The 71,019-nt window shown below is 38.1% G+C and overlaps 6 protein-coding genes, 4 long non-coding RNA genes, 5 other non-coding genes and 1 pseudogene across 15 annotated transcripts; 6 read left to right on the forward strand and 10 right to left on the reverse strand.

The window, feature by feature from the left end:
• Positions 1-8,878: 8,878 nt before the first annotated feature.
• Positions 8,879-8,997, reverse strand: LOC124440863. Its single transcript, XR_006946790.1, has one exon. It is a non-coding gene; the product is annotated as a 5S ribosomal RNA (ribosomal RNA).
• Positions 8,998-10,694: 1,697 nt separating this feature from the next.
• On the reverse strand, positions 10,695-11,369 carry LOC124440410. Its single transcript, XM_046990807.1, has one exon. It carries the CDS (start codon positions 11,367-11,369, stop codon positions 10,695-10,697), a length of 675 nt encoding a protein of 224 aa, XP_046846763.1.
• A 2,495-nt stretch (positions 11,370-13,864) lies between these two features.
• On the forward strand, positions 13,865-13,984 carry LOC124440856. The gene has a single exon (XR_006946783.1). It is a non-coding gene; the product is annotated as a 5S ribosomal RNA (ribosomal RNA).
• A 546-nt stretch (positions 13,985-14,530) lies between these two features.
• Positions 14,531-14,649, forward strand: LOC124440864. The gene has a single exon (XR_006946791.1). It is a non-coding gene; the product is annotated as a 5S ribosomal RNA (ribosomal RNA).
• A 543-nt stretch (positions 14,650-15,192) lies between these two features.
• LOC124440865 lies at positions 15,193-15,311 on the forward strand. Its single transcript, XR_006946793.1, has one exon. It is a non-coding gene; the product is annotated as a 5S ribosomal RNA (ribosomal RNA).
• Positions 15,312-15,854: 543 nt separating this feature from the next.
• On the forward strand, positions 15,855-15,973 carry LOC124440866. The gene has a single exon (XR_006946794.1). It is a non-coding gene; the product is annotated as a 5S ribosomal RNA (ribosomal RNA).
• A 504-nt stretch (positions 15,974-16,477) lies between these two features.
• LOC124440858 lies at positions 16,478-16,593 on the forward strand (annotated as a pseudogene).
• Positions 16,594-29,723: 13,130 nt separating this feature from the next.
• LOC124440700 (target of EGR1 protein 1-like) lies at positions 29,724-36,533 on the reverse strand. Its single transcript, XM_046991125.1, has 6 exons — positions 36,317-36,533; positions 35,617-35,657; positions 34,097-34,379; positions 33,245-33,513; positions 32,102-32,255; positions 29,724-30,871 (listed from the first exon to the last, which is right to left on the reverse strand). The coding sequence occupies exons 1-6, from the start codon at positions 36,425-36,427 to the stop codon at positions 30,365-30,367; spliced, it is 1,365 nt and encodes a 454-aa protein (XP_046847081.1). The 5' UTR covers positions 36,428-36,533; the 3' UTR covers positions 29,724-30,364.
• Positions 36,534-36,650: 117 nt separating this feature from the next.
• LOC124440713 lies at positions 36,651-42,197 on the forward strand. Its single transcript, XR_006946725.1, has 3 exons — positions 36,651-36,877; positions 39,458-39,498; positions 41,257-42,197. It is a non-coding gene; the product is annotated as an uncharacterized LOC124440713 (long non-coding RNA).
• On the reverse strand, positions 37,294-37,788 carry LOC124440715. Its single transcript, XR_006946727.1, has 2 exons — positions 37,660-37,788; positions 37,294-37,555 (listed from the first exon to the last, which is right to left on the reverse strand). It is a non-coding gene; the product is annotated as an uncharacterized LOC124440715 (long non-coding RNA).
• Positions 38,132-38,665, reverse strand: LOC124440714. The gene is made up of 3 exons (XR_006946726.1): positions 38,612-38,665; positions 38,253-38,451; positions 38,132-38,183 (listed from the first exon to the last, which is right to left on the reverse strand). It is a non-coding gene; the product is annotated as an uncharacterized LOC124440714 (long non-coding RNA).
• Positions 42,198-49,474: 7,277 nt separating the features above from the next.
• Positions 49,475-50,101, reverse strand: LOC124440411. Its single transcript, XM_046990808.1, has one exon. It carries the CDS (start codon positions 50,099-50,101, stop codon positions 49,475-49,477), a length of 627 nt encoding a protein of 208 aa, XP_046846764.1.
• A 1,305-nt stretch (positions 50,102-51,406) lies between these two features.
• On the reverse strand, positions 51,407-57,957 carry LOC124440688 (synapse differentiation-inducing gene protein 1-like). The gene is made up of 4 exons (XM_046991105.1): positions 57,832-57,957; positions 53,065-53,439; positions 52,817-52,945; positions 51,407-51,884 (listed from the first exon to the last, which is right to left on the reverse strand). The coding sequence occupies exons 2-4, from the start codon at positions 53,437-53,439 to the stop codon at positions 51,741-51,743; spliced, it is 648 nt and encodes a 215-aa protein (XP_046847061.1). The 5' UTR covers positions 57,832-57,957; the 3' UTR covers positions 51,407-51,740.
• Positions 57,958-60,506: 2,549 nt separating this feature from the next.
• LOC124440127 lies at positions 60,507-63,649 on the reverse strand. Its single transcript, XR_006946566.1, has 8 exons — positions 63,425-63,649; positions 63,165-63,308; positions 62,667-62,849; positions 62,093-62,452; positions 61,815-61,936; positions 61,651-61,730; positions 61,274-61,581; positions 60,507-60,826 (listed from the first exon to the last, which is right to left on the reverse strand). It is a non-coding gene; the product is annotated as an uncharacterized LOC124440127 (long non-coding RNA).
• Positions 63,650-63,894: 245 nt separating this feature from the next.
• On the reverse strand, positions 63,895-65,163 carry LOC124440414. Its single transcript, XM_046990812.1, has one exon. It carries the CDS (start codon positions 65,161-65,163, stop codon positions 63,895-63,897), a length of 1,269 nt encoding a protein of 422 aa, XP_046846768.1.
• Positions 65,164-65,622: 459 nt separating this feature from the next.
• Positions 65,623-67,818, reverse strand: LOC124440415. Its single transcript, XM_046990813.1, has 3 exons — positions 67,749-67,818; positions 67,202-67,405; positions 65,623-67,160 (listed from the first exon to the last, which is right to left on the reverse strand). Exons 1-3 carry the CDS (start codon positions 67,816-67,818, stop codon positions 65,623-65,625), a joined length of 1,812 nt encoding a protein of 603 aa, XP_046846769.1.
• Between the last annotated feature and the right edge of the window lie 3,201 nt (positions 67,819-71,019).

Genomic DNA, 71,019 nt, shown 5'->3' on the forward strand with positions numbered 1-71,019 from the left:
GCAAGACTGTGAATCTCTTCCTCGTCTCGGATTCGAAAAATCCTTAGGAACAACACTACACTTGGATCAAGGACTTCAACCGCCTTCTCAACCAGAGTGGCCACCATCAGCTGCACTTCTGTGAGCGTTGCCTTCACGGCTTCACCAGACAGGATTTGCTGGAAGAGCTTAAGCCTAAATATCGAGGCATCAACCAGGCTGCGGTTTGCCATCAGAATGCCAACCCCCAGAAAAAATGACAAAATCCGCTTTGAGAGCTACAACAAGCAGCTCAAAGCATCCTTCATAATATACGCAGACTTCGAGAGCCTGATTCGTAAAATCGAGGGCCGCGTGCTCAACCCAAAAAAGAGCAAAACCTAGCAAACCTCGCGACACGAAGCCTGCGGCTACTCGTACATAGTCGTTCGTTCTGACGGGGAAACGCAGCCGCCGCAGCTCTACCGAAGGACCGACACGGCCAAGCATTCCTTGGAAGCGCTCCAAGAAGAAGAGCGTAAGATCAAGATGGTGTTGGCTAATCCCGAGCCTATGCGCATGACAGAAAAGGACTGGGGGAGCCACAAGAAAGCTACAAACTGCCACGTCTGCGGCAAGCCCCTCGAAGGCGATTCTGTGCGAGACCACTGTCACATTACTGGCAAGTACCGAGGTACGGCCTACAATGAGTGCAGCCTCAAGTTGCGGCTCAGTCCGAAGATGACAACCATACCGGTTGTCCTTCACAGCCTGCGGGGCTACGACAGCCATCTCATCATGCAGGCTATCGCAGAGACTGAAGAGAAGATCACCTGCATCCCCAACAACGCCGAAAAATACATCTTGTTCAGCATCTGTCAGCTTCGATATATCGACAGCGCCCAGTTTATGCTCTTAAGACTGTATAAACTGGTGAAAGCCAGCGATCCGCGAGACATGTGCATCACAGCAGACTTAGAGCCAAACCCCAAGAGGCGTACCCTCCTGCTCCGCTAGGGGATCTACCCCTATGAGTATATAGACGGCTGGTCAAGATTTGATGAGAAATCCCTCCCACCGAAGGAGGCTTTCTACGGCAAACTCTCCAATAAAGGCACTACCGAAGATGACTATGCCCACGAGAAAAAGGTCTAGGACGCCTTCGGTTGCACAACTTTCGGCGACTACCATGACCTCTACCTTCGGTTCGATAACCTCCTCCTCACCGATGTCTTCGAAAACTTCCGAAAACTGTGCCTCGAGCGATATAAGCTAGACACTTCCCACTATTATACGAGCCCGGGTCTAAGCTGGGATGCTCTCCTCAAGCACACAGGGGTGGAGCTCGAGCTGCTCACCGACATAGATATGCATCTCTTCATTGAGAAGGGCCTGCGCGGTGGCATCATTATGGCCAGCATGCGCTTCGTCAAAGCAAACAACCCTAATGCGCCAAACTACGATCCAGGGAAGCCAAAAAGCTTGATCCAGTACTGCGACGCATATAACCTATACGGCCAGGCAATGTCGCAGTCACTACCGACACGTGCGTTCCCGTGGGTTGACCAAGAGGATGCGAAGGCCGCTCTGGCCCAGCTTGTTGATGCAGAGAAGGGCTATATTCTTGAAGTCAATCTGGAGTACACAGAAGAGCTGCATAATGAGCACAGTGCATATCCGTTAGCGCCGGGCGCCTGAAGTCGACAACGTGGGGATGTCGGATTACCAATAAAATCTCCTCAAACAGATGTATAGGGGTGTGTTTCACGAGGTCGAAAAGGTGGTCCCCAATCTGCGCGACAAGACCCGATATGTCCTGCACTATCGGAATCTGCAGCTCTATCTGCAGCTTGGCATGCGCCTGAAAAATATTCACAGGGCACTCCGCTTCGATTAAATCCCATGGATGGAACCCTACATTAAGAAAGACACCGAACTCCGGTGACTTTGAAGTCAACCTCTACAAGCTGCTTAACAACAGCGTCTTCGGCATAACGATGGAGAACCTCCGAAAGCGTGTCGATGTAAAGCTGCTCCGGCCAAGTAAGACCGAGAGACTCCGCAAACTTATTCCAAGCCGACATTCAATCTGCATCTCATCTTTGGCGATGCGGGAGACCTCGCAGCCGTTCACATGCATAAAAGCAGTCTGCTGCTCAACCGGCCTGTCTTCATGGGCATGAGCATTCTCGACCTCTCGAAGCATCTGATGTACGACTGGTACTACAAACCTCTTAAGATGCAGCACGGGTCGTTTGCAGAGTTCCTCTACACCGACACCAACAGCCTTGTGCTGGAGATCCAGACTGAGGATGTGTGCGCCGACATAAGTCGCAACACCGGCCAGTTCGACACCAGCAACTACCCCATAGACCATTCGCTGCTCAGCACAGCCAACAAAAAAGTGTTGGGGAAAATGAAGGACGAGTGCGCCGGGGCGCCTATCGCTGAGTTTGTGGGGCTCAGGCCCAAGATGTACTCTATCCTGAAAGCCGATAGTCTGGAGGAGCGCAAAGCCAAAGGTGTTGAAAAGGCCGTCGTGAAAAAGCATATAGGATCGGTCTCTACGCCATTCGCCACCCTCGAGTTCGCCAGGTGCATGCGAATACCGCACAATAACATCGGATGGCAAGCGTCGCTCTTTGAAACCAACTGGATGAAGAGCCGGTGCAGCGGGTTTGGCCTTAACGCTCTTCTTCCAAATTGTAACGGAGGGCTTTTCATCCGTCAATCGAGTAGTTTCATTATTGAGTGCTTTAACCACCTCAGGTAATCTTGATAACCATTCTTTGTTGCGAGTTCCGGGCTCAGCCAGCTCGTGATTATACTGGTAACCGAATAATCGCTCGCCAAAGTTCGATTAAATCTTTCTACAAATCCCTTGATTTCTATGAACCCAACCTTAGCCCGTCGAATCGTGCCACCATTTTTATCACATGCTTTTCGCACAGCCCGACGGAGCTCCGAGCCAGGGTCGACTTGTAAAACTTTAGGCCATCGAAGAGGCCCACGGACATAATTAGACGCCTTCTCAACCTGGGTCGCTGTCTTGTCTGTGATTGCCTGGGCCTCCTTATACCGACTTGCTACGTCGACGACCGTCAATGCGTATTTGAATGTGCGTCTTCCGACTCGATCGTGAGGCAGAAACAAAAGATCGGCCCGGTGGACCTCGTTCGGGGTGCTGATGTCAAACTTAGGTCGGGGATAGCACTTCGCGCTGGTGCGGGCAAGTAGATCTGCCAGATGGGCTGTTTTGTTAGCCATTCATGAGCAACATCCTCGCTGACGCCAGCCTCTTTAGCCAGCTTTGGGATAGCAGCACGGCCGCGCCAGTACCCCGCAGGACTGTAGTACGCCTCTACGAGACGTTCCTCAACGCTTCCGTCCGTCCGTTAGGTAGAAACACGACCCGACCATGCTTTTTCGAAACGACGGCTTTAACACTACGTGTCGTAGGCGGCTTCTCCTCACCTTCGAAATCGTCAGGGTGGTCAGAGGCACAAGGTCGAGCATCTTCTGATCATTGGCTAGAGTGTCTTCGCCGAATATCCCCCTTAATCTTTTTAAAAGCCCCTCTACAGAACTCTTTTCTATAAACAGCCGCCTCGCCAGGACAGCATGGCGCCCGCAGACAGCCGTTGCTCGACTCTTCAATGCAAACGTATTCGTAACCATGACCCGCTCGGGAAAGGCATTTAGAAAACATCTGCGCAGCTGGGGCTCTGTATATGCTTCCTCTATTTCAGCGAGTGCACGTCCAAAGCTATCAAAGACAATCACATGCGTTCCAGTACAACAAACAGTTAGCCAGTGGTGCCCTCCTTCCACCGGATCATGGCGAGGATAGATGTTGTCCGTGATGCTGATGCAAAACTGCCCATCGTGAAGATGTGGTAGGCTGTTGTAGCTACAGAACCGTCCTCGGGCTCGCGCGGCCTTTACGATGCGTTCGATGTCAACGCTCGAGAGCGGGTGATCCATCTTCCATTCCTTATACTGAGCACAGCGTGAGTCTAAAAAGGCACTAAAAAGGGAAACCCAAAGGCAGGCAAACCCGAAGCTCCTCCGGAAGACCCATCATTAGCTTGACACGTGATACGTGATACGCTGTTCATATCTTACGGCACATTAAATCTCTGATTAAAATTAATTAATATCAACGGTTCTTAGATCCGGAAAGATCGGATATACTTTGGAAATGTACTCTCTAGTGTTGAATTTCAACCAAAATGACACCTCATTAACTTGTTGGTAGGGGCGTAGACGCCGCAAGTCGGGCTTAGCAAACACATAATTGTTAATGCCATCGAGTGTCTGCATGAGAAAGGTTTTGAGGACGTGGCTGTCAGAGTTGTCCTCATACTCCACAGCGGGTTAGATCAGATCCGTGTAAAAGAGGACCGCGCACAGGTCTACTGCATAAGGAAGGGTTTCCACTATTCCGGAGAAGCCACCTGCGGCATCCCACGATTTATCTGCCGCAATCTCGCCTAAACCAAGGATGAGGGAGGGGCTATCTTTTTTCATCTTCAACGTCTTACCAGCCGGCACGCTGACCTGAGCTCGGCTCTGAGCCCGCACGTAGCTGAAGACTATACCGTCATGACCTGCGTTGGCCAGAGTCTAATTTATAACTTTGATGAGGTGCCCGACCTCTGTGTATGTCCCCGTGAGTATGCTGAGCGCTTCCTCGCCGCCACAAGAAACAACGTACAGCTTGTTGCTTTCAGGCCCAACATTCAGATAATGGAGCTCAAACTGGGCACTTTCGACGAAGATCGTCTTTCCCGCAGTGTTCAAGTCCTTAACCCGCATCGTAAAGTTGGGCTCGAGGTGGCCGCGGCCGACCGCCGGTGAGTTATTCACCGCGGATAGGACTAAGTTTGTTGCTGCTGCCATGTTTAAACATGACCAAACAACCCCCTTCCATCCAATTGGTTCACTTACCGAAGGTGAACCATGGCGACGACTCTCGACACTTGCCAAATCCCCAAGCCCTTCCGTGGTCTTCTGTCACCTGTGAAGGTACTCTAGGATGCCATCGAGGAGAGGACCGAAAATAAGGTCTCCCTGCTTGAGGGGCGAGCTAGGGTCACTCTCTATCCGGACAATCCAAGTCTCTCGACTGGAATAGACATCAGCTCGGCAAACAACTTTATGGCGCTTTCTGAATCGTATTTCAACGTCAAGATGCGGTACGCGGTAAAAGACAATCGCAACCACCCAAACACGGGCGATTATCCGAATTGGATCACTCCTACGGGCCCAGCCTTTAGTTGGGTAAAAAACATCCGTGTTGAGCTCAACGGACAAGAGTTCACGCAGAGTGGCAGAGTGGCTGATATGCAGCAGGTTCAGCACATCCTAAGTCTTATGGAGAGCTCGATCGGGAAGTTGTAATACGCGGATAGTGACTTATTCGGCTTGCAGAAGCTGGATCCCAAGAAGGCTTTGAAAGCTTTCCCCTTGCAGACTTACGCCTATGGAGTGGACCGTCGCGTCGGCTATGCCTTTGCGACAAATACAGCAGGTGCAGGCGGAAACCCTGACTTTGCTGCCGATCATACCCTCAAAAGGGTGCCTGGTGTCCAGCTCTCTTCAACCAAAGCCTTCTCAAATACGATGCAAGAAAATATCGTCCATGTCCTCAGCGGGAACTTTCAGTATAAGTTTATCCCATTCCTCCCCTTCTTCTCCAGTGGGGATAGTTGGCAGCCTCTCTGCACACAGGTGAAGATTCGCGTCGACCTCCCACAGGGCGATCTCAGTCACTATTTGATCACTTTTAACAAAGAGGGCGGTGCAGATAACGCAGACGCTATAAGCAGCATACGTATAGAGCTGCTAGAGCTCGACTTTGTCTACCCCACCTATCGCATGAAAAAAGACTACAGATACCAGGTCTCGATCGCTAAGGTGCTGAATTTCCACACCTGGTGCACCAGGGTAGTTCAAAAGTCGTTGAACGATGACGCTGGCACTCTCTCGCTCATACACAATGCCCCAATCCCCAGGAAGATGATTCTCTTCTTCCCCGACTCGAGGCTCGGAGACGCACCAGGACTTGCCCCAGGTGCCGCCGCCGACTCCACTAACTGATTGCCTATGATCCACGCCAACTTGAGCCAGCTCCGCATCATCGCGAACGAGCAGAACCTCTTTGATCACCTACTGAAGTTCTCGTGGCAGTGCAGCGCGGGCGAAGCTAATCAAACAGGAGCCACACACTTTTACGACTCCAATAAAAGTTCCTACCTGAGAGGCCCTAACTTGGTCCAAGAGTTCTGCGGAAAGACGTACGGCGCGGAAGTGCCCATCATGGCCGAGGACTACTGCAACAGCTGGTTTATGATCCCGATCAATCCCAATCTGTACCCTGTCACAGGCATCGCAAAAGCGCGAGGCAATCTTACAGATGGAGTGTCGTCTGAGTTATTACCAATTTGACGTGTGGAGTTTTTGTCGTTATTGTAGCTGCAAGCAAGATGGAAGTTGGTGATCTGAAAACGCGCAACCGCCAATATCGCGAGGGTGACCTCGCGATATCAAACCGCCAATATGGTGGTTTTCTTCCCTTCCTACGCATGTTAGGCCTTGTGGCCGGTGTGTCGCTGTCGGAGCTGCAAAAAGCGATGAGCGACCAGATCAAGTCACAAATGCTCATGAAGCGTGGAGGCTTTCCTTAGGCGTTGGCGGGGTTGAGCTTGCTCCTCGGCAAATAAGCATTGCAAATAAGCATTGCAGTATACACCAAACCATGTACAAACTATATACCGGCAAATAAGCATTGCAGTGTATACCAAACCATCCCCTTGCTGAGTTGAGCTTGCTTGAGCTATAAAAACACCCAAGCGTTAAAAAGCTCTATGTCTTGTCCGAGGGCCACCCTGAGCTTCTCAATGAAGAATCGGTCCTGAGCGCGGTCAAATCCAGGTTGCTGAACTATGCTGAAGATACAAGCCAAGTTCGCGACAGCGTCGCTGATGTCCGTTTGAAAAACCAACTCCCGGCGGTCACTGCAACCGCGCGTTCTCTCCAAACTCGGAAAGAGGGGGAGTTCGATCACTTGCTGCTGCTCGTCTTTGGCCGCTCTCTGGCTGGCCAGAAGATTCCCGAGGCCTTTCTCAAATAGCAACTATTTCACTCCGCGTGCGCAGCTGGTACAATTGTTTACGGAAAACCCTCAAGGGTTTGAAGCAAATCTCAGGAAGCTTCAGACGGATCATGATATGCGTGTTGCCATCGTAGCTAACTGTCGCGTGCTTGCGAATAAAGCAAACCAACAGTTTCTCAGCAGGTATCCCTTTGAGGTGGTCGCTAACGCCGTAGTCGACTTCGGCCATCTCCAGTTTCGCCTGGCGAGGTGGATGTTGCAGGAGATTAAACAGCATGCTCTTGCGGTCTCGGGGTCAGGGCAGAAGCTCGGTGATTTGGCGGCCTTGCTTGACACCTACTCCAAAACACCAAGAGCAAGGTTATAAATTATTATCATCATTTCATGCCTGGAGGCTTCAGAGGCAAGATGACTAACGATTCTGCCTTTATTAATGCGCTCCTCATTAACGGGAGCCGCATTACTAGCAAGTGTCTTGCTATATTGAGCGCTCGAGGCCTTGTTTGAATGTGTTTCATGGACATGATATTTTGGGCGACCACTTGGGAGAAGACGGTGGCTGCTTCGGTGATAAGTGATCAGGAGAAGAAGCTTGCTCGTTTGTAGCATGTTGTGGTGCAAAACGAAACAAAAATTGCGAATGAGGATACCGAGGGCACTCTCTCTCATACTGTCGCGCAGCTGAAGGTAAACAAACTCGACCTCCATAGTGTTGATGACCGTTTGGGTGGTTTACTGAGAATTGTTACAGGAACGCTGCCTGATCTCGAACGACGTGAGGTTGTGGTGGCGCGGTTTGGGGAGGGTGCGAATCTGAAGAATGGCAAGATACAGATTCAGGGTCTCTGGATTGAGCGGGCTGAAAACGAGTGGTATCTGGGCAACGGTAAACTGCAAGAGGCTTGGAATTGGAACTTCCATGTCTTCTGGCGGGATGATGGCACCTCTCTTCTCACTCGCTATACCACGATCCTGTGGGCGGTCTCGAACCGATAGGGCACGTTCGGATACAATTGAAGACGTACCTATAGGGTGTATTATCTTGAGAGTTCCCCTGATAGAGAACCGGTGGCCATTTGGCTCCAAGATTTGGCTCCAAGCAAGGAAACCTCCTGTGACGGATTTAAAGCGCTTCCGCTGCCAATACGATGCCGAGCGAGATCCACCGAGCTCGATCTCTGGGAATAAGCTTTTGACTGCCCCAACCGTACGCAGCTGGAGGCCGTTCTCACCCAAGCTCAAGCCGCCAAGCGACTTGAGTATCGTCGTTTCCGATGGCGCTGCGATGATGGCGTCCCGCCCTCCTACGCGTATTACTCTGCAGGCGGAAAGGGGAGGCCAGCGGATGGTCTCCGCTTGGCCCGGTTCTCAGCCCGAGTCGAGTGCTTCACATGGGGATCGCGGCTGCTGTAAACGATGTTGCGACAGTCCGGCTGAAGGTAAACGATGTCGAGAAGGCAACTTTCGAAGTGCGCAAGCCACGCGGGCAGGTTTCAGCCTTCACCGTTTTCAACCCGCATGTTCCGAAGCATATGAAAAAGGCGAGCGTTTTTGGCCTTTTTGGCATTTTATTGTGGAAACATATGTAAGAACACCATATCAGTCGTTTGTAAATTTTAATCGTTCCTTCATTGGTTAAATATTTCATAAACAAATATTTGTTATCAGTTTGTCGATTTTGTTTTTGTTGAATATTATAGAGGCAAAATTTTAACTTAATCTACCATGTATTTGGCAAACAAGTCTTTTCACCAAGAAATGAAATAATGATATAATTTTAGATCTTTTCATCAAAATGTAAAAAGTCTACAACACGAAGTATTCCCAGGCGGTCACCCATCCAAGTACTAACTTCGCCCGACAAGGCTTAACTTCGGTGATCAGACGAGAACCGGTGATTTCCTTGTGGTATGGTCGTAGACATCCGAAAGGGGTTATTTTATTTAGTTTTATCTTTACAGTTTGTACATTTATATTTTATACCAGTTCAGTTTTATTATTTTTGATGACCATAAATGATTTTTAAATTGATCGAAGAAATATAGGAAATTTGTTATTAATGAATAAAGAATTTGTCTCACATTGATCGATCGATCTCGCCAACATTGATGAAACAAAAACTATAGCAGATTGAACACGGATAAATTTACTACATTCTTACCAATTTTCAAGAATCAAATCCTTTCCGATGTCAGTGAAAAAGATGAGCATTTTTGGCCTTTTTGGCATTTTATTGTGGAAACATATGTAAGAACACCATATCAGTCGTTTGTAAATTTTAATCGTTCCTTCATTGGTTAAATATTTGAAAATTGTTCGAAAGATAGCAAATACGATATTGAATGGTAATAGTAATATAATAAGTTTTAAACAAACTTCAGTGTTTCCTTGACTGGATAAACATTTCAAAAACAAATATTGGTAAGAATGTAGTAAATTTATCCGTGTTCAATCTGCTATAGTTTTTGTTTCATCAATGTTGGCGAGATCGATCGATCAATGTGAGACAAATTCTTTATTTATTAATAACAAATTTCCTATATAGTCCAGTCAATCTACGACCAAAAACACTCTAAGCTTGAACAAATTTCCACAAAAGAAATTCCAACTGATTTTGGTATATTTGATATCCCTTTACAACATATCGAAAGTCCCACAAAATCCTAGCACGGCAACATCGTGTAAATTACGTTTTATTTGAGGCATTTGGATTGAAAATCTGAGCGACATGGAAACGAGGCTCAAAAATTAATGTTTTAGATTTTATCCTTTTAGAACACTTAGTAAAGCACAAATATAAATATTATAGATTAAAAACAAGTGGATAATGATATTTTGTAAATTAATTAATATTTTGTCCTTTATTTACGTCAAAAATGCTGATCTTGCTGTTTTGGGCACTAATTTTCGCTGACTTGGTAGTTTTTTAGACAAACGCGTGTTCGAAGTACGTTTGTTTACGTATATTTTGCACGTGTTTAGATGGATATTTATTATATTTGATGTGACTTCCCTTTCAATACTTCAAATTGAAGCTTTGGCTCGTTATTGGCATCAAAATGTAACGTTTCTTTGTTCTCCTCAAGGTAAGCAAAATAGATAACTTGAAGACAATGAGTTAATGAAATTAATTGCTATTACATTTTACAATGAATGAATACGTCAATATTGTGGGTCACAATAATTTAAGTTAAAACTAACAAGAGGGGGCTATAATTAGCGACCTAATTACCAAATACAATGTTTGCATTATAATACCGCGTTCAAAGCCATAGATACATTAGGGCTGTAAAATATCGCATAAACCAGTAAATAAAACCAGGCTTTTTTGTGTTGTCGAACACTATTTTGCTTGTGAATCATTATAGGATGGATCAAATTCTGCGTCAGTACTGTGCAATATGTAAAGAATCAATTGTGAACAACGGGGTGGCTCTAACATCTAAAGGGATAGATGGTATAAACAGGGGCGAAACTAGCATCTTTTGAATGGGGGCTGGGGATGAAATTGCCCTGCAAGGACACAAGATGCCCTGCAGATCATATGGAACAGTACTTACACCATATATTTTTGTAATACATGTTGTATTTTTGTGGCAGAACGCACTTTAGCGTACTATTATATCTTTAATGGCAGTTTTCGCATCTTTGCAGTTGCCCAATTTTTTAAAATAATATTTAAGTCAACATTGTCCGTAAGATCTTTTTCACATGCAAGAACGATAAAGTCATTTAATCGCGTATCTTTCATTGTGGATCTCAGGCAGTTTTTGACAAACTTAAGCTTGCTGAAACACCTTTCATCTTTTGCCACGGACACTGGAGTGGTCAGCAATAGTTGATACGCCTTGCACACCGTTGGAAAGACGCTTTTTTGTTTGAAAGCAAATAACGCAACGTCTTGAAGGGATTTAGGTTCTGATTTAAGTTGTGATGACACAATATTATTGAAAATTTCCAACTCAGACAGCAGTATTTCTGCATCAACATCTTTTACCGCCGGTGGAAAAAGACTACACATTTCATTAACTGTTTCAGCCATCGGCCTTTCTAGCGGCAGCTGTAAGCTCTCTCCAAGAGGTTTTATTTTGTCGATGTAATCTTTAATGTTATCGGTATACTCGGTAATAAGTGAGTCTAGAACCAAGTACATTTCCTTTCGGTAGAAATCTTTAAATGATATTTCTGTTGCTATTTCGGAATGCTCGCCAATTCGTCTGGGTGGCTTTCTTGATCGATGACCAGTGTATTCTATCGTTACGTCTATTCCTACTTTGGTTCCAAACGCAACCATTGCCTCTATCTTCGAGTCTAATCCGTTCTCGTCACTTCGAATTTGTCTAAGGTTTTTTACTGTAGCATCAATCAGGTTAAGTGCATCTACTATATTTAGCTCCTCCTCCTGCAGTTGTTTGGTTAGGATTTTGGTTTTTGTCCGTAAAATAAACTATACAAACATTAATTACTAAAAAGCTTCAATCAATTTAAATCAACAAAACTTTATCTTAGTGTTTGTGTTACTGATGTAAAAATATAGTATGGTGTTTCCACTTAAGATATAAAAACTTCAATAATTTTACTTACGAACACTTCGATGATGATGCATATCTGCTTTTAAAATGTCCGCCAAAACTAGAGGAAATTTATAAACGGAAAGTTTCCTTGATGCGTACCGTTTACCGTTTTCCGTTCTTACACATGAAGTGCAAATCCAGCTTAAATTAAAACTGAACCATATTTTCACATTATGTGGATAACTGTTCGCACGTATCCTAGTGTTTAGTTTTGTAATTAGCCCTGCAAATTCAATTGTTGCCCTGCAACGTTAACATTTTGGGGGGGTTAGTCCCCCCCCATACCCCCCCTTAAATTTCGCCCCTGGCGTATAAACCGAGCTAGTAAAGAAACAGGCGATACAGTTGACGTCCGTGAAGGTGACAGCGTTCACATAGCATGTAGGAAACGATACACAAATCCATCATATATTTCTAAATCGCTACGTCAGAATGAAGAGCGTCATCCCGTACCAAGAACCCTTCGCTCACAAAGTTCAGTTCAGTTCGATTTCAGAAGAGATTGCTTGTTTTGCGGAAATGAAATTAATCAAGAACAAGAGGGCAAAAGGGGGCGTGTTGTTTGCACTGTTAGGACTATGGACATTCAAAACACTATCTTGAATGCTTGCAAAGTGAGATGCGATGACTGGGCCGAGTCCGTAAAATCAAGGATCCAAAGTTTGCATGACCTACCGGCAGCTGACGCAATGTATCACCATCTATGCAGTACAAACTTCAGGACAAAAATGAGAATTCCAGCGCCATTTAATGACCAACCACCGCTCAAAAAGCGCAAATCAGGACGACCAATCAACAACACTGCCAACGATGCATTTTTAAAGGTAGCTCAATATTTAGAAAACATTGATGACCAAGTTACTGTATTAGATTTTATAAAAAAGATGGAGGAGTATTTGGCGGAGTCCGCGACTGATAGTACCGCATATAGCAACCGCTACATGAAATGAAGGATTCTAGAGCACTTTTGGGATAATGTGATTATCACAAATCAACCAGGCATGCCAAGTATTGTGACATTCAGAAGAACTGCTGCGTCTATACTAGAGGAATTCTACATGCAGCAGAAAGAAAATTCCAATCCTGAAGATGAGAAACTGAATGTTATAAGAGCAGCAGCAAAACTTTTACGTAGTGACATAAAATGTATTGAAACATCAAACGACATATATCCGTTAATCGACAGTGACATTGACAAAAATCTTGAATTCTTACCCCCAACACTTCAGCTTCTTCTTAATCAACTGTTTTCAGGAAAAGACACATCTCGGAAAGTAGCTTTTGTTGGTCAAGCGATTATGCAGTCAACTCGTCCTCGTGCTTTGCTTGCACCTTTACAGATTGGAATGGGTGTTTTACTCCATCACAGCTTTGCCTCGCGTTTTTTAATAGACACGCTTAATCATGCTGGTTTCTGTTCGTCATATGAAGAAGTCCTCTCATTCAAACGAAATGCAGCCGTAAGCCAAGGGACTACAATCCCGGATTATAATGGTGAGTTTACACAGTATGGTTTGGATAACCTCGACCATAATCTCCGAACTATCGACGGGCATGGTACATTTCACGGTACAGGGATAATTGCAATGGTAACACCAGGTACAAATAAAATAAGCCAAGTTCCAAGGAAAAAGGTTAAAGATCAAGACATCTTATCAACTGGTCAAATAGAAATTATACCTGATGTTGAAGATGATTAACAAAAGTACGAAATGACAGAAATGTCTTTGTAAATCAAAGTACACTATATCAACCATATGTAAATATAGTGACACTCTTGTATTACTATGTAACCTAAAGGATTCCTTTTTTTCGGTCGTTGAAGACTTAACATGATTTTTAATAGCCACGCTGCAGATTTATATAATCAAATATGTTATTCGTTAGGTCAAAGCAGTGTTATTTTGTAATTCTTGTTTATAGCCTCGTTTTCATGTCATAATTTCACAGAAAACATTATTTTACGAAGTTGCCGGCCTCAGATCATGTGGGACTTTTAATATGTTGTTCTGTACATGAAGGGAAAGATATTTTTGAAGAGTGAGCTTTTGTGGGAATTAGTTCAAGGTTCAAGCATAAATCTACTGGACTAATATTTCTTCGATCAATTTAAAAAATCATTTATGGTCATCAAAAAATAATAAAACTGAACTGGTATAAAATATAAATGTACAAACTGTAAAGATAAAACTAAATAAAATAACCCCATTCGGATGTCTACGACCATACCACAAGGAAATCACCGGTTCTCGTCTGATTCACCGAAGTTAAGCCTTGTCGGGCGAAGTTAGTACTTGGATGGGTGACCGCCTGGGAATACTTCGTGTTGTAGACTTTTTTACATTTTGATGATATGATCTAAAATTATATCATTATTTCATTTCTTGGTGAAAAGACTTGTTTGCCAAATACATGGTAGATTATGTTAAAATTTTGCCTCTATAATATTCAACAAAAACAAAATCGACAAACTGATAACAAATATTTGTTTATGAAATATTTAACCAATGAAGGAACGATTAAAATTTACAAACGACTGATATGGTGTTCTTACATATGTTTCCACAATAAAATGCCAAAAAGGCCAAAAATGCTCATCTTTTTCACTGACATCGGAAAGGATTTGATTCTTGAAAATTGGTAAGAATGTAGTAAATTTATCCGTGTTCAATCTGCTATAGTTTTTGTTTCATCAATGTTGGCGAGATCGATCGATCAATGTGAGACAAATTCTTTATTCATTAATAACAAATTTCCTATATTTCTTCGATCAATTTAAAAAATCATTTATGGTCATCAAAAAATAATAAAACTGAACTGGTATAAAATATAAATGTACAAACTGTAAAGATAAAACTAAATAAAATAACCCCTTTCGGATGTCTACGACCATACCACAAGGAAATCACCGGTTCTCGTCTGATCACCGAAGTTAAGCCTTGTCGGGCGAAGTTAGTACTTGGATGGGTGACCGCCTGGGAATACTTCGTGTTGTAGACTTTTACATTTTGATGATATGATCTAAAATTATATCATTATTTCATTTCTTGGTGAAAAGACTTGTTTGCCAAATACATGGTAGATTAAGTTAAAATTTTGCCTCTATAATATTCAACAAAACAAAATCGACAAACTGATAACAAATATTTGTTTATGAAATATTTAACCAATGAAGGAACGATTAAAATTTACAAACGACTGATATGGTGTTCTTACATATGTTTCCACAATAAAATGCCAAAAAGGCCAAAAATGCTCATCTTTTTCACTGACATCGGAAAGGATTTGATTCTTGAAAATTGGTAAGAATGTAGTAAATTTATCCGTGTTCAATCTGCTATAGTTTTTGTTTCATCAATGTTGGCGAGATCGATCGATCAATGTGAGACAAATTCTTTATTCATTAATAACAAATTTCCTATATTTCTTCGATCAATTTAAAAAATCATTTATGGTCATCAAAAAATAATAAAACTGAACTGGTATAAAATATAAATGTACAAACTGTAAAGATAAAACTAAATAAAATAACCCCATTCGGATGTCTACGACCATACCACAAGGAAATCACCGGTTCTCGTCTGATCACCGAAGTTAAGCCTTGTCGGGCGAAGTTAGTACTTGGATGGGTGACCGCCTGGGAATACTTCGTGTTGTAGACTTTTTACATTTTGATGATATGATCTAAAATTATATCATTATTTCATTTCTTGGTGAAAAGACTTGTTTGCCAAATACATGGTAGATTAAGTTAAAATTTTGCCTCTATAATATTCAACAAAACAAAATCGACAAACTGATAACAAATATTTGTTTATGAAATATTTAACCAATGAAGGAACGATTAAAATTTACAAACGACTGATATGGTGTCCTTACATATGTTTCCACAATAAAATGCCAAAAAGGCCAAAAATGCTCGTCTTTTTCACTGACATCGGAAAGGATTTGATTCTTGAAAATTGGTAAGAATGTAGTAAATTTATCCGTGTTCAATCTGCTATAGTTTTTGTTTCATCAATGTTGGCGAGATCGATCGATCAATGTGAGACAAATTCTTTATTCATTAATAACAAATTTCCTATATTTCTTCGATCAATTTAAAAAATCATTTATGGTCATCAAAAATAATAAAACTGAACTGGTATAAAATATAAATGTACAAACTGTAAAGATAAAACTAAATAAAATAACCCCATTCGGATGTCTACGACCATACCACAAGGAAATCACCGGTTCTCGTCTGATCACCGAAGTTAAGCCTTGTCGGGCGAAGTTAGTACTTGGATGGGTGACCGCCTGGGAATACTTCGTGTTGTAGACTTTTTACATTTTGATGATATGATCTAAAATTATATCATTATTTCATTTCTTGGTGAAAAGACTTGTTTGCCAAATACATGGTAGATTAAGTTAAAATTTTGCCTCTATAATATTCAACAAAAACAAAATCGACAAACTGATAACAAATATTTGTTTATGAAATATTTAACCAATGAAGGAACGATTAAAATTTACAAACGACTGATATGGTGTCCTTACATATGTTTCCACAATAAAATGCCAAAAAGGCCAAAAATGCTCGTCTTTTTCACTGACATCGGAAAGGATTTGATTCTTGAAAATTGGTAAGAATGTAGTAAATTTATCCGTGTTCAATCTGCTATAGTTTTTGTTTCATCAATGTTGGCGAGATCGATCGATCAATGTGAGACAAATTCTTTATTTATTAATAACAAATTTCCCATATTTCTTCGATCAATTTAAAAAGTCATTTATGGTCATCAAAAAATAATCAAACTGAACTGGCATAAAATATAAATGTACAAACTATAAACGATACCACAAGGGCATCACCGGTTTTTGTCTGATCACCGAAGTTAAGCCTTGTCGGGCGAAGTTAGTACTTGGGTGACCGCCTGGGAATACCTCGTGTTGTAGACTCTATACATTTTGATGATATATTCTGATATAATATTAATATAACTTTACGTTAATACACATTTAATATAAACGACAACTTTTTTGAAAATAGACATGTTTCGACATCTCATGATGCCATCTTCATTATGAGTGAAATAATATGTGATACAGGATACACTACCTGAGAAGTCACACCACCACGTGAAGCCAAACTACAACGACTGTTAAGGAAGCTTCTAAAGAAAGACTCTATTAGCAACAAAGTTTATAATGATATCTTCCCCAGAGGTTCTCAACCCTCACGCTTCTATGGCTTACCGAAACTTCACAAGAAACGAGAACCAGAACAATCGCCTCCACTACGACCGATAGTTTCATCAATCAACGCATACAATTATAATTTAGCTAAGTATCTTAGTTCTCTACTAACACCACTCATACCTGATGACCATTCCACTAAAGATTCTTTCACTTTCCTCGACGACTTCTCATCTTTCAACTCATCAACTTCTTGTCATAAATTCTTCATCTCCTACGACGTTGAAAGCCTATTTACTAACATACCACTTACTGAAACCATCAACCTAGCAATCGACTTAATATTCACTCACAACCTCAGGTTCAGTATAAACAGGACAGACCTAACACAACTGTTTTTAATAGCAACAGCACAGACGCATTGTTTTTGTTTAATGGAAAATTTTATGACCAGACGGACGGTGTTGCGATGGGCTCTCCCTTAGCACCCATACTTGCTAACATTTTCATGGGCTCACATGAACGAAACTGGCTAAACAACTACAACGACACTAAACCACTATTTTACCGCAGATGATATTTTTTGTGTTTTTACTAACGAAACTGAGGCCATGAAGTTTTATAATTACATTAACACACAGCACGCAAACATTAGATTTTCTTTTGAAACTGAACAACAAGATCAACGGCCATTTCTTGATATTTTACTAACAAAATCTCACAACAGCTGTACAACATCTACATACCACAAACCAACGTACACAGGACTTCTGACGAACGATTTTAGTTTCACACCACTTTTATACAAAACCGGACTTATACGCACACTAATCGACAGAGCATACAAACTTAACAATACGAACAATGGCTTTCAACGAGACATAAAAAAACATCACATCCACTCTTTTACGAAACTCTTTCCCACTTCACTTTATTAACAGAACCGTAAAACGATATCTCGACAACAAACATAGCAACAACCTCAACCTAGACACCGAAACTCCTGACACGACGATCACAACCAACTCAAATGAAAATTCCAAAATAACAACTCTATACTTCAAACTACCATACATCGGACATTACTCACGACACACACAACGCAGACTTACAAACATTATGAAACGCTTCTGTACAGATATTGACATTCGACTAATTTTCACATCATTCAAAATCAAAAACCTTTTCTCATTTAAAGACCCAATCCCTGATTCAATTAAATCTATGGTGGTATATGAATTCAATTGCGGGGGATGTAATTCCCGATACATTGGCGAAACTTCGCGCCATTTATCCACCAGAATCAGGGAACATACCACAACAGACAAAAACTCTCATATCTACCGACACCTTCTTAAATCTCACTCATGCAAAACCAACTATTCACCCTCTTGTTTCAAAATCATCGACACTGCCGACACCTCATTCACCCTTAAAATCAAAGAAGCACTCCACATTAACAAAACTAAACCTGACCTCAATGTTCAAGTTTTTAAATTCAATACAATATTTAGTTTATAATACGCTCGGACGCTCCTCATTAATTTATCTTATTTCCTTTTTATTGTTGTAATTTATGTATCATATTACTTTTATATAAACCCTGCATCATGAGATGTCGAAACATGTCTATTTTCAAAAAAGTTGTCGTTTATATTAAATGTGTATTGGCAATAGTGCTTTTACAAAATTTACGTTAATACACACTTTAACTCTTTGGAACATCTATGGTCTATAAAACGTTACGTAAAGATTGTTTGGACAGAATTTAAACTAGATAACGAGAGACGTTTTGCCTTTTTACTTCTTGTATCTGTTGCACATCAGTGTTTAATAACAAAGACAAGCTGACAATTTTGAAAATCCTCTTTCTGCTTCTGAAGAACTGACCGCAATGGTATACAAAATGCTCTATATAGTTATAGCTCTACATCGTTAATGATTTTGGGTATTTTTCTCGGATTATTCATTGAAGTATTCTCGAAAGGCTGGTATGATACCATATTCAGGTATTTGAAACCTATGACGAATTCTTTGAATGGCCGTTTCTTCTTCGAGCCAAGGAAGATATACTAGAGTAGACCACTTATCTGGAATTAATGCTTCAAAATTCTTCATTGCTTTTTCATTATTCGAATTAAGCATTCTTGAATTAATATTGTCAATTAAGGCTTGGATGAACTGCTTAGGATCAACAGTGACATATTCTCTACTTGATGAGAAGAGAATAATGAATGATGAATTGCTGAATTGATGAATTGCTTTCTTAATACTGAACAGCGCATTTAGTGTCCAATTCAGATGTCTATTTGCTTCAATCGAACTGATCTGTTGCTTTTGAAACGCTTCTGAAAGCAGGGATAATTGAGCCAAGCAATGTTTAACGATTGCTACATCCTCGACAAATTCTCTTGTTATTAGCTTCTTAACAATTCCAGGGTAGGTCGCACGTTCGGTAGGTTTAAAGGACATGTCTTGTGAAAGCTTTGTGAAATGGCTATAGAGAGCTGGCTAATCATTCCATAAAGCTTTCACATGCAGCTCTATATAATGACGCGATCCAGCGAACAATAAAAATTTTGCCAATTTTCTTCAGCTGTATGTCAAGATTTGTGGCTATCTCACAAAGTTGTCGCTGTAACTTAGATTAATAGGAGTACACAGAATATATTTTATCGAAAAATGCTTGTATTGGATAGAAGCCATTTATTGACTCTACGGCATCTGAGATAGCCAGCTCTAGGCGGTGATTTAGACTGTGCCACAAAAGTAAGGCTGGGAATTTCCTCTTCAGCCTTGCCCCATCTCCGCTTAGCACTCCAAGCATGACAGAGGCTCCATCGCTGGTAAATGAAATAAGACTCTTTGATAAGTAGCGAGAGACCTGCCGAGCGGGGATCGGATTCGTGTAATAAAAATTAATGTCCAACATAAAGTTCTGATTAGAGCCATAGAAATAGACCAAAAAAAATAAATTGTAAAATTAAATTTATTGTATTGTTTTGTCTTTACTCAAGGCATCTTCAGACAAATAATAAATAGGATGTTAATATTTACAGATATTATATTTACAAAAAGGTGTTAAATTACTACTAAAGGAGGCGGTGTCAAATGGATATATGATAAGGAAGTTAAGAAGTGAAAAAAAGAGAAATTAAAAGAGGTTAAGTGGAATGGAGTTTCTTTGCACATTAAGTGAAGGCTTGTATTTATTGATTAGAAGGCTTTCATGAATGAAGAGTTCATAAGAATTGTTAGAACAGGAGACTATTTTAAAGTCGTCTAAGTAGGGGGTGTGTCCAATTGCGTTAATGTGAGCAAGAATGCTTGATAACGCAGCGGGGGGAACTTGGTTGCCTGTAAGGGGGGATATTCCCAAGTGCTCCGAAAATCTGGTGTGTAGATGACGTGTGGTTTGACCCACATACGAGGCGTTGCAGTTTCGAGACTTGAATAAATAGACTACACCAGATCTCAGAGGTTTGGGAATTTTTTTCCTTAAAGGGGAAGAAAGAAGAGATACGTTGGGAAGGGCGGAAAACAAATTTAATAGATATATGTGGGAAGGCTGCAACACAAAAGCTATTGATTTGTGTGTGAAGTTGAAGGGAGCGTATGCCGGTGAAATGAAGACAAAAATATATGGGCATTCTGTGAGCAGTCAGGACAGGTGGTTTGGGGGCAAAGGTGTTGTTAAGGAAGCGACGTGTGATTTGGTCAATTATACGTGAAGGAAAACCGTTTTTGGCGAGTGACTTTCTGGTAAGTTCGAGTTGTGTATGAAAATTTTCGTAAGTAGAACAAAGGTTGAAGATGCAGTGAAGTAAGCAGGAGACTAGTGAAAGTTTGTAAGTAAGTGGGATGAAGCTGTGGAAGTTGATGAAGAGGCCAGTGAAAGTAGGTTTGCGGTAGACGGAAGTGGTGAATTTTCCATTAGTGCGAGAGATATCAATGTCAAGAAATGAGAGCATTCTGTTTTGTTCGACTTCAGCTGTGAGTGTGATGTTCGGGTGTTGTCGGTTCAGATAGTCAAGAAAGAGAGGGACGTGATCGGAGGAATGAAAAAGTAAAAAACAGTCGTCAACGTAGCGTCGGTAAAGTAGTGGTTTGAATGAAGAAGTACATTTATTAAGCCAGGATTGTTCGTGAAAGGACATGAATATATCAGCAAAGAGAGGCCCAATGGACTGCCAATAGCCACACCATCAATTTGCTGGTACATTTTCCCGTTAAAGATGAAGTGACAGCTCTTAACAGCTAGAGAGTAGTTTTTCAAATTCTGTTGCAGTGAGTCCGTTGAAGTACTGGTGGTTGTTAAAAATGCTTTTGGATATTATGTGGATGGTTTCGTCAACAGGTATGTTAGTAAATAGGGATACGACATCAAAACTAGCAAGGACAACATTACTGGAGTTGATATCGCAATTTAGGATTTCTTCAACAAAGGAGAAAGAGTCTTTAATGATGAGGTTGCTTATAGTGAAGGGTTTTAGGAGTGGGATGAAAATCTTTGCTAGTTTATACGAATAGTGATTAATGGAGGAAAAAATGGGGGTCTGAGAGGGATGTTACATTTATGTATTTTAAGAAGACCATACAATATTCCTATTCGTGAACCAGTGGGGTAAAGTTCTTTGTAAGTTTCTTGGCCGATAGATTTAGCATCTTTCAACTTTTTTAATAAAGACTTCACTTGATTTTCTCGTTGTAAAGTGACTTTAATTGGATCTCCATTAAGAGGTTGAAACTTTGTAGTGTCAGATGACAACAAAGTCGACTTAACAAAGACGACTACATAAAGAAGATGGACACACTCTTATCTTATTTGGTCTATTTCTTTGATAAGTAATCACCGTCAAACCCGTATTCTGATAGCGTCGTAAGAATACACTTGACGATAGATTCTGCATCTTGGCCCTCTAATTCACGGATTTCGAGGAATACGTTCTCAGGAACATCAAAAATTACGAGGCGTATGTAAATAATAAAACATGCTTTCTTTGAAAATGAAGTCGACTTATCAGTTATAATAGCGATTTTATTGTCATCGTCCTAATTGTTTTACATATTTTTCTTCTCATTGTGTCCACAATACATTCAATCATCTGCGTGCAACTAAGGGCTCTTTTCCACTCATCGCAAAATGCTCTCGCTGCGAGCATGCGAGTCTGGTCGCGCGATCAAAAAATTTTGTTCAATTAATTTAACTATGTTGCAAGTCATGGTAAGCTCGCTTCGAGTAACTCGCAGACACCCAACTGGTACAAGTGCTAGATGTAACGAAGTTGGAACACCATCCGCTACTTTTAACAGGATTATCCGTTTAAATTTATTTCTACATCCATACAGATTACACGTTCGGCATGAACTTTCAATAAAACACAAGACAGTAGACACTCCTTATAAAGTAAAGATTATTTAATCTAAGCGGTTCGACAAGTGTTACATGTCATCATCAATAGAAAAATTACAAATTATAAATAAGATCGTGATTAAACGTTCGTTCTCGTCATTTAAATGAAATCGATAAATCAACGGAAAATTTTTAACTCACATGACGCGCGTACACCATGATTCAGTGGAGGATTGTTAAGATGATTGTGATAGGCCTCTTTAAATAATAATGACCAATTGTTAGAACGATGGTTAAAGGTTAGGTTAAAGGTTTTTATTATTCATCTTCAGATTAAAAAGTACGATGAATTTACATTGAATTTCTATATTTTCATACTATACTAAAAATTACATGTTAACTTTATTATATATATATTTACAAGATCTAGCAATAAAAGATTGTTTATGACGTTTGGTCCGAGATAAAATACTATAAGTTTTGCTTTTACGCAACTCGTGCGAATTTTCTTTGGGATAAGGTACTAAAAATTTGCATGGATGATCAGGTTCCTCTATAATCCTTTTGATCTCTTGGATAGTTGCTAGTTCACGTCTGCTTTTTAAAGAGGGCAAGTAGTTTTTATCTAGTTGTAAAATTTTTAAACTTCTTCTTTGTACACGTTCAATTTCTTGCTGTAAAAAATGTGGAAGTCCTGCCCAGACTGCCGATGCATACTCTAATACTGGTCTTATTTTTGATGTATATGTTAATAATCCAACATCTGAAGGTAATTGAGACTTCCTACAAAGTTTACCTCACACCACTTCCTACAAATCAATAATTTTACAGCTCTGAAAAATTATGTCAGCTAAACTAAAAGAATAATTAGATTAGCAGGCAAATTTAATAAGAAACGGATATGTTTAAACTGCTCAAAATTATTTATATGATTGTAAATTTCTCATTTGTCCGATTTTAATTTGCATGTTCTTTAATTCGTGTGTTAAGGCATCTATCAGTCTTCCCGATATATTAGGCATATTACATCCAGGGCAATTGAATTTTTAAACCACGGCTAAATTTCGCAAAGTGGTTGACTGAACGATGTAGAAGAAATGAAAATTTTCTTTGCAGTTTTATTGTTAGCTATGAGGTACATTCTGTATGAACGGCCAAATTAACTTTAGAAAATCCGGGCGTATGCTCTAACTGGAAACACTGAACTTTCTTTTCAACTACGACGTAAATTGCACCAGGTAAAAATGGACAGGCTGGATTTGGTTGTGTGGATGCGATCAAGTAATTGGTCGTTTTTTTTGACAGAATTTAAAAGTGTAAAAGGTGAAAATCATGAAAATGTGTTGCCGCAGCTTTTGCCGCAGCTTGAGATGCAAGTAAAGGAGCACATTCAGACATCTTTGGTTGATACAATACAAGACGGGGCCCCAGCACATCGTCTTCGTGCTGTAACTGCTCACCAGAAAGAGTTGTATAGCAATCTAGCCATCGCGTAGCAACATGCAGTGGAGTGGCCATCTCGATCGCCTGAGTGATTTGGGAGCACTTGAAGTCAAAATTTATACTAGTCTTCCAAATGAGCTAAACGATTTGCAAGATCACATTTGTCAGGAAGATGCTCTTTTGGCGACCGATCCGGCCATGGTTCGATGAATAGTTCAAGCCATCCTTCGACAATGTGTCGATGTCAAACATGCATAGACAAAGATGGAAGACATGTTGAAGGCATATAGGACCATATTTTGAAAATTTTGTTCAAAAACAATTTCTTAAGTGACTAAATTTGCATTATCTTTTGTCTTCACCTCCCACTTCGAATTGCCATCGGCGGAAATTTTTATCTTAAGCAAAAAATTTGAACGAAAGATTACATGGTCACAGTATAAGGAATATGCAGTAGGTCCACTTAGCTGTGTAATTGGCTGCAGCATATTTAATAAGATTACCGGCTGCCATAAGCCATTTCATCATTCCTATTGGTCAGAAATTGCAACTGACAGGGTGATACTACGGTAATCACATGCGCAATGAGATATGCGTGGCACAAAAAAATTCAATGAGTGGCTCTACTGCATGTATGTTCTATATACTGTGACATGGTCAATTCAATTACAAGTTGATACACATTGTAGAAGTTTATATTCTAGAAGTTTGCATGTTCTCACGCAACTTCTTGTGTCTAACTTTCACGCATATTTTCTATAACTCTTTAGAAATACGGAAAATGTTTTTTGAGCATACATTTATATGTATGTAAATAATAGACCAAAACAGGCTGGTCACGTTTACGGTTGCATTCCAAGTTTATATACTAAGTCCTTGCAGAGACTGTAAATTAATATACTGCGGTCCGCGGAAGAGATGTTTCTTTTGACTGTGCAAACCATAACGCTGAGATTCTAGTCAGGGTGTCAATGATCGTTGAATGGTTACCCAATTCACGATTAATGAGGTGAATTTGACTATACAAAAAAGAAGAAGAAAAACTACCACATAAAACTCGAGTAAAAGTGGTGTCACCTTCGGAACTCTGTCACTTGCTTAACACCATGAGATATGGCCTCAAATAGTGACATAATAAATTATAGACGTTAGCGTAGCCAGAACTGACTATTGATTTTTCGACAGTGAGTCGAGTGACAAATCAAATTGAATCATTCGCTATATTTACAGTGATTTAATGAGCGACGATATAAACAGGAGTTGACTCGACAATAACTAATGTAATTTCTTTGCACTATTCTAAGTATTCTTGTTGATTATTTTCTTTCTTTGCAATCTTGAGTTAGACCATTTAAAATTTACGAAAACTTACTGAAACTTGCAGAAATTACTGAAACTTACTGAAACTTGCAGATTCAGCCCATTATTAAATTTTTTTACTTGTTTTATCACAAAGACACCCCAACTGCAAATCAACAGAAAATCGCTTCAGTTTTCTTACTATTTAAATTTCAACTTGTGTCTTAGTAGTCAGACGCCAACGGGTAACTTGAAACGTATAAATTGTCAACTGTCGACTTGGACAGAATTTGATCCACTCCAAGAAAATAGTTTTCGTTTTGCTACAAATTTATATTTATTCAGTGCCGCGTTAATAACCAACTGGCCCATTTGGCCCGTGCTCAGAGACTCAGAGTCCCAAAAATTTATATTTATACAGTGAGATAAATTTGTAAAACAGAAATACAATAGAAAAACAAATGCTGCTTAGATAAATATAATCAGTCATAGATAAATATAATCACAACCGCCGGGAATATATGAAACAAGAATAAAATCCGCTAGCGTAAAACAATGATACTATCGCATTTCTTAAATCTTTATTTGCGTGAAATATGGGATTTACTGGGATAGGATACCGTTTAAGATAAACATGTGTTATAATGATATTTATGTACAAACGTGACTATCTTTGCGATACGAATTATTGTGTATAAACTTGTGAAGCTAAATTTTCAATTTATAGGTCGTCAAATAAAACATGTAGGTCTTCGCGGTCATCAAAATAAACATGAATTCTTTCTTCCGCCTGACGGTCTGAGCCTGGTCTGAGCAAACAAATTATGCGCTCTTTCAAGATCCTCATTTAGTTCTCAAGAGCACCACATGTTTAAAGTATCCGTCAAATGGAATCATCCAAAAAGTTGGTATAGTATGGGGCCTATGGGCTCCCGTAATTTCGACTGAAAGATTGTGTTTTGTGTCCAACAGACATACGCATGTTGTGGTCGTGGTGACTGGTGAATAAACCTTTCATGCTATTGAATCAAATAATAAAATGACTGTGGTTATAGTATGGATAATTTATCCAACGATACAAAAGCCAACAGGTTAGACTTGATTATAAGATATACAAGCTCGGAGCAAGTTTAAGCTGGATTGACATGTTGAAATGGCAGCCATAAAGGTATCATATTTTGTAATATTCACTCAATGATGATATGTATTTGTAATATTTGTTCATTTCACTAAAGCGATATGATATTTGGCATTTGATAATATTATTTCACTATAGACAGTGTTATATTTTGGCGCTTTGTCTCATGTCAGCTTTAATTTGAGGTCAGTACCTGCAAAATATGAATTTAATTTCATCAAAATGAAATACTTTGATATATTTAACTTACTAATACTGAACGCTTTATTATCAAATACATAGTGTCTGCCAATTTCTTTGGGACTTTGTAGTTCCCATACGCAACATTCTTCTAGAAACTCAGGACCATGGCAGGCTTATTATCCAACTAATTTACATATTTGAGGCTTGCTGCATTTTGGTTAGTTTGTACGCAGTTGTCTGTAGTTTTAACGAGTTTATTAAAGGAAAATATAGAGGGGATAGTAAGTAATAACCGTTACTTCTCATAAGTTTTCTATCATGCTATATTGTCCCACTTTTTAAATGTAAACTAATACCGAACCAAAAGTAAAATTTTCAATGAAAATTGCCTAGCTTCAAAACGTCGACTTGAAACTGCATAACTTGCATTCTTTTGCTGATTTGCGAGCAAGATAGGAAAACCAGATTTTAGGAGATTGGTAATGTGATAGTGACTGTTCTCGAAATATTCCATGTTCAGTTTTTAATTTCAACAAAAAAATTAACCGCAATGTTTCGTATAGAAATTACCAACGTTGTTGGCAGTAAAATTAAAATAAGGTAATATAGTATTGAGCTTTAAGTGCAAATATAGATAAACATACACCAGTGAGTATTTTAAAACTGCAAAATAGCGGATGTATGCATTTGAAATGTCTCAAAGAATGCTACTATGCTGAAACTGTGAAACATTCATATGTATTTGAATGTTGCCGCTATATCATTGCTCTATATTAAGATAATTGTTTGACTATATTCTTAACAAAATGCGTTTTCTTCCAAAGTCAATTTATTTAAAGATTGCTACTTCACCCCCTTGTCATGTGTATAATTTAAGTTTTATGTTTTTCATATAGCTCAAACCCTATAAATATTGGACTCGAGAACACTCTCATTTTTCGATCGACCAAAATGATGTATAATCACACTTAATCACGATGGTAGAATTATAGTGTGAACAATTTTTCCATTTCTACAGTCATAATATCAAACGTAGCAACGTCACGACTACGTGCAATCACTTGCCGTTGATCAGTAAAGAATGGAAACACACATAACGAATTTGAAATCCAGTTTTCTTCTCTTCACCTGCGCATTTTTTCTAATCTGTGGTATAGATGGATCTGTTGTTTTTCCAACTGCTTGGTTCTACATTCAGAGTATGGGCGGATCAAAAAATTTTTATGGTATGGTACTAGCTGGACAGTCATTGGGATATGTCGTTTTCACACCACTCGTTGCCAAACTTTACGACAAAACAAGAAGGGGGAAACTTATTCTTCTAATTTGCATGATAGTGAAGCTGCTATCGACTGTCCTGTATGCCATGTCCATTTCAATATATTTTCCTTTAATTGGATTTTTCTTGAATGGTGCAGCTAACTCGGCATATACTGTTTTATATGGTGCTGCAGTTCGCTATACTTCTTATGAAAATCGATCAAAGTTGTTCATTGTCGTTAATTCCGCATTTAGCCTGGGCTGTACATGCGGTCCTGTGTTTGGAAGTGTGGTCACTTTCAATGCTAAACTATTTGGCCTGGATATCAGCGATGGTAACTCTCCAGTAATTGTGTTGGCCTTTATTTGGTGTGTAATGATTGGCTTTATGGTGATCATATCATCAGAATTTGGTAAGGATGAAATTTCTTTCTCAGACGAGGAAAGAGAGATGCTAACAGAAAAAGACCTTAGTGAAAAGTTGGAAGGCAATAAAGAGTCTTCGTCTCTTTTGTGCTCAATATTCATAATATTTACGATTTTTTCAACCTCCTCGTAACAGCGACAGTGTCTGGTATGACATCCTTGTTAACAATGGAACTATTTCATCTAAAACTGGTACATGTCAAGCTTTTGTTTGCAGTAGGAATGGTGTCCATGCTTCTAATGGATCTGCTGTCGTATTTAGCGGTTAATTGTTGCAAAGAACGCACATTATTAGTGTTCACTGTTATCATTCAGTTACCCGCTATTGTATTTATGTGTACTTACGCATTGCTTTGGCAAAATGCCCCCTCCATGATGAGCTGCACTCTCGTCATATTCGTTTCATCCGGGCTACCAGTTACAACATATTCATTTGCAGGCTCCCTGCTCTCTAAGATAACGCCATTACGACATGCAAGTTTCATTCAAAGTTTGGCAATGACAGGTTACTGTCTTGCTGCGTTATTTGGACGAGCGATGTCCGGTCGCGTTTTTTCTCAACAACTCCTGATAATATATAGTTCATGTCTCATGACAATTTCTATATTTGATATTTTATGGTGGGCATATTTATTTAAACGTTTGCCCAGGTAACATAGAATTTTTTTACTGACCCTTGTATTAACTGAACAAAAAGAAATGCTTGGGACGTATAATGAAAACGATATTTTGCAAGAATTTCAATGAAAAATCGACGTACGGTATGATGTTATTAACTCATTGATGTTTTGAGCAAGCCAGGTAAATTTTTGATGAGGGCCAGCTAATTACTACAAAAGTCAGTAAGATGTCTTTGGCGACTTTGTTCAGAGTATCGTTCATTCAATATACACCATGCAACACACTAAATTTGTTACTATTAAATTAGTTTTTAGCTATAACAAAATGCTGTTTTGTTTCTAAAGTTAGGTAAATGTGATGTGAAGATCACGTGACTGAGGTTTATACGGTAACTGATAAAAATATACGTCTCTTATGAAATCAACGTCTGGTATCAAACGTTCCCTTCCTGGAGTGTGTGTTTGTATTAGACGCCTCTTTCTAATAGAAATGAAATATCTTTATTGCGTATCTATTCAAGCACTCCTCTAGAACTGCTACAATTTATTAAATGATCTCCATATTTTTCGAAGCGTTAAATTTTGTAAAAGTTCACAAGTAGCAGCCAATGAAAAGTTATTTCGTTTGCAAAATTGCCAAACGAAAAACGTGCAAAAAGTAAATATGCTGACAGACTTTTGTCTAAGATCTCGTCCAAGATTAAGGCAAATAAACCAAGATAGTTGAAAAGGGAATGTGATTTTCTCATTTATATAGTGCTAAAATAAAGCTATATCTCACTGATGCATGGTTCTTTATACGCTCAAATGTAAATGTTGTAAAGGTGTAGCTTAAATCGCTGCTGTGGGGTTGACTAATAGCAAGTATTTACGGTTTTAAGATAAATGCAGTTTTTCTGTAACTATATCTTTGACAAACTTAACAATCCAACAAAAGGTAAAGACCTAAGGCAATCTTCATAAACGATACCATTTAACTGTTTAAAATGATTTCCATAGCAATTGGCAAATGTCGACATGGAAGAAAGTTGCTCCTCCAGAAAGTTTTTTAATTGTCTTCCTTTATTATAGAGCAGGTTAATTTACGTCAAATAAAGAATCAATAAAGGAATTCATGCTGAAATTTCCTATCTGCGTCATATAGACAATCCTTTTCATCCAAATAAACACGTTTTAAAGCAATCAACATGGTCTTCCATTTTATTGCTATAATATCCCCACGAAAGCTTTGACCAAATTTTAGCTTTTCCGTCAGAGACTGACATTTAGAAAAAATGGATATTTTTGAACGTTTTTGTTGGCTTTTCGAAATGGTCAAGACAAACGTAAAACAAAAATTCTGTCTCAACTTCTGAATACATAATTACGATTGAAATATTTCAAACATTTCCAACGTTATTTAATATATTTTTATAAATAACATCGTGTTCTTAAATATATTATTTCAGGTTTTTTTTTTGTGCTTCTTGGAAGTTTCCAAAACCATAAAAAAGGCCAGAGATTAAAGGTGAATGCATTTTTCTTTCTAATCGGACTCTTGTAGTGATGATGTTCAAAGTAATTAAAATTGTTTTACTGCAGGACATTTAACAATTGTACACAAGTGAATAAAACATACTCGTTCATTCTTAGTGTAAACAACGGGTGTTGCTTCGTTGACACTTAACTACGCTCAACATGGATAACCAAAATTTTGATTTCAAAAGGACTAGTTTTAGGTTGTAACCATACATTAAATATTCTACTGATACCTGGTCACCCTTTGTCGCATCCCCCGGAAAAAACGTTCAAGCTGTAAGACTTCCGCAATTCTCAAGTATTCATCATGACCCTTTTCCATGTTTCATTGTGACTTGCTGACGTTTTGCAGTAAGAGCTCTTTTCCACTTTCAAGGGAATGTCTTTACCGCTTAGATTAAGTTTGTTAATTAATTCCGGTATACCATCAACAAATTCACGATCATCGTGTTTTTTTAGCTTTTGATGATAACAAGCCATGCAAAATCCTGTCATAAATGCATCAAAACCAGCTCGATGATTTCCCGAAGCACTATTGATTGGTTGGTTATTGGTATGTAAATTTGACAACGGTGATTTTGATGGTGATTCTGGAAACTCTTCTTCAAAAATGCCGTTTGTACCATCTTCATTACTTCTGGTTTTGTCTTCAGGCAATTCCTGGAATGTTTTCTTGTCTTTTTCTTTTCGTTTTCGTTTGCGCTTTTTCTTTTTTGATTTCTTTTCTTCTTCATAATTTAAAATAACGTCGATATCGTGAGACATTTTACATTGCATTCCTTTGGAGCAATAACCATGAGCCTTGAAAAAAATAAGAAAGTAACAACTTCATAATCAGAGCAGAATATACACTTATGTTAACAAAAATTCAACTTAAAAGAACAGATTAAATTCTCGATGCTTTTCTAACACCGTGACGCTTATTTTGGAAAAGCTTCTCTGAATGGTGTGTTTTGTATGGTTCTCTACGTTATTAAAAGTTATTACACATGTCTCATCATGTCTTACATGCATGTATACTAACTACGACAAAACTGTAAAACCGACATGATTAGTAAAATGTAAATTGGGATATCATGCGAATTTTTATTTTTCGTATTTGTTCTCGCAATGCATTGGCCTTACAAAAGATTCTCGTAAAGAATGAAAAATTTATTTAAGAAATAAAAGATGTTTACTGTGTTTGCACGGGTTTATGCAACCTCGGAGAGCTTTGGGAGAACTCGAGAGCAGATTAGTGCAAGCCCTAGACCGAAGGTCGAGTGTTGCACATGCTTGAGAGTTCTCACAAACGTCTCCGAGGATTGCATAAGCCAGTGCAAACACGAAAAACATCTTTTATTTCTTTTATAAAATAACAATAATGCGAAAAAGACAAACATTTTAATTTTTCCTCTAAAATGTATTCATGATCGATTTGCAAATTCTCTTTGATCGGTTGATTGTTTTAATTGATTTGATTGGTTGAGCTCAGACGTGTTTTGAACAGGCTAATGCAAACACAGTTCTAGACCAATCAGCGCACGCGTTTCATTGAGTTTATTTTACAAAAGCTTAATGAAGGATCTATCATGCAGCAGTATATAACGCATCGTATATGTACATAGATCGTTGAAATATCTGTTCAGACTGTATAGTTGTTCAAAAGGTTGTCCACCTTTTGAAAAGTTACAAGGTAAACATTGAATACTACTGGTTTAACACCACTAAACAACCTGGGCCTGTCACACGATGCATTAATCGTGCCATTCAGTTTTAAATTGTAAATTTTTGACCCTTTTCAGAATAACTTTTAAGAAAAATAGCGTCGAACTGGAGAATCAATAGGATAAAACATTAATAAAAAAAATACTAGACTCTTCGCAAAGAAAATATTCATGTATAACTACCTCTTTATATACTAGAAAAATCATACAGTGGAAGGCGCAATCCGCGTGTGGCTTAATTGGTATAGAGCTGCGAAAAAACAATTGAACAGAAATTATCACAACCCTGTTACACATTCTTAAATACACAAATAGGGCAACTCACAGCATAATGTTCACATGGAAATGTTGAGCCCGCAGTTATGGACGTTTTGTTTCTGATACTATTAAAGGAAACGTCAGCATTAGAAGGATATTCACAGCACTCGATTTTTATGTGAGATCTGTTATCAGCTTTCTTTTCCACGTTTTCTCGCCAACTACAAAAAAGAACCATTTTGGATTTTACTATATCAAGATAATATTTATATTGCATAAAGAAAGTAAAACTCAAATATGTTCGAGCGTTACAAAATTTGCTCAAATTGTTATTCAAAATGTAATTTCAAAACATGTGCATTAAATTTCGCATTAATTCGATATATAATAAAATAAAATAGAGACTTTGTCGTGGTGACAAATCTGAAAATAGTTCTAAAGGTCGCAAATACCATAGTGAATGGTAAAAGTAATATAATAAGTTGATAGTTCTTAAAAGAACTGTTTTAAGTAAAGAGCACTAACCCAATAGTTCTAAATTAAATGTTATGAAATTAAACGACACGATGCATTTTGGCAGACTACTCCTCAGGTTTCAACGTCTGCTAAATGAAAAGTTACAATCTACCAATATTTATAATGTCTATTCATAACATCTATTTTAGAACTATTGGGTAGGTGCTCTTTACTTAAAACAGTTCTTTTAAGAACTATCAACTTATTATATTACTTTTACCATTCACTAGGGTATTAGCGATTTTTAGAACTATTTCGATGTATGGAAATTTGCTTTCTAATTTTTTGGTCTAGTTTAGTGATATTTCCTGTGTTTCAGAGACTAATGCAGAACATACTAAGTTCTTAAGTTTTGGCTTGGGATTTCATTAATCTTCTGTCAAGTTTTACCAAATTTCTCGGTTTACATAAACAACAAAGAATGAGCAAATATAAAGATCATTTTTATTTCGCAATACGAAATGAGCTTACAACAGAAGGATTCTTCACAGTCGATTCTTTAGAAAAGTAAATTTGTTGTTCTATACATTTGTTGTCTCGCCCCAGGCCTCCATCCACACCATGCACTAAAATGCAATTTCTTAATCTCTTTAGAATTCAATTTAGCACACAAAAAACATGAATTGCATAATTGGATACTAAAGCTGATCGAAGGCATCGTTAATAACAAATGGTACATAATTATGTTGCGTACCTTTTCTTGAAAATGTAATTAAGATATGTAGCGGAACATCCAATGACAAATTCCGCTATATACTTAGTATCCACCACTCCAGCAGAGAACATGATCGAGAGGTCAGCGAGGAATGTCAATAACGATGAAGGCAAATCAGAGTAGAAATTCTGATAGAGAAATACTAAATCAAGGAAACCATTGTGAACCACAATTGGTTTTTTGGACCTCAGCATTTCAAAGAACACATTTGACATCAATTTTGAATCTGTAGAGCTATCCTTAAGATCCTAAAAATAATTGAAATGTTGAACACTAACATCAGCGGGGTTAAGTTGTTCATTCTTGAACATGTCAAAATTGGTTCGTTCATCGCTTTAAATCACAACCGCATTATTAACTGTACATTACATTTATTCCAAGCTTAAATTATGATACAGATGAAATAATTAAAACTTTATAAGTACAAACATGAAATATTTCACATTCAATCAAACTATACGTAGATTGCATCGGACATTCAAGCAATTGTTCCATGCACTGCTATTGAAAAAATGCAGACAACAAAAAAGATGAAAGAATTTAAACCATATGGACTAAGTTACTACACCACCTTCCGACTTCTCCAACTCCATTAATTACTACACTTCATTGGAAATATTTTGCTACTAATTTTTGTTGCAATAAAAGCATTCATCAAACTCACAATCCACCCGTCACCCATTTCAAGTTACTTGATGGCTTAACAGCTCTTTACAGAAATTAAGTTGCTAATTATAAGGTGTATTGTCGAACAAACAAAACGCAGTGGAAACATTTCCCTAGAACATCACGCTGAAAATATTAAAACATTAATTTGGTCAGGACATTTACCTTTTTTTGTGGTAAAGAATATGAAATAGCTTTGGCGTAATGTGTGTTGAAATCAAAACCATGTTCCAAAAGAAACTTCAATGATCCTGGTTCAACAGTAAAACTGTCTTTTCGCAATAACATAATGTTATATGTTTGGACCAGGAAATCAGAATTCTTGTTATTTCCAGGGTTGTTTGACTCTTCTCCATGTTGTTGCAGACTAAACGACGAGATCCCAACAGACAGAATAGAACGAGTTTTGGCTATTTCGCAGAATGCTTTGTATCTTTCATTGGAGTCTCTGTAAAAACCACAAATGAAACACACGGCATCTATATACATATATTCAATGCTCGCAGAGGGTTTACTGAATCATACGAACAGATATGGGAGAAATCTGGCACTAGCATTTGAGGCCAATGGAATGAGTCTTGTTTTCCAAAAGTCTCAATGTTTCCAAAGACGATGTTGAGGAAACATTGCATGAGACTCAAGCGAAAACAAAACTCAATATTTCCAACGAGAGCGTGTATGTTTTATATAGGAGAAAAAATCATAGACTTCGACAGCTTTTCAATGAAATCCACGTCTTTCGGGGGAGATTCGTCTGACTAAATTTCGTTGCTTGAAAAACGCTATACAGTACGTAAGTGGGACCACAAAATTTCTTGGTCAACTTCAAGGTGTTTTCGAAATTTTTTTCTTTTAATAATCGCCTAAAAAGCTTGGGAAACGGTTTTAGTTTTCCGTTCCGTAGCTGTTTTATTTGTTATGACATTAAAATGCGCGAGCAACATTTTTCACTTTTTTCCATGGTGGGAAACATTGCATTTATTTTAAATCATGTGACCACAAAGGAACCAATCACATTTAACATACACAGCACCTTCATGACAATACTTTTTACAGCTCTATTCACAGTTTGTTATCCAACATTACAGCTTAGACAGATGTAGTCAAGCAATAAAATTTTTGAATAAAAACAAGTACTAAGTTTAAGTAGATTAGACATGCTGCCGCTGGCTATGTACATATCACATCAATTAAATATTTCAAAACCATAGCAGATATCCCACATTTGATTGGCACAAACATTTGATCGACACAACATAAGGTACTCTTACCCACAGAAAAATGAAGGATTAGAGTTCAAACCCATATACTTTAGGGCTACGTTGAAGTACTGGATTTTAAGTAAAAAAATGTAAATTTTATAATTTTATTTGAATTTAGTCAGTGGAAGAAAATGTTTTTAAAAGATGCAAATTTCTAGATTTGGTTATCGACTTTTGGTGGCAGTCAATTCAAATCCCAACAAGGTATTTATTGTATTTACAAACTAAATTTGCATACACTTGTAGTGACAGAATTAATTAAAATATTTTTAAGTGAACTTTTTCTTGCTTCATACAATTATTCCAAAATAGATTTATAACAAAATACTGAAAATCATCAATCCAACCAAACATATGACTACTAATGAAAATGAAAAACATGAAATTTGCACTGTTGCAATGGTTTATATCATCATTACGTACCTTGTCATTGTATCCTTTCTGTTGCCAATACCACTCATTTCCTGAAAATGAAAAATTTATATCATTGCTTTATTGTGAAATGTTGTGGTACTACGAATGTGCTACACAGGTGTTAAAAAGGTCTTTCTTCAACAGTATTGAGGAATATTGATAGACTAATGATTTGGTAGCGCAATCCATAAACTTTAGTGAATTGGGACACACAGGTCATGCAAAAAGCAACATAGCATTGGATTCTCGTTACCAGAGATCTTGGATGTGCAATTTTGAGAAAAATAGACGTTTAGGCATGCAATTTTTAAATCTTGGGTATGTAGTTTACAAAGCTGGAATATGGGCAGGGCTATAGCTAGAATGTTAATTTTGAGAAGGATGTACGTATATTCCTGTATTCAGTTGTACCTGACTCATTTCTTTAGAAAGCCCAATCACTTTCAAAGAAGTCAGTCAGAGACAACTGAGTTCATGAATACACATTCCCCCCCTCCTCAATTAACGTTCTAGCTATGGCCATGCAAAACATGGGTTGCCATCTACTCCAAATATATATATTTAAAAGACTGGACCTATTTGGATAAACTTAAATTCGGTTTAAAATAATATTAGTGTTTCTCATAAAATCAAGCATTAGCAATATGCTACATACACTCAGTTTTGGATAACTACTATCACAATGCTGACTGTGTTGTGTAATTCTTACCAGATCCAGTGCAATGAAAGTTGCAGATTTAATTGCAAGGATTAGTGACGGCCAGTTTTCTGTGATATTTTCGGCATGTATATCCACTATAGGAATGCATGTTAAAGCCATGAATCGTACTTAAAATAAATATGATAACAAGTACAAGTATCTGAAGATTTTTTTTCCCTTTGGTAGGCAAAGCTTTGCTGCTTCTGCATTGAAATGATAACATTTCCCTCGCAGTCAGTTTTCCAATTATACTACATACTACATTAAGTAATTATTTGTTATGAGAATTGCTGGCATTCTTGCGCCTGCGATAATCATGTCAACTCAACAAGCATGCGCAGTGCTAAAACGTGGTCGAATATTAGAAAATTCAACGTCTTGGCCCGCGAAAATAGTCAAAAATACGCAAAATATCTTTGGACGGCTGGATTATACGAGGTTTTATTGAACTATTTCAAAAATTTTGAGGGATAAAAACTGTACTTCGAAGCCTGAAATAATCACGAAATTGACGGCAGACCTCATCATACAGTCGTCACAGTTTAAAAGACAGAGAAATTGATCTACGAGGTAGTAAAAATTATGGCTTCATTTCAGATTATTTAGGCATAATAATGCACATGTATGCAATCTTGAAACGAAAAAGGCAGGCTTTTTTCTTTGCGCTTGAATTTCTGTGGTATTTGGTCTGCGAGGCTAGGTAGCCATCAACTAAATTGATGTGTCCTCATAATTCATTAAGGGTGAATCAAAAGTTGATTTTATTACTATTTCAAATGAAATCTTTTATTGTGCAAACTCATACTTATTTAACGAAAATGTTATCAATTATAAATCAATTTTTATTTTTCTTATTTTGTGTGAAATTTGAAAATTAAGCATTTTGTAATTTTTCTTGTTTATCAAGAAAATTAATTAGGCCGTATTCTATGGTGGATTATTGTTCAGGTTGAGATGCAGAAATTCATGACTAAGTAAAAACAACATAGATGTACTGATATGTACTCACTTAACATAAATCTGCCTGTTTACATCCCGAAAACTTGCAATCAAGAGAGCTAGAGCCATCAAAAATTCGACATTTATTTACTATATCCGCCATATTGTTTTTGTGTGAAATTCACTAAATTTGCTGGCTCATATTCAAAAAACGGTGCTAAATAATGATTAGGGATCAATCCTTCTAAGTTAATTTGAAATGATATGTTTAGCTATTAATCTTCCATAGCTGCTTGATGGACAAAAAGACTAAAAAATGAAAAAACAATTCTTGAAATTGAATTGTGAAGGAGTCCTTCATCTTATTGTGTAAATAATATAACGATAATAAATGGGCACATGAGATTGCGTACTCAGAATCCTTTGGTCGCCATCTAGTTCCTGATGTACACACTGCTGAGCAGTGCATTCTTAATAGAACATTTCATTGAAATCGCTTATGAAGTTTTCATGTGTATCGTCGGCATCATCGTAATCGCTATCATCGCACTCATCCGCTCTTTTATTGGGCCGCCATCTTTAGAGGCGAGTTACTGCAGTCAGAACAACCGCAAATGTCAGTACATTGCAAACCAGACCTCACGCACGAGCATCGAAGATTCTTGCAACCAGCTTTACACTTGCATGTCACGCACTCAATAAGTGTATCTGGAGCAGAAGGTCCAGTCATCCAAAGAATCTCTAACTGACCATTTTTAATGTGCCATCCATGGCTCACAGGAGGTTGAACATTAATGTGCGATTGCAAACTATTCTTCCAGATGGCTGCTTGGTAGTTGGCTCTCTTAATGTGCAAAAGCAGGCTATCTGCATTCGGGGGAAGGCATTCGGGGGAAGGCATTCGTCCGAACACTTGCCAGATACAAAGAGAGTGTACCTAGGACCGAAAGAAATACAAAGCAAATGCAAAAAAGACAATAGTAGCAAAAATATATTTTATATTTACCTTGAAGCATTAACACGCGCTGAACTCTTATCGCCATAAAGAAGACATACAAATTTATTTAAAGAAAGCACTACTTCCTCAGGAAGATCAGATGTCGAACCAAGTAATTTAAATGTTTCGATAAACTCAGGGTTATCATGAAGTACCTTCCAAGGTTTCCCTTTCCCTTTTCCCGTAAAGGCACTCGTAGAATCGCAGCCTATGCCGAAAAAAGAAATTATACCAATTGTAGATTATTTGTAGCGCATGAGGCTTTTTACTTCTCATTTTATGGTGATGAAGCCTTGTTTTTTTCAATTATGCAAAGAATAAATTACAAGGCTAAATGGATGTTTGCTGGACATATAAATTGTACTCACCTGTGAATGCATGAAATGACGGTAAGCATTGGCACAAATCCTCTCCGAGTGCATCTGATATTGACGTGATATTTATGGCTCGAAATTTTTTACCAGTTCCGGTCAATAAATAAAGATCTTTACCAATTTTCTTCTGCATGGCAGTGCAAATTACAAAAACATCAGTATCGGGGGTTTTGACGATAAGATGATCATAAGTTTGCGCTGCATGCTTTACATGAAGTAGCAAGCATAAATGTATTGAATAATCTATATAGTGATCAGAATTGCCAGGTTGTTCAAACTGGGGGGAAATGCATCTGCCAAAGATGTTACACCTAAATGGAGGTTCTAAAGAATGCTCCCTTAAAAAATGTTTGATTGTATGTTCTCTAAGATGCTTTTTCTTTCAGACAAGTTTTATAATAATCTTAAAGCTACACATTTTTAGAAGGGAAGGTTTCAGTCAGATGTGTCAACAATTGTATTCAAGCAATCTTACAAACAACATTTGAAGATTGCTGTTTATTAGACTTTGCTATTTGACCGTTTAAGTACAGCAAGCAACTATTTTTATTGATGTTTGAAATTGTATTCATTGCATACTCCCCTTTATTTCTTTTCATATTTTTCAAAATCTCAAAATTGGTCTCAGGAACAACTGTGGGGGGAGGGGACATGTCCCCCTCAGTTTCCTTTTGGCGATGCCACTGAGTGATCATTGTCTTTAATTCAACATTACTGACCAACTGTGATATGTCTTTAGTAATTAGGGAAGGATTGATCTTTTCATTAAAAAGTACTGTACATAAGTTGTTGATAAGTACACGAATGGATCATTCAACTAGCTTATCCATTTTGTTCTAGGATACAAGATTTCAGTCATTGAAAACCTTGGAGCAACTTTGGTATGTATGTATGTATATCATGAATCTCCAGTCATATTGTGTATCATACTGTATATGTATGTGCAATATAGGTTTTTATGAAGAGAAATTTTATCCAATTATTTGATTGTTTTGTAAAATAATATGTCTCAAATAATAGTGAATGTTGCTTACAGTTAGTTCATATCTCATTTAATTTGGAACCAATTGTGATTTCTGAAATCAGAAGTGCAACATCGTTAGCTGTACTTGATTTTTAGCTTAAATATGGAAGTGTGATCTCTCCAAAGGGTTATAAAGAAAATTTTTTAAACAAGTTGAAACTTTGCAAGTTTAATCATTAGAGACTCTTACTCATTTTTGATCAGTTTTGTTCCCATTCAAAGTTCAAAATCCTTTTTTAAATTATTTGAATCATATCTATCTCTTTTAACATCTTTTAGAACTAGTTGCAAATTTGTGCGCATTTGACAACTTAGTAACAAAATTCAAGTTTTGCTATGTTATAAGAAAAGAAAATGATGTTAGCTTTTTTATGTGGCACCAGTCTTCTTTATTTATCCTTTGAAATCGCTAAAGAACACTGCGTTTGAGGCACTTCACCATCTTTCATTTTGAGAGTATGTGACTAATGCAAGAATTTAATTTAACTTGGCTCACAAAAAGTAATGGTGAATACATACCTAGCAAATTGTTTCATGACTCATATTTGAAGAATAGAGGCTATTTTCACTCTTAGTACACATATGAAAGTCAAAGATGTGAAAATGTACATTGCTTTGACAATACAAATTATTTGACATAATCAGCCGATTACCGAATATCATAAAATGCCTGATTAATCAGCTTTTCCAATTATTCTCTGATTGATCAGTGCATCCCTATAATATTAATCATCATATTTAAGATCTTTTAATGAATTTAAATTGTTGCCATACATAGAGCTCTGTAGTCTTTACGCATGTGCTCTGTTTTTCAACTATTTTTGACACATCCATGTTTCCAATACTAACTTGATGAAATCCCATTTAAGGGAAGTCCCACTTTCTTCGTTGCGACAAGTCAAATTTAACTACCAACATGATGACTCAAATTTTATAAAGCATGTTAGCAAGAAGCTTTGAAACTGGTCTTTTGCTATGGAAGTAATTTCAATTGACCAAAATGTTTCTTATATACAGTAGAAAATTTTGAAAAAACTTCATTTTTTTTGAAAAAAAACGTAAGCAAAATGTGTTGTTTTTACGCAAAAACGATGCCCACAAAATACATTTTGTATTGCTCTAAAACGCTGAAAATGGCATTTCCAAGGCTCTGAAATTCAAAATTCTCAGGGGAGAATGCCTCAGACCCCCAGGTGCGGAGCGCCTCCGACGTTTTATGACTGATGTTTGAAAAATCCTAGATCCGCCCCTGGAATTTACTTCTTACTTGTTAGCACTTCTGTATACATATACGTAAGCGATGTAGTATTACATAGAAAAAAAATTTTACGACAACTACAAACATATTTTCTTAGCGGTACTTATGTCTTACCAGCAGCCTTCTTTGTTAACAAATACTAAGAGTAAGATATAACTTGAAAAAAAAGACTTGCATGGTTGTGGTTGCAACCTTAAATTTTGAACAGCGTATTTGTAATGGTGAATGTCATTTGAATAGTTCTTAAGTGTGGGTGGCAAAAAAATTGAACGCATTTTTTCCGGGATTATTTTCAAGAAATCTTTGTCGATGATTGATCGTCGGTAGATAAAAACAAATTGCTCGTTAATTTTTCAGGATATCCATCCGAAAGAAACATTCTTTTAAAGAAGTTAATATATTTTCAAGAAGTCAAGAACTCCTTTGTTGACAATCCCTACTCATGAGCTTTAGCAGGCACTCTACCAAAGACATTATTTCTCTTCGTCAAGAGAACAAGTCCAAGCGTGTATCCAAACCCGTGAGAGTAACTTTGCGAAGAGTAGTAGTAAGGAATTTACTCAGTATTGCGTTGCTGAACAAGAACGTCTAAAAATGTTAATCGATGGTTTAGCTCTTGTTCAGTAAGTATTGTAATTAAAAAACAGGTGCCAGGAAGAGAATCTTGGCAGAAATAATTGGCAATTTTCATCGTTACAAAATAAGGAGAAGTTGTAATCCACGTCTATGCTACACAGTAAAAACAGATTGGTCAAAATTACCAACTTTTGGTCGCGACCAATTTTTAAATTGGTCAAACCTTTGTGACCACTAAAATTTGGTTATTTTGATAAAAAAATTTGGTAAAATTGTAAATATAACTGCACACGTCGGCGGCCATCGCGATAGCAGTTTCACTAACTTTACTTTGGAACTATTAAAAATATTCGATACTCCAAACATCAGTAACCCCGGTTTAAGGTCGTTAAACTTCATTGTCATAAATTATTGGTATGCCAATAATATCCTTCCGCAGGTTCACCTACGGAAACCTTGTTACGACTTTTACTTCCTCTAAATGATCAAGTTTGACCAAGGATGAGCCGGAACTCATCTGACAGTGCCAATCCAGAAGTTCGAAAAGGCAATTAAACAATCGTGAAAGCTAGTATTAAGCGATAACTATTAAGCACATTTCATCACAATGTAACCAATTACCATGGTTTTACCTATAATAATACAGCGGTTTTTTGAAAAAAGCGTCAATATATTGTGACATTGTCGCATATTTACGACATCAATTAAACGACGTTATTATATGGCAAGCGTGACTTCCGGCAAATTGGTGCGTCTTGATTGGCTCAGAAACAATTTTGCCGGTCCACTACTTTCCAGACGATACAATTTGAAACGATTTTTTTTTCTGATGAAAACTAGAAAAGTGAAAGCCAACACGTATAAAACAGCAAGGACGAAAAACAAAGCAAGCTTCGTTTCAGGTCAAATAATGCCATGTAATAAACTTTTTAATAAGCTCTGATATGACTTTCTAATAAGACTGAAAGCTCGCTTTCAGTCTATACAGAAGTAAAGAAGGTGACATCAATTGACACCATAACATCAATATTCTTAACCGAAGAAAATAACTAATCGCAGATTGTCATGGCAATGTCTAATGTTGTCCGACTCTTGCAGATTTACCTTCTTGCTCCAATGAGCGCAGCCTCTGGAGAACGATCTTTTTCATGCCAGCGGCTTGTCAAGACACATCTCAGGAGCACAATGACGGCAGCACGCTACAATAATCTTATTGTTATGCATGTGAACAAGGCCAGAACTGACGAACTGGACTTACGTTTTATAGCTAAGGAAAACGCTTTGTTCTGAAAAACAAACGTAGGGTTAATTTTTTGGTAAATTTTAATGAGATCGCATTAGTAAAATTGTTCATGTAGTCATCTTACTTCAATTTGTTAGCAATTTGTTAGCACGCACGCCGAGCAGTAGAGAATACGCATAGCATTCTAAGAATGTCTACCAATATTTTGCAGACTTTGAAACTTAATCATGATTCATGAAACAAGGCATATCTGTAATATACTAAAACAGTAAGCTGCAAACTCACATGCCCTTTTCGGTCAGTGCCCCCACGTTTGAGATACTTCCGCGGCCCCTGCATGAAGGTGATTTTAAAAGGTGTCGAAAGATAAGTAAATTTTTGTCAGTTGTGGTGTGTTCCCTGATTCTGGTGGAGAAGTGACGGGAAGTTTCGCCAATGTATCGGGAATTATATCCCGCACAATCAAATTGGTATACCACCATAGATTTAATAGAATTAGGGATAGGATCTTTGAATGACAAGTGATTTTTGATTGTTAAAGAAGTGAAAATTAGTCGGATATTAATGTCAGTGCTATAGCGTTTGACGATGTTTGTAAGTCTGCGTTGTGTGTGTCGTGAATGTCATGTCCAATGTACGGTAGTTTAAAGCAAAGAGTTCTTATATCGACTGTTCGTTGTTGTTGGTCGTGGTTGTTATATCGCATGTTTTAGCGTTTGCTTTGTAGTTAGTATTAATTTTTTCAAAGAGTTATCCTTTGACAGTTTTGTCGATGAAGTATAGTGTGAAAGAGTTGCGTAATAAAATAGATGTGATGTTCTTTCGGTCTTGTTGAAAGCCATTGTCGGTGTTGTTAATTTTGTATGCTCTGTCTATAAGTGTGCGTATTAATCCAGTCTTGTAAGAAAGTGGTGTGAAACTGAAGTAGTTCCTCAATAGTCTCGTGTAGGATGGTTTATGATACGTCGACGTTCTACAGGTGTCATGTGATTTTGTTAATAAAATGTCTAAAAAAAGTAGTTGGTTTTATTTTTCAGTTTTAAGAGGAAATTTAATGTTCGCGTGCAGTTTGTTGATGTAACTAAAAAAATGCATAGCCTCTGTCTCGTTTGTAAAAACACAAAAAATAGCCGTTTTAGGTCTGTCTTGTTCATGATAAACTTAGGTTTGTCGGTGAAAATAGCGTCAATGTATGGCTTTAGGTCAATCGTTCAGTAAGTGGTATGTTAGTGAATAGGCTTTTAACGTCGTTTAAAATAAGGAATTTGTGACATGAAGTTGATGAGTTAAAAGAAGTAGTATAAAGAGTGCCAGTTCTGGCGCACCTCACACCTTGAGACCTATTATACACAAATCTAAGCGCCCCAGCCCTAGTTCGCGTACGTGCTTACTATATATGTCTAAAAGACGTTTGCACCGGATAGCAAAGGCCAAATCCAGGAGCCAAAGACGGCCGGCCCACCCCCCAGCGCCCGCGCGGCCGTCCGTCGGGGTCTATTATTTATTTAGACAGAAATTCTCACATAGAATATATGTCTTGACACATTATCATGAGGCAGGGAAAGTACAAGTGTGCGTGGTTATTACCCGGAAAGCTCACCACATGTGGGCGAAGCTCCATAGGTGAATACTGCAGACTTGGTAGGTCTGAGGAGGTTAAGGGAAGGCGGGCGACTTCCACAACCATGTCGTAAGTGTGGGGTCGGAACACAGGCAGAAAATCTTTTGTCAAGCCTGCGGTGCGGATAGGGTGCATCATTAGCTCGTTTATGCGGAGAAACAAGCAAGAAAGAGATTTGCTAGAGTACTCGCCGAATTAATTTCGACATTTTGAATTAATTTCGATTTAGAGATTTATCTCACATAGGGTATAGCACTAAAATTTGCGACACTCGAGATGAATATTGTCGAGAAATTTCTGCAATTATATGACCAAGTGTAATCAGCGAACACGCGCTGAACGCCTCTCTTAAGGTTCTTCAACCGCCCGTTGCCCCAACACCCAAGCCAAGAAATGTCACTCCGCCTATCCCCAAACCGCGCAAGCGCAGCCCCGTCAGGTCTACCGATGAAGAAATTGATGCATACATCGACGAGCTTCTGGCTGAAATTAAACCACGACGTCCCACAAGGGCCCCTCCCCCACCACCTACGGAACTTAAGTGGGATGAAACGAAGGCCTTCAGCTATCATCTGAGAGCCTGGAAAATGCAGGTGCCGAAGGGGCACCCCTCCGAACGCGACTTGATGGCTTTCCTCAAAAGCGCCCAGCCCCACATCAAACGCAAACTCGTCGAGGAGCTATTAGCTCTACAAGGAGATAAGTTCCAGTTGGCTATAGAGGTTGAGCTTCGGAAGGATGAAGCAAATGGTGCTGAAGTGCTTCAAGCACCAGTGTTCCGGACAAAGCAGATCACGCTGCTACAGGCGTATGAGATTCCGCAAGCCCTACATGAATCCTTCCCAACAATCCTGGAGAGATTGGAAAAGCCCGCACCGCGCACGGTAGTTTCTTTTTCCCCATGTCGACAAACGTTTCCCGAGACATTGCTCTCCAGCGAGCCATCGGCAATATCGCCGAACTCCAGAAGTGGAAAACCTCTCATTTGCAGACCTTAACCCCTGAGATCGTGGCAAGCTGCTGTAGCAACACCATGGCAGGCAACCCAAAGCTCCTCCGGAAGACCCATCATTAGCTTGATACGCGATACGTGATACGTTGTTCATATCTTATGGCACATTAAACCTCTGACTAAAATTAATTGATATCAACGGTTCTTAGATCCAGAAAGATCGGATACCCTTTGGAAATGTACTCTACAGCGTTGAATTTCAACCACAAGGACACCTCATTAACTTGTTGGTACGGGCGTAGACGCCGCAAGTCGGGCTTAGCAAACACATAATTGTTAACGCCATCGAGTGTCTGCACGACAAAGGTTTTGAGGACCCGGCTGTCAGAGTTGTCCTCATACTCCACAGCGGGGTAGATCAGATCCGTACAGAGGAGGACTGCCCACTGACCCGCGCTTAGGTCTACTGCATAAGGAAGGGTTTTCAGGAGGAGCCACCTGCGGCATCCCACGATTTATCTGCCGCACTCTCGCCTAAACCGAGGATGAGGGAGGGGCTATCTTTTTTCATCTTCAAAGTCTTACCAGCCGGCACCTTGACCTGAACTCAGCTCTGAGCCCGCACGTAGCTGAAGACTATACCGTCATGACCGGCGTTGGCCAGAGTCTGGTTTATAACTTTGATGAGGTGCCCGACCTCTTTGTATGTCCCCATGAGGATGCTGAGCACGGTCTCACCGCCACCAATAACAGCGTAAAGCTTGTTGCTTTCAGGCCCGACATTCAGATAATGGAGCTCAAACTGGGCACTTTTGACGAAAATCGCCTTTCCCGCAGTGTTCAGGTCCTTAACCTGCATCATTTGCCTGAGCAACTCAACCAGAAATTGTTGACATCTAGATTTGATTACATCAACCTTTTCAGAAGTTAAATTTGATTCCGCCAATGCCACTTGAGATAAAATACCAAAGTCGACCGCAGAAAGAGGCAAACGATTTCTCTCATCCTCTATGTCGTACGTGAGAGTGGAGCACCATGTTGTAAAGATCACAGGCCTCATAGTACGGAAGAGAAACGCTTTATACAAACTCATAACATCAGTGAGAAGTTGCAACGGGCTAGCAGAATCTGACTGAAACAGCTTATTTACTCGGTTTGATTCTTTAAGGATAGGCTGCAGAAAAATTAGATATAATTTATTCTCCATGTCACCATACATTTGAAAAAGTAATTCTGCAGTGTAGTTGCGATCTTCATCTTTGGCAAGCTGAAAGTGTAGTTTCAGTTCGTCAAACTGTTGGAGTATTCGGTCAACACATGCAGAAATAGATAGCCAACGTGTGTCGGAGAGCTTTAAAACCTTCAAAAGTGCTTCCCCCACGTTGATAGCTGAATAGATCAGGCGATACTTTCGTTGCCTAGAAGTGCTATGAGAAAACCAGTTGTGCGTTTCTGACACCATGAACTCCACATTCCGGGGCATTACTTTAAGAGCATGTGAGGAACAAAGTTGGATAGAATGACAAATGCATCTTATATGTATTATGTTAGGGCATATTTCACGAAATTTTGTGATTACAGAATTGTTCCTTCTACACATTGTGTTGCATCCAGCATCGCTGGTCCTAACACACATTTAATCAATGCAGTACACTTTGTTCTGTGGAGTTTAACATCTTTCCCTGAGATATCTTTAAATAACTCGCCAAGATGATCCACGATGTTTAAGCTAGAATGACACGCGATGTGGGCAGCGATCTTTATCTCTGTAACTTTTAGAGTACTGTCTACTTTTTTACTTTGACAACCTAACTCAAATAAGGTTCTTGAACTGGAAAAAGGTTGCTTGTTGCGCTTATGTTTCTCAGTTTTTGCATGAGCCATTTTATACCCATGATGTGCTCGAATTTCAGTTTTGCAGTACTTACAATATGCTTTTTGGTCGTCTCCTGGTACACTCAAAATCCATTCTTTCAAGATTTCTTCCTTTTCTCAGTCTTTACAATACTTTTTATGGTATTTTGCCCACTTTCCCATGTTATATTAGCACAATTACTGTTTACCACGACAAAAACAAAAACACGTGGAAGCTAGATCATCAAAATTTTTTCCAGCCCAAAAAATCGCGCAAAAAGTTATTTCCAGCCCAAAACCCCGCAACCCGCAATCTCCCAAAATTTCCCACAAACAGGCTTATAAACTAGCCCAATTGGACGGGAAAACCGCCCATTTGGCAACACTGATGTGTTGTGTTATATGCCCAATGTTCGGGTAAGCAAGATTTGCAGGCTATCGTACGAAGGCTTTCGCTTCGCGTGCATGTATATGGTTTCTCAATAAAGATGGATAGTATTATTTAAAAAATGATGCTTATCCAACTCGGCTATCACTCGACACGGTCCGATGGTAATTGGTTACTAGTGTAATTACAGAAGAATTCCTGATCGATGTAATGGTTTCATTTTATACTACTAACATGCCCGGTGTTAAATATTTTGAAACATCGCGATGTACAATTACCAATTTATGTTGGCACAAGAAACATGCCATTCAAAAACTTTTATAATGACAAAATTAAAATGCTACCCAAAGCAATGCACGTTTCTTTTTGAGTTAAAAACATGGCAACATATACATCGTCGTGATTTCGACGCGTTTTCAACGAAAATTGCAAACTTTATTTCACGTCGAAAAATGACGTTGTTTCGACGTCAAAATAGAGTAATAAGAGAGTTTACGTTGCCCGGTTTTTCGCGACGGTGACGTCTTGTATTTCACAACGCCGGCGCAAGCGTATTTTTAGTTTACGCAAATTCACAACGCCTCCTCAGCGGAAGAATAATTGGCGGGAATATAAATCAGAAAACATTGCTTGCAAAAAAATTCAAAAACAAAAAATGCCGAAGTGGAGAGCAATTCGAGAGCGTCTTTTTATGTCTTATTTGGATCAATCAAAAGACGACGAAGACTTTATTTTGCTTTTCAACTTATATACTGCTAAAAGTCCTGATTTGCCTTATTGGAAATACGAAGAGTTTGATATAGATAAATTAAGCGACGACGAGTGTAAAGCAGAATTTCGGTTTACGAAATCACACATTTACACTCTTGTGGATGCTTTAAGGCTACCACAATTTTTTACATGTTATAACGGCCTTAAGGTTGATAGAGTTGAGGCAGTGTGCATATTTTTGAAACGTTTTGCCTACCCTTGTCGATACCTGGATATGTTGCCAAGATTTGGTAGACCAATCCCTCAACTCTTTATCATCAGTAATGCTGTCATAAACTTTTTATACATGGAGTGGAACCGTTTGCTGTTAACATTTGATCAACCATGGTTATCTTCTGGCAACATACAAGAATTTTGTAATGCAGTGTTTCAGAAGAGTAGTGCCTTAGAAAATTGTTTTGGTTTTGTTGATGGGACAGTACGTCCAATTTCTAAACCTAGTCAAAATCAAGGAGTTCTTTATAATGGCCATAAAAGAGTTCATGCCATAAAATTTCAGTCAGTGCTGTTCTAAACGGTCTTGTGGCTAATCTCTTTGGTCCTGTGGAAGGTAGACGCCATGACAGCGCAATGCTTGCCCAATCCAGTTTAAATAACAAGCTTCAGCAGCTGGATCATTTGAACAACGAAACTCCTGTTTGCATTTATGTTGACTCTGCCTATCCTCATCGACCTCTACTACAATGCCCATTTAACGGAGCAAGAATAACTCCTCAACAGCAACAATGGAACAAAGCAATGAGCAGTGTAAAAGTGTCTGTCGAATGGATTTTTAGGGACGTACTTAATTATTTTAAATTCCTTGACTTCAAAAAGAACCTAAAAATACAACTTAGTACAGTACGGAAAATGCACACTTGTTGTACCTTACTTCATAATGCAAGAGGCTGTTTTTATTGGTCTACAACTTCACAGTTTTTTGAACTTCAACCTCCATCTATACATGAATATTTTGTGTAAAAAGTTCAAAAATATTCAATCTTATCAAGTTGATTAATTGTTTAATGGACAGAGTTAAGTCATCAGGAACATTTTTTAACATCACTCAAATATACTCTTGTGGATAACTTTATGAATGTTTCGTCTATAATATCAATAACAGTAAATTGTTTATGTGAAAAAAGCTTGGTCTACTCTCAAGCAAACTATGCACTGTTTTAACAAAACATTTCAGTCTTTTTTAACAATATTCTGCATCGATGTTAGTAAAGCAGTGTTTTGAAGTTGCAGTTGATGTATTAGTTGCTCTTGCTGCCTTTGCTGAGCAGCAATGCTGTCAGTTAAGGTTTTAGTGAGAGCGTCCTGTTGAGAAATGATGTTGTTTTGTTGTTGCTTTCTTTCATCAGCTTTAGCTTTTCTCAACATCAAGTCTTCTCTTTTAAGTTCTGCATCAGCTTTTGACTTTTGTTGTAAATAGGCAATGGTTTCACTTCCATTGGATGACATTCTTCTTTTAGGTTTTTCACCATCTTTACTTTGAGATTTTCTTTTGCAAGTTTCAGCTAATGTTTCCATTGACTGTTGTCTCATTTCCACAGCCTTTTCTACTTCTGCAACAGAGTTTTGTTTTTGTTTCTCTTCCAAAATTTTCTCTTCATCTTTATTTCTAAACAATTGAATAATTTCCTCAATGGAAGTTTCTACTGCAGATGGCTCTGGAGAGATCCCAGAAGCTTTTTCCTCCTCTCTTAATCTTTTCTTTTGTTGTTTTTGAAGTAAAGTGTAGTGGTCTCGAACAGACTTTAGCGTCACGTTAAACTTTGGGCTATCCATATCATTTAAGGAATCACTGATCATTTCCCGTGCATTACCTCGTTGCTGTGATCCTTTTTTGAAGTTCCATGGTTGACAAAGTACATTTCACGAACTAGATTTTTTATTATGCTCATTTGTCCAAGTCATTGCTTTTTTGCTAAAATTACAAAAATAATTAAGAATGCAAAGGAAACCAAACAAATAAATTAATTATAAATTTATAATATTTCGTGTAATATGAAAACAATTAGTTGAGTTGTAATATTTGAAAAAAACAATCGATTTAGTACTCTGTGTGTTAAATAATTTGCTCTTATCTCAGTACAAACTGAACATAACAATAACCTATTGCTAAAAAATGCTTTAAACACTTAAAACTGTTGGATTCCTACCTTTTTGTGTTTTCATGTTCATCCGCCATCTTGAACATGCAGGACGCGTCCAAAGAAGACGATTTCACGGCGTCGTCGCCAAAGGAAGCAGCCAAAATGTTAAGCATGCGAATTAGCATTACCTCCCAGCGTCGTCGTCAAAATGTGAAGTTTCGTAAACTCACTATAGAGTCGAAACAATGACGTCGATTGAGCGTCGGTATTTCGACTTGGAAAGAACGCCGAAAATTACGTCGATGGACGTCGCGACGTCATTTCGACTCGATTTCGACTTCGATCGGACGTCGATTGCCTACTGGAATGTCTTTTAAAAAGTTTCTTTTGCACTAAATTCAGCCTTTATATGATTCATTCTTAGATATTCAAGAAACTATACGAAAGCTCTCGCCTTACAATTTACACCTGAAAAATCAAACGCCATATCCAAGGCTTGTTAAACATGTTTCTCTTTAAGAAGAATCTCGATTCAGAGTCACGCCGAATTCGTACATTCCATTGACACAAATGGCACAAAATTGAAAAACATTGCTGAATCTGACAAGTATTTTAAAGATATACAAAAAATATTACAATGTTTTACTGCATATGCCATGTTGGTACCGTAAAAAGTTAACTGAGTTAACAGGCTGGGAATTGACAGACGACAAGTGGGAGGAATTTGGGAAAGTATGTAAAATAAGAAATTCCATAATAACCGAAGGCTATGTCTTTTCCGAGAAGTAGCTATAGTTTTTATACGGATGTAGCACGAAGGGCGAAGTTTGTGCTAAGAGACAAATGTGATAATAAATTGTGATGATTTTTACTGCAAAGATTCTTTGAAGTATTGTGATAACGTGAAAATTCACATCAGTCAGTTATATTCAACAGTTCTGATTTTGCCTTCATCTTGGATAACTAGTCCAATGATAGATGATTTTGTGCATGATTAGCTACATGAAAAGGTCCGTTTTAATTTTTGTTTGGTCAATTTTTTTGTTGATTTACTTAGAATACACAGTTTTTATATTCTCGTCTGATTAACCTTTAGTAACAAACTTTTTGCTTTTTGAAATATTCGAGCTATATCGGCTTCTATTTAGTGTAGTTCAACTGCCGTATATATTTAACGTTATCCTAAAGTTCATGACTATTTTGTGTGTACAGACCGTAACATGGCGTAAGTATGCAATAAACCGTCTTTCCATCTTCAAGCGCAAATTTATTGCAATGAAACTTATAATTCTAAGTGAAAATTAAAATGAAAATCAGAATGAAAATTAAAAGTGACAACTGTACAATTATTTACTTTAGCTGCTCACTATTACTATCACTATAGCAGCTGAAATAAGAAGAATCGTTCCAATAACTATAGAAGCGATAGCCAGTCTTTTGGCCATTATTGCTGATTTCATGGCACTTTCATAGTCACCTGCATTGTAATCACGTCTTGCCTAAATAAGATGATAAAATTCAGATTATGAGAAATTTAGAAGTTCAAATTTTACAAAACACAATTTTTCTAAAACTGTCTGGCGTTCGGCAACGGAAAAAATCAAATTGAACACAACTGTTTTTGAACATTTCACAAAACACAATTTTTCTAAAACTGTCTGGCGTTCGGCAACGGAAAAAATCAAATTGAACACTTGATTAGCTACACACAGGACAAAATAAATCGTCTCTGTTTGCAAAAAACATTTATGCAAATCGATTTAAAAAAGTTACTTGATTATTGTAGTAAATGAAATTTCAATAGTGTTTGAAAAGAGTTTCCTTGACGTCAAGTTCAATATAGAAATTTCTTACATAGCTTGCTTGAAGTTTTGACAAAATGAGTAAAATGACTATACGAGTATTTTGTTGTCAATTAAGTTGCATAAAAATGCACTAGAGAAAGAAAGGCTGAATTTTCTAGCAAGCAAACATATGTACAACTTATATGAAATAAACACAATAAAACACAGAGGCTGATTGGTCTATAGCTGTGTTTCCTTTAGCCAGGGCTAAACAGATTTGAGCTGAACCAATTAAATTAGTCCATCAATCTAAGAAAATTTGCATATAATTCATGAACACACTTGAGAGGAAAAATCAAAACGTTTCCTTATTATTGTACTTTTTGGATTATTGCTATGTTATACATAAAAATAATGTTTTTTCATGTTTTTACAGGCTAATGCAAATTCTGCGTAGAGGTCTGTGAGAACTCTTGAATAGGTGCGACCCTCAAGTTCTCCCAACAGTCTCCTAGGTTTACGTAAGCCTACGCAAATACTCTCAACGGTCTCCTCGGTTTGCATAAGACTGTGGCAATATCTTCTATATTTCTTAAATGCATGATTAAAATAGTATGGAAATTTTGTGTATGTGTAGAAACAAATACCTGACGTGACATTTTCCGTGCAAAACGACCAAGTGGATGACAACAACACAGACACGCAAAGGTGGACAACCCCATGTAATCATTGAAAACTGGAATTGCTGTTGCCCCAACTGCACGCTGAGATTGGTTCTAAGTAAAAATATCACATTGAACTTTTAAAACACACTTTTTTTTAGTGTTAAGTAAATTTAAATTTAAATTTTGATAGAGTTATGTATTAGGTTGTTTTGATTCTTGTTTGTCCTTACTTGCACAACAACTGTTGTATTATTACTCTGCTCCTGTTGAATCATCGTGTTTGGTTGCTGAAGAGAATAAAATCGAGGATGGTGACTTTGAGGTGCATAATTTTGATTATTTTGAGGCTGTACTAGTGCTGGGTAATTAACGGGTTGTCGTTCAAGAGGGGGAACCAGAAGTGGGTAATCTTCAGGTGGATATTCTTCAGGTAAATCTTCTTCAGTAGGAGGAACAAGAAGTGGGTCATCTTGAGTATGATTTTTGCTAGAAGAGTGGCCGAGAAGTGGGTAATCTTGGGAGACATATCCTTCATTTTGAGTGAACTGTACTTGTGGGAAGGTTGAGGGCTGTTTCTCACTTCCATTCTTGTAAGGTTGCTCCATCTGGCATTAAAAAATCACAAATTTGAATTTGTTGAACTCTATAGGTTATAAGAGAAGAAGGAGCAGTCTTTCATCGTGGAGTGCACAACGGAAGCTCGGTCAGTTAGGAATTACTATATTTAACGTTTATGGAAAGCTTGGCGTCTTCATATAGTCATCACTAAGATTTTTCAACTTACACAACAACAGTTGTTTTGTTATTTTGTTGTTCTTGTGTCATTGGCATTTTTCGGGGAACAACATTAAAGAGGGTAACTTTGAGGTCAGCAACCTTCAATGGTTGATGACATAGAGGGTAGTTAGTGAGGTTATCTTTTTCATTGTGGTAGGAAAGGGGCTGATCTATCTACCATTAGGAAATTTTGGAATATTTATTTTTTGTGCCTTGTCCAACTTATTTATTGCGCAGTGCATAGCTCATGCCTAGTTATTAGTACGTGATAGGAAAAGGCCATATTGAACCGGCAATTCACCGCACACTGGAAAATTTCCTAGGAATATTGCTCTCCTTCTTAAAATCTTGCTGTCCGTTGAAGCCTGGTTTTACGAGCGATTTTTACTGTAACTGTTGAATGCTAATTTCTCATAAAAATTTTCAGAATTGTACTAAAAGTTTAGGGTTATAAGAGTCAGCATTGCAGCAAATAGTTTGATATAAAATGTGTGCCTTTCATACAGTCTACCAACAGCTAAAAATTAAACAAAACTAGTATGTAAAACATGTAACTCCACGTGTAATTTATAACAAGTCAGTTAATTATGTTTGTTCTACGAAATATTTTCATTTTTAAAAAGAAAATTTATCTGGGAAGACAAAATTTCTCATAGGGGTATGTTTTAGTCAACTTTATTCTTCGAGAAGAAAGGTATTCCCTTAAAAAAATATCACTTACTGACTGAGACTGAGGGAAACAGTTATGTGGTTTGCTTATTCGATTAGTAGATTTTAACATATATGGAATTATATTAACTGGCTGACTGATAAAACAAAGTTCGCTTTTCATCCTTCTAAAAAGCAGCTTAAACATGTACAATTGTCCTTTAAACTTGTTTTATATTAAAGTCCAAATATTCTTTAAGGTTTTTAGACATTAAGCTGGCTCAAAGAGCACTGTTTTGTGCAAAATATCCGGCAATTTCGAAGTGATGTATTTCGCCTTCGTACCCTCAATGGCGGTGATCATGCAGGCTTCAAAGATGGCGGCCAAGTTAGCCTTCCAGTTGTAATAGAGTTCACTGGTCAAAATCGGTCAAACCCATTGAACTTTAATAGATGGAAGGCTACCTGCAATAAAAAAGCCTAATATATTTTAATACAATTTTAATAAAGGCAACCAACTTTAAATAAAAAATAATGGTCTAACTTTTTTAGTAAAAAAGTGCAAAAATCACAATTTAAACTTTTTTATACTACTTTGTAGTTATATATCTTTTTACATAGCTAATTTATTTTTTTTTAAGTTTTTTTTTCATTTTTTTTTGTAATTTTATTAAATGCAACAGATTTTAAATAAAAGTCAGTAGTTCTACTTTTTTAAAAAATTATTGCTCAAATGAATAATTAAACGCTATTTGTTTAATTTATATTTACATGACTTTTTACCTGATCGTTCAACTTATACAAATCGGAAACATTCAGCATGTTTTTTGTTTATTTTGAAAGGATTCAACTGGATATATTCAATAATATACATGTTTCTCCACGAATCATTAATATCGTGTATTTGGTTCGTTTAAATTTTTGTCGTACTGTGATTGGTTTGACCGATTTCGACTGATAAGCAAGTGAACTAACATAGTCAAGCTCACTTTCTGAATTGAATGTTTGATCGTTTCGTAGTAATTTTCTAAATCATGATTGAAACTACAATCAGATAGAATTTAGCGAAATTATTTACAAATTCATATATTGACATGATATGGATGCTGCTGTCCAGACTGTGAATTTTTTCAAGAGGGTGAAAAATTTATGAGTGAATTGTAAATGCTTGGCAAAGACGATCTCGCGAGAGACATTTCAATCATTGATGTTCAAAAGCAAGCCATCATTGTTTAGAGTTTTCTCAGCAGAAATTTACATCAAATATCGTAAGTAAAGGACAACTGAAGTGTATGCATGAATGTAAAATATCAAAGTCAATTTATGCGAGTTCGTAATGCGATTTATGTCGATGTGGCGTATGGTAAGCAGATTGATGTTTCTAAATTTGTTGTTGCCGAAGGACTTTTAGCTATGATTTTTTTAAAGCTAAAGAAATCTTGGCCATTATATGGCAGCGAAATTCTACATTCTTCAAATCTATTTCAATGGACAAAACATCTGTAACCATATGGTGCAAAATATGTAACCAGAAGATAATAGTCTAGCGAAATGCCTAATAAACATTTATGGCATTAAGCTGCCCTTAATTGCAAATTTTCACTCTGATAATTTTAGCTTAATATTTGGCAGAAAAAAATTTTGAGTTCTTTCTCAAAAGGTGAATTTGCTGGCACTGTATGTGGAGATGGGTAAAGGGTTACTATAAACTTGCATGGTTTGAAATCGGAGCTTTTCTACATCTATGAACTGTCCCTTGTAGTACCAAATTTGTAACTTAACTCGTTACATATAGGTTTGAATGGGGGTCTCTAGGGGGGTCTATGCCTGACAACTTGGTAGAAATTTTTAAAGACTATATCTGTTTTTGAATAAATTTTATGTTCCTAGGCATGCTAATAAGCCTTATATTTGGCATGATAATGAGCCTAAATATTTGGCAAAACATTCAAGTATTGTTCACTTCAGTTTTTTTTTTTGAAAAAAACGTAAGCAAAATTCGCTGTTTTTACGCCAAAACGATGCCTACAAAAAACATTTTGTATTGCTCTAAAACGCCGAAAATGGCATTCCCAAGGCTTTGAAACTCAAAACTTCCCGGGAGAGAGTACCTTGAACACCCCAGGTGCGAAACGCTTCCGGCGTTCCATGACTGATGTTTGAAAAATTCTAGATCCGCCCCTGTTAGAATATTCATTTACACGATAAAACGCAGAGCACGAAAGATGTAATGATAAAAAATTTAGATAATACAATGACATATATAGAACTGAAATTGTTATGGGGTAGGTTGCACGTGCTCTTTACGGATGAAATTTCGAACAGAAGTTGTTTTTGTACAAACCGAGCACATATACAACGAGATTTCTCAGTAAAGACCCAGCAAGCTAAGTTAAAAGAAGGTATATTTTCTGGTATAACTCGACCTGAAACGAGGCTTTGTTCTTTTCTCGTCGTCGGCATTGTTTTTCATACACTGGTTTTCACTCCTCTAGTTTTTTGTCAGCAAAAAGTGAATCGTTTGAAATTGTGTCACCTGGATTATTAAACGCACTTTCCGAGTATGCTTTCTTCGACTCACATTCGTGCATTATTCTTGCTTCGCTTTCGTCTGGCAACAAAGACGTCGATGTATTTGCCATATATATGTCTGCGAATTTGAACTGCATTTTGAGATTGTTCTTTTGTCTTATAGTATTTGTTTTAATACTAGGTTATAGGTGTACTTTTCGAATAACATAAATTAACATTTTTTTGAATAATTTACATATCATATGTATGACACATGTTTCAAGATAATGACTTGACAGAGAGACAGTTAAACGTAATATTTGGAATGAATATTGAACAAACACTTTGCAAACCTGTGAATAATATATTCTACTAACCTGTGAACATACTGCTAACCAGTATAAGAAGTCGAATAAAAGGAGCCTCGCCTCAGAAATAAGAATATTATTTGTAGTATGGCTCACATATTATATTTCTTTATGTTCTGTTTTGTATCACCACAAAATTTTATTCCGATCGAATAAATAGTCAACTATACGATTTGTTAGTTTTCTTGTCTAACCTGCATGATGCAACATTTACGCCATAATTGGTCACAAGAATGTAGAAAACCTTGTTCGTTCGCACTTTAATACTGTTAAATTACTGAGCGTGTAAGTGAATATTCTTTTGTAAACTTGTATTCGATCCTTCGGGTTGCTTATTGAATGTCTTTTAAGTATTATTGAATTTTACCTTTTATTTTAAGTCAAAATCAATCCAACTTAACTTTCTCAAATTCCGTTCGTTACATAAATATTCCATAGTTATATTGTTGTGCCGCAGCTCTTATTGAATGTTTATTTTCTTAATTGCAGGGCAGAAGGTGTATTTTAATACGAAAGTATCTTTAACCAAACACTTTCGCATGCAAGTAGCCCGAGTAAACGCCAGATACGCGTCAAACGGTTTCCAATCGTTCGCATTTTATTTCCGTATTTATCATAACAAAATCATCCCAACAGCTATAAAAAAATGAAGAATTTCTTGTAGTTTAGGGCAAACGTATTATCGAAACCTACCTTGTTTTTGAATGTGGTAGTTATCTTTAAAGATCCTTTTAATAAAAACGTTAAAAAAACAGAACAAGTCCTGTCGTTTGACTGTATGTCTGCGTATGAAATTTTAGCGGAACTGGTGTAAGTTAAAAGAATGCATTAGAGCAGCTCATTTTAAATTTTAAATACTTTCATTGTAAAGTTATTAGTGAGGAATTTCTAAAGAATATTTAAGAAATAAATTATTGTCAATAAGACAATAAAATATTTTGCTGTAAAATATTTTGAATTGAAAATATATTCATCCTATCTTAGCCTGACTAAACCTGTATATAATTGAAACTATATTTATACCAATGAAGCCTGTCTAAACCTGCTGTATTCAAGATACCTTAAACTGTTTAGGTTATTAAAATTTCTTTGTTTCATAAATTTGATGCTTTACAAAACTCCTTTAAAACTAAATCAAGCAATTTAACATTTGAAGTGACAAATTTTTCCTTAGTCGTTTTCATTTCGTTTCGTAAATGTTGCAGAATTGTATTTCTCAACAAGTCGAATTATGTGAAATTTTTCGAATATTATGGAGAAAATAGCACCTCTAGACTCTTCGCGCATTTATTCCGTTATTTGTTTCTCAAGCGACCCGAAGGTCAGGGCAGTACAATGACTCCGACAGGTTGGAGGAGAGGGGGCAACCAAAATTTTTCGAATGAAAAATTAAAAATGCAAATATTCTACGTACATTAATAAAAAAAACTGCTCATTTTAGTAATTTGTTAATCTTATTTGTCACAGTACGGATCAATTATCATTTATTTTAAATGTAGAAAAGTATGCATTGGTTTATGGGGCGCCAAGCGTAAAAAAATGTTTTAACTTATGAGTGTTGTTTTTCATTATTAGTTACATAATTTGTTATAAACATACAAACCAGAGATGATTTGCATATCATCATCGCATTATTTGCAAACCATTCATAAATGGTTTGAAAACAATCCGTGGATGGTTTACCTTCTAACTAAATAATCCATAGATTGTTTGTAAAACAATGACGGTCAATTTTGGTTGCCTGCAAACAAGACATAGATGGTCTGTAAACAATCCAAATATGGTTTGCATACAATGTGAGATTATATGCGCGCGCCAAATGTTAAATAAATATGGCCGGCGTCGAATGTAAAATAAAGTTGCTTGAAGCAAAATTGACGGGTAGAAATACGGGGGAGAATCTTTACTTTATTATCAAATAGCGCCAGAAACCTTTCAAGTTTCAACAGCACTAAACAAAACCAAAACTAAACACATTGTATAAAAAATCTTTCCATAATGCTTGGTTAAGTCGGTTAAACGCAATATAGCGAGAGTCACGGAAGTCTTACACGAGCAACCCGACAATGACACTGAGAACGAAATTATACAGGAATCGAGACGGTACGAATTTCAATGAATTTGCGCTAGTGATTGTTTTGATTTTATAAACATGATCTGTATATTTTATCATATTATGGCAAAGGACGACCAAAAACTGATGTAAAACCTGATCAAATTAGGGAAATGTTTGACCTAGGGTTCACTGTTTCACAAATGGCTACTCACTTTCATATGAGCAGGCCTACAGACTACAGTCTACAAGCTCTTAGGTGAAACAGACGTTGAATATTCTTCAAGGTTTACCAACATTGATGATTCCCATCTTGATAAAATTATCGCAGAAATTAAAGAAACTCATCCAAATGCTGGCGAAATTATTGTAATGGGCCATCTTAAAGCAAGAAATATCAGGGTACAAAGAAATAGAGTCTGAGCATCAATACAAGGCCCACAAGGCCCCATAGAGCGTAACTCCAGAAACTTTCATCCAAGAGTATACGAGACTCCTTGCCCTAATTATATCTGGCACCTAGACGGGAACCATAAGCTTGTAAAATGGGGATTTGTCACTAAACTTGGAATTGATGGTTTTAGCCGACTTATAACATATGGACAAACATCAGACAATAACAAGACTGATAATGTAATAAGGAAATTTCTTGCAGCAACAGCTCAATATGATTCTGAGGAGAACACAGTGTTATAGCTGGTACATCTGTTCGTAACCAACGGGTTGAAAGATTGAATGGTGATGTCAAAAGCCAGTCAATCATTTTGCTGATACAATCAGAGAACTTGAATTTGAAGAGAAACTTGATATGACAAACAGTACTGATAAATTTTGCTTGCACTATGTTTGTTTTTTTCCCCGAGGATTAACAGGATTTTGACAGAGTTTGTGAATGCCCACAACTCACATAGCATTTCCACTGAAGTTTCTGCCACACCACTGCAGCTTAAGTTTGCTTACAGACACCTTACTCAGTTACGTCACTTAACATTGCATTCCACACCATATCCATCAGTTTTAGCCCGGGAACTTCTGAGGAACCCTGCCATTTTGCCTTACGTTGAAGTCTTACCCTCTGTATCTCCCCTTCCTGATGTGGTATTGACCCAACTGAGAGAAACAATAAACACTTTAGCTGTGTCCAATGACAAAGGGAAAAACATTTATATGGAAACTGTTCGGTTTGCGGAAAATTATCTCACTAATTCTACCAATGGAAATGTGCAAAATGCTTAGCACATCATTAAAAAAGCACAATGTCAGAGATGAAAAACAGAAAGTAAAAAACTAAATAGGTAATTCAATAACAGTGGGACTTCGGTTAATATGCCAAACAATATTTCAAACAATTGGTGTGCTAGTGTTTCAAAAATAACAAGTATTTTTAACTACATTTGAAACCTTCATTTTGAGCATTGTACTTTGTCGATCAAAAACAGTGAAAACCATAAGACTCACACTCCAGTGCTTTGTCCATGGCTGCTGAGAATTGGTTGAACATTAGATGTTTTGTTAGAAGATAAAACTTTATTCCGCATGTGCCAGCTGTAGGGTAACTTGCCTCTAGATCCTCGATAAATGCAACATCTTTTTGCTGGGAAGGCTTCCAGCGACTGACTGTTGTCCAGTAATGAACTGAAAAAGAGCAATACATCTTCTGAATTTTTTATCTAGTGAAACATAAAAAAACATTTTAACTTTAAACATGTTGCAACAAGCGCACAATTGAACGAAGAAATAAAATCCAAGTTTTTCCGACATTGATTGTCAAGTACTGTATATACTCCTTTGAGCGCCCTATTAAGCACTAATTACTTTTAATTGTATGATTTATCAACACACCATGTCAAAATTGTTAAAGACGTTAATACAAAACAACCACGAATCGTTAACGTCAATCTCAAAAATTTATTTTTTGAAAAACATATTAAAAACGTCCTTCTATATTTTTAAATATTCTTGATACAACGCTCAACTGAAAAATCTTTCAAATGAGCGGCGCCCCCGATTGCAAATATTGTATTATAAAAAATAGATATGGCTCGGTTCGTACGTAAATCTTTGATATTCCAAAAAGCTTACCATCGCCACACGCTATTTCGATGTTCTCTTCTATATACTCAAATTGTTTGGTTCGTTTTTCCGACTCGTTTATGCCTCCCTAAATTTAACATGCTGCAGCAAGACATTGCTGTTCAAAACCATATTCGTCGAGACAAATTTCGGCAGAGAGTGCTGAGGAAATTTTCTAGCAGTTTCCTGAACCTTGAAAAACTTTAGTCCTTGCAGAAGTTGATTGATGGCAGATTCTCGCTTCCATATAACTTCGTGAAAAATGGCAGTCGCAACAATCTGCTCTTTTTCCTTAAAGGTAATAGCACCAGTCTAACCTGACAACAGTAAACAAATAGGTCCTTTTGATAACTTGGAATAATGTACTTCGTAGATAAATTGCACACCTGTATTGTTAGACTATGTAGTCTAACACATCTGGCCGTGAAGCTTATCGAGAAAAGTTTTTTTCAGTACATGTAGAAACCTGAAAAAGATTGCAAATATACGCAAAACATCTCACTTTTATATCGCATAAATCATATCATAATTCCTCCACTTGGTATACCACCTCTTGGACCAGTTCCTTTGTTTCTTTATGTGGAACCATTTCGGACTTGCAGAACAAGAGACAGGACTCGGCATTTTGATTCAAAATGTATTCGAACAAGGGCCGACCCATAAATGGAAATCCTAAAAGCATGATACACATCTTTCTTTAAAAAGATCATTTCCTCATATTCTGTTAATGATCCTAAAATCTGATAGTATAGACAGTATAGTACACGATGTTACACGAATATTTCCTTCTAGTCTATGTCAACAAAACCGAAATGTGCCTTCACTTACCTATTCCTCCATTTGCTATGTAGTGTGCAATCATAGTTCCAAAAATGCGGAAGTGATCAAGTCTTAATGCTGGGCCTTTCATTGCCGGCAAAAGATTCGGAATGTCTTCATCAAAAAAACCGAAGTAAGTTTACGTCATGTTATCTGCCAATAACTGGAAAAACTCTCTACGAAGCCCACCGGTGTCTATACCAAGCTCTGTTCCATTGTCATCAAATGAAACATGGAATGTCTTTCTAAATTTGCACCACCTTGTTTGTAAAACATAAATCCCTCTTGCCAAAAATTATCTCTAGAAACTGACAGTATAAATCTTTCCAGTCAACTGTCGTCTGAAGTATTCTGCTGTTTCAAAATTACCTGTAATGAAAACATTTACAATTTTGCACTATTTTCTTGGCGCCATGAGAAAGATGTCACATTTAATAACGTTTTGAAGACCTTTATTAAGACCAGTCAAAACACAAAAACACAGCCAGAACGCCACAGCAAGATGCAACATATATTGCACTTTCAACATAAATTAATGTCATATTTGATGTTTATTTATTGAACCAGTGTCCAAATAACTCACCCAAACTTTCAACAGTTTCAGCTGAATTGGAGAGCAATTCCTCAATGGCAAAATCTATATTGACATTGTCTTTTAATGCCTCTTCAAATTGCTTTACTGATGTTTGAGGAAACATTACTCGTAATGTCTCCAGGTCTTTGCTGTCAACATCAGAATTCCCAATCTAAAGGTTATTAGACGTTGCTACAATTAATAGGAAAGTTTGTGTAAAATGAATTGAATATCATAGAAATTTTTTTAAAAAACCCAACTTTGTTATTGATCATGGAATTTACGTAAATCCCATAATGAATAACAATAATGGTAAAGTGGAATTATATCCATTCACAGATAAAGAATGTTAATTTACGAAAACCAATTATGGATATTAAAAAACTCATTATGGATCTTATATAAAAAATAACGCAACAATGCAGTTTAGGAAAACTTTCTGGGGTATAGAGAACTAACAAAAATAGTGAAAAATATAATTCACTTCAACAATGATTATTACTTTACCATAGAAATAGCTCATGGTTCTTCCACTGTACACCTTATTAAACATTGATGGGAAGTACTATTATCTATCACTTTCTCTTCACTTCTGATGTAAACATCATCATAATCATCTTCATCGTCATCATCATCACCATCACACTTGACCTAAGCAGCAATATTTTATCAGGTAGGTAGTATACTTTTTCTTTTCTAAGTAAAGCATATTCAACACAAATCAACTGAGTTCAATAAAATAACACAGTGAACACTTAAATACTTACGATCTCTGAAACCTTAGATGGCAGTGGTGTGTTTGCCATAATATATAGACTACCCTGTCCAGTCAAGGATGCAACCTCCTGCCCATTCCAGGAAAAACTACAGTTGACAGAAGGTCGTTTCAGCTTCTTCATTCTGGTCATTCCACACAGATAATTATAATCAAGCAGCTCATGCTTCTCCAATGAAAAGACTTGGGAGAATACAGATGTCACTTCCTCCTTCACCTGAAGTGGCATAAACTTGAATCAAACACAATAAATTTTTTATTTACCAAACAATATGAAAAAACATTGTTAAGGACATCTGTCATGTAATTATGCAAACAGATTAATAAAACGTGAGCATTTATAAATAATTTTAAACAATTAAGTAAGTGAATAAACACTAAGTTTTTAGCAACTCTTTATAACTGTTGTTGTTGTTGTTGTTGTTCGTCCATCGCAAGCGATGATGACCATGACCAGTTAACTCAAGTACTAGAAGATTGGGTACGGTGAGTTCTGAGGTGGCTAATGAGCCCAATCTTGGCACGGAATGCTCTTGAACACGAAGGGCAAACCAGAGATGCATCTGATGTTGAAGCACTGGCTGCTCTTGATTTCCGCAGCTCACGTTTCTGTTTGGCATCCACAGTCCGCCTTTCTTCTGATGCTTGACAGCCCTTAAAGATGAGATCGCGCCAGGTTGATCGGTTCCCTGCAAGTTTATCCCATGTTGCGGTGTTGATGTTAAAGGACTTCAGTGAGGTCTTTAATGTGTCCTTGAACCGCTTCTTCTGGCCTCCGACTGATCTTTTGCCGTTGGAGAGCTCACCATATAGCAGCTGCTTAGGTATCCGCTCATCTGGCATGCGAGCAATGTGGCCCGCCCATCGGATCTGTGCTCTCATCAGCAAGGTGTAGATGGATGGCTGGTTGGATCGAGAGAGGACATCTGTGTCTGGCACCTTGTCTTGCCACTTGATTCTCAATATCCGACGGAGACAGGTTGTGTGGTAGTGATTCAGCTGTCTCGCATGCCTCTGGTAAACAGTCCAGGATTCACATGCAAAAAGGAGAGTTGGAAATACTATGGCAGAGTAGACCTTCAGTTTCGTTGCAGCGGTGATCCCTCTACGCTCCCAAACGTTTGTGCGCAACCTGCCAAATGCGGAGCTGGCCTTGGCGATCCGGTTGTTCACCTCAGCATCAATAGTCACGGCTCTGGAAAGAGTGCTCCCTAAATATGTGAATTTGTCAACTGTCTGCAGACGCTGTCCATTCACCAGTATGGTAGGCTCAGTGTAGTGTGTACGAGGAGAAGGCTGATGCATGACCTCTGTCTTCTTGGTACTGATGGTTAGACCAAAGTTGTCACAGGCTGCGGAAAATTTATTCATGCTGATCTGCAACTCCGATTCTGAAGACGCGTTGAGGGCGCAGTCATCAGCAAACAGGAAGTCACGAATGATGGTCTCCTTAACCTTGGTGATAGCTTGCAGTCTACGTAGGTTGAATACGCTCCCATCCATTCTATATTTGATACTGATACCATCTACACCATCGTGATAAGCATCAGTTAACATGGCAGTGAAAACCATGCTGAACAATGTTGGAGCCAGTACGCAGCCCTGTTTGACACCATTTGTGACTGGGAAGGGTTCGGAGTATTCACCATCAGCTAGTACTCTGGCCAACATGCCATCGTGAAATTGACGAACCATCAAGATGAATTTCTCTGGACAGCCAAACTTGGACATAATTCTCCACAGGCCTTGACGGGAGACTGTGTCAAAAGCTTTGTCAAATCAACAAAGGTGGTGTACAGATCTTGGTTCTGCTCTTGACACTTTTCCTGGAGTTGTCGTGCTGCGAAGATCATATCAACAGTTCCACGGCCCTTACGAAAACCACACTGTGATTCTGGTAGCAGTCCTTCTTCAAGGTGGTCTATTAGCCGGTTTAGTAACACTCGGGCAAGAACTTTCCCAGCTATTGATAGGAGTGAGATGCCACGATGATTATCACAGGACTGACGATTACCCTTCCTCTTGTATAGGTGAATAATCGAGGCATCTTTCAATTCCTGGGGGATGGATCCTTTGCCCAGAAGGATTGGAAGAGGTCAGTGAGCTTCTGGATAAATGTGGGACCACCAACTTTATATATCTCGGATGGAATAGCATCTGCACCAGGGGCTTTACCACTAGAGAGCTTGTTTATTGCCTCCTGACTTCTGATTCAACAGGTGGAACATCCATGGTCGTGTTGATGTTGACCTGGGGCAACCTGTCTATTGCCTTATCATTGATGGAAGAAGGACGGTTGAGGACAGCTTCAAAATGTTCAGCCCACCTATGCAAGATCTTTTCCTTCTTGGTAATTAGTGAAGTCCCATCTGAGCTCAAGAGAGGGGAATTTCCTGACGATCGAGGTCCATATATGGTGTTGAGAGCTTCATAGAACCGCTTTGTATCATTTCTGTCGGCATAGGCTTGGATTTCATCAGCCTTAGCACTGAGCCAGGAGTCTCTCATCGCCCGCAGCTTACACTGAACTGTTCTCCGTGCACTGGCAAAGGCATTCTTCTTGTAGACTGAAGTTGGATCATCTTGGTAAGCACGATGAAGTCTGTGCTTTTCATCAAGTAGGGCCTGAATCTCCTCATCATTCTCATCAAACCAATCATGCTGATGTCGGGAAGGGTAGCCCAACACTTGAACTGCAGTTGAGTGAACTGTGTCCCTAAAGGATTGCCAGTCTTCTTCGACGTTACCTCCAGGATTGAAGTTGGCAATTTTGGAATCTAGGTCTGTGGATAGAGCTGCACTTGTTTGAAGGTTTTTCAGCTTGGCAACATTTATCCTCTTTTTGGTCATACATCCCTGTGGACGTCTCTTTGGTTTGATGCGTATGTTCATTTTAGAGATGATGAGTCTGTGGTCAGTCCAGCACTCTGCACCACACATGGCCTTGGTAATTCTGACATCCTGTCTGTCTTTCTTCCTGACAATGATGTAGTCGATAAGATGCCAGTGTTTCGACCGGGGGTGCATCCATGATGTTTTGTTCCTGTTGGACAACCGGAATATTGTGTTGGTTAATAGCAGACCATGTGATGAGCATAACTCCAGCAGGCGCAGGCCATTGCTGTTGCACTTGCCTACCCCACTCTTTCCAATGACTCCATCCCAGGCAGAATCACGGCCTACCCTTGCGTTAAAATCCCCAAGTAGGATCAGCTTATCAGTACTGCGCACGGATGAAAGCATAGTATCCAGATCTTCGTAGAATCTGTCTTTCACATCTTCAGGATTTTTCATTGTAGGTGCATAGGCACTGATGAGTGTGGCCCGTTTACCATCATGTAGATGAATCTGCATTGACATGAGACGATCGTTTGTAACTTTAGGGAGATTGGCAAGCTTTTGCACAAGATGGTTCCTGATGGCAAAACTTACCCCAGACTCTCGGCGCTCATCGGCAGAACGGCCACTCCAGAAGAAAGTGTAGCCGCCTACATTTTCAGTCAGCTGCCCCTCATTAGCGAAACGAGTCTCACTCAGTGCTGCAATGTCGATGTTATATCTAGCAAGTTCTCTGGCAACTAAAGCAGTTCTCCTCTCTGGTCTGTCTGTTGAAGGGTTGTCAAGTAATGTACGCACATTCCATGTGCCTAAGGTGATCGGTGTCACCTTAAATTTTTTCTTTCCTTTATTTCGACCGCTGGTGTGGGATTCCCGCCAACCGCGGCTTGCTGGCCAGGATGAAGGTTAAAGCAAGCTTTTTTTAGGACACCTTTTCTAGTCCCTTCCTCATGTGAGGTGAGCAGTGCATCCCTAAAAAAGGGCTGCTCAGACACCCAGGTAGACGCCGAGTTCACTGCTGCTTCAGTCAGTACGAAAGCGACCATTAGACCTGGGCCGCCTGTGTGCAGGTCTGCAACTACAGCTCCCAGTGTATCCACACCTGCTGCTTCGTCGCTCGCCCATCGCCACAGGGCTTCAGGAAGAAAAAAAATCTTAACTTCTAGGTTGAGTGGTGTTGTCAAGACTTTTGCAAGAATTTATTATAGTGAGGAAAAGCTGGCAGACATCAACCTCACTCTTCTCTGAAATCACATGGATCCAGTGGCAAGACAGTGTCGAGACGACTGGTGGTGACCTCAGATGCAGGAGTATTCGGTTACTGCTAGATGTTATGCAGTCCATCATCGGAGCTCCACCCGGAACCAGACAAGGATAGTTTGGGACAGCAAAATACCAAAACGGAACAAGATGGATGGCGGATGAAGGCAGCACAACGGCGGGTCATGGCAGATGGACCCTGGGACCAACTAACCTACCAGAACAGACAGCACCTGGTCTAACCGCACTGTTCTCCAGCAGTTTAAGGAACAAGTCCTGCCGGCACATAACTCACAAGATGCTCTTGAGAGACCAGGTATCTAACCTACAACAGCCACGAATCACCATGTGTTACCTTGGATGTTTTGGCAATGCTGTCAACCTCTCAAAGATGGTTGGATGAGATAACTTCTCAAAGATGGAAAGATGAGATCACTTTGTCTGGGCACGTCGCTGGCAGTACTGTCTACGGCATTACAAGTAGCAAATGTTGATCATTATCATGATGATAACAAATGGCCAGACAGATGCTTCTCCAATGAAAAGACTTGGGAGAATACAGATGTCACTTCCTCCTTCACCTGAAGTGGCATAAACTTGAATCAAACACAATAAATTTTTTATTTACCAAACAATATGAAAAAACATTGTTAAGGACATCTGTCATGTAATTATGCAAACAGATTAATAAAACGTGAGCATTTATAAATAATTTTAAACAATTAAGTAAGTGAATAAACACTAAGTTTTTAGCAACTCTTTATAACTAGGACTTTCTTGACTCACTTGTACAAAGCTATCAACAAACACATTTACTTTGTAGTAAATGTGTATCTTTCCCTACTATCTCCATTATTTAGCCCACCTGAAGAGCATTCCAATTTGACATCAAACAAATCTTTCCAATTAGTCCCCTTTCAGAAAGAGCATCTCATTGTTTTACTTTTGGAATTGACAAGGTCTTTTCATGAGAAAATGGAAGACAAACAATATTCTTGTTACACGTTCTTAACCGACCAACAAACCAGATGTCTTTTTTTTCTTTTGTATGAACTACTTGAAGAATTTGAAGAAGTAAGACTTCTTGTGGTAGTTGGGGTGCATCCCGAAGGCAATGGATACAAATTAACTTCCAGAGTAGATCTGCTAGGCCTCTCCTGAGTAACACATAGATGTTCAGTTCAGTTTGAATTCACAACATCACAATACATTAATCATACATAACTAAAGGAAAATAATACAATTTTACCATCACAAATCACCTTCAATGTAGCAATTGTTAGAATATAATAGTTACGTCATGTAATCACGTGTTCCGTATTTTATAATTTTCCTGTTCTTACTTTATATATGGCGCTTTCTACACGTGCCTGCTTTGTGTTAAGTTGATATTATTAAATAAACCTTCTTTGTATTAACCAAAGCTTCAGATTATTTTATCAGGTTATGGGCCCTGGACGGTCGCATGTTTAAGATGGCGGAGATCACAAAAATAGAGCCCCTCGATGGCAAAAATTACCAGTCGTGGAAATATAACATAAAGCTTGTGTTGATGGAGCGTGGTCTATGGGGATTTGTTGAAGGAACAGAGGTTGCCCCGGATGACACGGCGACAACAACTGTAAGAAATTCATATCGTCTGCGTTCCGACAAAGCATATTCGTTAATCGCGCTCAGCGTGCAGAAAGATCTACAAGTCCATATTTCGTCGACAATAGATCCTCGCGCGGCTTGGGAAATCCTACAAAAACAGTTTGAATGTGTTTCGATAACACAAATCGTTCGACTTAATCGTCGATTCTACGCCGCTACTATGAAAGAAGGCACTGATATAATGACACATCTAACGTACATGACGTCTTTGGCAGAACAATTGCGAGAGTTAAGAGAAGAAATAACGCCACAGAAATTCGCAACAGTAGTACTTGGAAGTTTGCCAGATTCTTACGACAGTTTTATTTCCAGCCTCAACGCTACCAAACCGGATGAACTAAATTGGGACAATGTGAAAGGTTTACTCATCGAAGAATACAAGAAGCGTGAAGAGAAAGAAAGACAGCGCAAATGTGAAAAGTCAGGTGACAGAAATGAAAATGAAGCACTATTTTCTAAAAGAGGTAATTGGTCGTCCCGTGGAAGAAATCGACGTGGTCAAGGTGATCGCAATGTTGGCAAGTTCAAAGAGAATCAGCACCACGAATCTGGATCAAGTCAAGGTCCGACGTGTTTCAAATGTAGAAAAGTTGGCCATGTGATGAAGAATTGCCCCCTCAATCGTAGAAGTCATCACTTAAGCATTGCAGAGACAGATGGAAAGAAACAACATTTTGATAACATTGCTCTTACTTCCTACTCAAGTGCTAGTAGTAAAGACCAAGACACCAACTGGTTCATTGACAGTGGAGCAACAAAACATATGACTTTTCAAGTCGATCAACTCCTCGACTATAGTGAGTATGGGAAGCCATCTAAGATATACCTTGGTGACAATAGAACAATTGATGCATATGGTGAAGGAAAGGTCGAAATTCCCTGTTATGATGGATCTAATGTTATTACTCTTACCCTAAGCAATGTGCTGTATGTGCCTGAAATCTCGAAGAACTTATTATCTGTACCTGCCATGACTAGGCTTGGAGCCGAAGTGTTGTTTGATAAAGGAAGATGCGTTGTTTCGAAAGATGGCAGAAGTATTACCATTGGGACATATCATTGAAGACAAGCTGTATATGATGAATACACATGAATATGCCCAAGTAGCTCGTACTGATATGCCTTCATTGGAAAAATGGCATTGCAGGTATGGTCATATGAACTACTCCTGCTTAAATCAGATGATTAAAGGGAAGCTAGTTGAAGGTTTGAAATGTTCAAGTAATGAATTCAACAAAGAGTGTGAAGCTTGTGCTCAAGGAAAGATGCATCGGCTACCTTTTCCGAAGAAAAGCATCAGCAAGACAAGCCAACCACTTCAATTAATTCACAGTGATCTTTGTGGTCCAATGAATGTTGCATCCATGGGTGGAAGCAAGTATGTACTAACGTTCACTGACGACTACACCAAATTCGTCACAGTATATTTCATTAAGCGAAAGGCGGAAGTAACGTGCAAGTTCAAAGAATACGTGTCCGTGGTTGAGAATGAATTAGGCTATAAAGTGGGATCAATTAGAACTGACAATGGAGGAGAGTACATCTCGGAATCATTTCGTCAAGTTTGTGTGGAGAAAGGAATCAAACACCAGCTTACCAATCCCCACACCCCAGAGCAGAACGGCGTATCTGAGAGACTAAACAGAACACTACTAGAAAGTTCTCGCTCAATGCTCTACCATGCCAAATTACCACTCCATTTTTGGGCCGAAGCAATAAATACTGCTGTTTATTTACATAATCGTAGTGCAACAAGTACCCTGAAGAATGAAACGCCATTTGAAAGATGTTCGGAAAGAAACCAGATGTTTCAAATTTAAAAGTATTCGGATGCGT

This window comes from Xenia sp. Carnegie-2017, unplaced genomic scaffold, assembly GCF_021976095.1.
Source record: "Xenia sp. Carnegie-2017 unplaced genomic scaffold, XeniaSp_v1 HiC_scaffold_2, whole genome shotgun sequence".
In the NCBI taxonomy this organism is placed as follows: Eukaryota; Metazoa; Cnidaria; class Anthozoa; order Malacalcyonacea; family Xeniidae; genus Xenia; species Xenia sp. Carnegie-2017.

Coding starts and splice junctions, on each gene's coding strand:
- LOC124440414 (XM_046990812.1), bottom strand. CDS start 65,163: ATGTCCAAGTTTGGCTGTCCAGAGAAATTCATCTTGATGGTTCGTCAA.
- LOC124440688 (XM_046991105.1), bottom strand. CDS start 53,439: ATGGAGCAACCTTACAAGAATGGAAGTGAGAAACAGCCCTCAACCTTC. Junction 52,946..53,064: donor ATACAACAGTTGTTGTGCAA/GTAAGGACAAAC, acceptor ATTTTTACTTAG/AACCAATCTCAGCGTGCAGT. Junction 51,885..52,816: donor CACGGAAAATGTCACGTCAG/GTATTTGTTTCT, acceptor CATCTTATTTAG/GCAAGACGTGATTACAATGC.
- LOC124440415 (XM_046990813.1), bottom strand. CDS start 67,818: ATGTGCCGGCAGGACTTGTTCCTTAAACTGCTGGAGAACAGTGCGGTT. Junction 67,406..67,748: donor ACCAGGTGCTGTCTGTTCTG/GTAGGTTAGTTG, acceptor TTCTTCCTGAAG/CCCTGTGGCGATGGGCGAGC. Junction 67,161..67,201: donor TGAGGAAGGGACTAGAAAAG/GTGTCCTAAAAA, acceptor CATCCTGGCCAG/CAAGCCGCGGTTGGCGGGAA.
- LOC124440410 (XM_046990807.1), bottom strand. CDS start 11,369: ATGGTTGCGTTTGGAACCAAAGTAGGAATAGACGTAACGATAGAATAC.
- LOC124440700 (XM_046991125.1), bottom strand. CDS start 36,427: ATGGCTTTAACATGCATTCCTATAGTGGATATACATGCCGAAAATATC. Junction 35,658..36,316: donor CTTTCATTGCACTGGATCTG/GTAAGAATTACA, acceptor TTTCATTTTCAG/GAAATGAGTGGTATTGGCAA. Junction 33,514..34,096: donor ATTCTTTACCACAAAAAAAG/GTAAATGTCCTG, acceptor AATTATTTTTAG/GATCTTAAGGATAGCTCTAC.
- LOC124440411 (XM_046990808.1), bottom strand. CDS start 50,101: ATGATCAGTGATTCCTTAAATGATATGGATAGCCCAAAGTTTAACGTG.